The sequence below is a fragment of the Lycium ferocissimum genome, chromosome 1 (genome assembly GCF_029784015.1).
Source record: "Lycium ferocissimum isolate CSIRO_LF1 chromosome 1, AGI_CSIRO_Lferr_CH_V1, whole genome shotgun sequence".
Lineage (NCBI taxonomy): Eukaryota > Viridiplantae > Streptophyta > Magnoliopsida > Solanales > Solanaceae > Lycium > Lycium ferocissimum.
This window is the reverse complement of record NC_081342.1, coordinates 2,905,092-2,977,180: the sequence shown is the minus strand read 5'-3', so window position 1 is coordinate 2,977,180 and position 72,089 is coordinate 2,905,092. Positions and strand designations below refer to the sequence as shown.

Here is a 72,089-nt window from a genome sequence, read left to right as displayed (position 1 = left end):
GTCTAATATCCACCAAAACTTTTTAAAACACTAATCTTCCAACTAACACCGATAACTAAAAAACAAAAATTAGTTATGAAATTTATGGCTAATCTATGAGATAGTGATAGCTAATATAATTGTCTATATTAATTCATAGTTATATATGTCCTTAAATATTTTTTTACTTAACGATACAAATTATTCATCACTAATTTTTTTCTGGTGATGCTTTTGGTGAGTCGAAACACACTCCAAATAATATACATAAAAAATGGTCGAAACAATTGAAAAAACATGAGAGAGTACTACTGCTGGAAATATATTTTTTTCTCTTTTTTGGTTTCCTATTCGGTTTCCAATATCTGTATTGGAATCCGATTAAATTGGGATTGTGCACTGCATGGCCCATTTCTAGGGCGGCACTCCCGACCATTTTTTTGTGCGGATTTTCCTTCAAACGCGGGTTAATATAATGGGTAATGAACTTTGGTTTAAGGTGTTTACTGCAGTGGTAAATATTAATTGAGTATTAATTAATAGTAGCAAAGTTTTATGATTTATTTTTAAGTCATGATAGGTGCTACTTGTAATCGGTTCAAACAAATATAACAAATCGGTTCAAACAAATATAACAACAAAAATGCTTTTATAAAAAAACTAAAAAAGCAAAAAATGTTTGTGTAGGTCGCCAGCAGCGACTGCTGCATAGCTTGTTTAGTCAAATTTGAGAAAAATTGACAAATATGGTCCCTTAAGTTTGAGATTAGGTTTAAAATAATCACTTTAGTTTGTAATTAATGGATTTGATCCTTTAGATTCGCTGAAAGTTAACATTTTTAGGCTTCATAAGATATTTAGTCTCTCTATCTCAATTTATGTGATACTTTTCGCTTTTCGAAATTTAAACTGCATGGACTTTGACAAATATCATAAGATGTATTTCTTTACCAAATTGATATGAGAAAAATTGCAAGTATAGCACTTTTCATCTAGTTTTCAAATATATAAATTTTAATCTTAAAATGTTGAGTTAATCTGATCCAATTTAGCTTCAAAATTTATTCAAATTAACTCTGCAAAAGCGAAAAGTATCACATAATCTGATCCATATAACAACTATCTTCTTTTTTGGTAATATAATAATTGCCCATCTCTATAAAAATAGAATATCCATGATTACCAATAATAAGTGTAGAGATTTTGACCAAATATTTGATCCTTTAATACACCATTTATGACAAAGTATATCATGAATATATATTTTTTCATCATTAAAAGATTTCCTTCTTTATACAAAGTGTGATTAAGCTTAGAATTTGACAATTAAAAATGAAAAATAAAATTTTATGCATCTTTTTTCCTTATAACAGCGAAATATTATCTAAATGTCAATGTTGTTATATGTGTATCTATCTATCTATCTAGATGATGAAGGCCCGTGCACAAAAATAGTACCACACTTTTTTTTAGTCTGTCTAAAAAAGAATGATATATCTTTATGTTTAGAAATCATTTAACTTGAAACTTCCTTTTTTACCTTTAATGAAATGATTTAATCCACACAAATATCTATGACTTGTTTTAGACCATAAGTTTCAAAGAGCTTTTCTTTCTTTTTTAAATTTCGTGCCTAGTCAAACTATTCACATAAATTAGGACAGAAAGAGTACCTTTTAGTAATATAATTATGGAATTTGTATCATAGAAAGTATTATAATTCAATTAATTGAAAATATCAATAAATTATTTTACTTAGTCTGCTTCTCCCATATATGACTTTTCTGGTTTGGTTCTCCAATTGAAAGATTTGAAATACACCTTTTCCTACAGAGTTTCATGTCATCGTCTCTTTCTACTCAACAACACCAAAAAACGCTTTCATGTGTTAGCATCTATTATAGTCTTAAATTTTTAAATATAGACCAACTTCATCATTTTAAGAAAATATGTATATACGTTTCTTGACCGTTTATATTTCGTCTTCTTAATGTTATTCCTCATTATTTGTGTGAGATATATGTGTCTAAAATTAGTGCATTTTTATCCTTACCCAAAGGTATAAGTTTTAAATCTTTTGGTTTTACGACTTCTTTAGCGGTTTTTGTGTTCAATTTAAATCGTTATTTCTTTTTTCCTGAATTTCTCTTCTTTAAATTTTCTCTAAGCGTACCTTTACCATTTTCTGAACTTATTATCATTATTTAAATGTCCGTTTTTTTGGCAATTGTGTCCTACTTCTTCACGTGGACCCCACCTTAATTTTTTTTAATTTTTTTTCCAATTGTCTTCTAATTCTTCACGTGATCCCACCTTAATTTTAAAAAAAAAATTATTTAATTAATAATTATATTAGAAGAGTGGGTGGTTGACGACCAAACCCACTCTTCTAATTTCTTGTAGTAGAAATAATATAAGAGAAGCATCACTATAGCCAAAAAGGTCCTATACATTACTCTTATGACAAATTTACATATAAATAGGCAGCTAATAAAACTGACTTTATGAAAGTTTCTTGGATATATATTGCCTTATTGTTTTTTTGGCTATCGTGCTTTTCTACATTTTTGTGTCGATGAATAGGCTATGACGAGTTTATGTCTGGAATACATTGGGGGTTCTTTTGTTTTGTATCCTGTTTGAGCATTGCAATCTTGGGGAAAAAAAAAAGAATTGGAAAAGCCAGATGGTGTTTAATTGTTTAGAATAGCTTTTCACAAAAATATTTTTAGTTTTTGTTAATTAACAGTGGTGTTTTGATCAGTTTAATTTTTATACATGTCTCGATTATTTTTCAGGATACCCACTAACCCCATTAGGACATGCGACGGGTGTCTAAAACTCTGTCCACCAAAACTCACAAAACTTCTTTAAAACACTAATCTTCCAACTAACACCGATAACTAAAAAACAAAAATTAGTTATGAAATTTATGGCTAATCTATCGCAGATAGCTGATAGCTAATATAATTGTCTACATTAATTCATTGCTATATATGTCCTTAAATAGAATTGGTGACAAATTTTTATTACTTAACGATAAAAATTATTCATTGCTAATTTTTTTTTTGGCGATGCTTTTGGTGAGTCGAACACACTCCAAATAATATACATAAAAAATGGTCGAAACAATTGAAAAACATGAGAGAGTACTACTGCTGCAAATATATTTTTTTTACTCTTTTTTGGTTTCCTAGTTAGTGTCTGATACCTGCATTGGAGTCCGATTAAATTGGGATTGCGCACCGTATGTGTAACACCTCGTAAAACCATATTCATGATTCAGGAGGTTAGAAACCCAAGAAGGGGATTGTTGGAATCGAAAATATGTTTCTGTTAAGAAAAACCCAGTGTTACGCTACAAGGGACGGACCGTAACATGTGTCACGGACCGTCGTTCATACCGTAATGGGTGTGGCTTGAAAAATCACCGTCTCATAACTTGGACCAAATGACGGTTCATCATTACGAACCATAACAAGTGTTACGGCCCGTAACAGGTAGCCGTAACCCAACCTCAAAAATCAGACCCTCACTGGAAATTTTACACGCGTTATGGTCAAGTGTTACGGACCGTAACAAGGTCCGTAACAGTGCTGCGACTGAGATAATTAAAAGACGGGAATTCAGTTTTTATTTCATAAGTCTCATTCCTCTCAAGCCTTAACAAGAAAGTTCTCTCCTCTCAACTTCTCCAAGCATTAAGGTAAGCTCCTTAAGACCATCCTAAATGAATTCCATCAATTTCTCATGAATTCTAAGTAGGAATTTCATGTTCTTAACATAGGGTTTTCAAGAAAACTCAATTAAAGGGATTCAAGACTAGACTTTGGGATTCTTATTCAAAGTTCAGATTTTCATTACGAGTTTGGAGCGTTACTAGGTATGTAGAGTTTTATCTACGTATGGAAACATCGTTGTTCTTCCCCACACCCTTCTTCCATAAATTATGAAGTTATACGAAAACTAGGGTTTTGATCATGATCATGATCATGATAACCTTAGGCCCATGTCCCATGATCATAATATGTATGAAATTTTTAGTAATTCTTCATTGAAGTTCTTGATAATTCCTTATGGTTATTGAGAATCTGTCCTAATCTATGACAAACCCATGCTTTGCATCCTATGGGTTCTTACATGCAAGTTATGACTATTATGATATTTTCAAGAGATATACTACAAGTTTTACAAGTTTTCATGCAATTATATTATATAATTACTCTCACGCCATGATACAAAATACATATATGCTAAATACAAGTCATGCTTTTATGAAACCATGTTTACAAGTTATGTCACGAAAATCAAGGGCTTCTTAGCCAACTATATCATGTTCATATTTTTGGGAGTTGCACAAATTATCGTAGCCACCGTAGGACAAGGATCGCTCCGCCTAGTTAGGACGATTCCTTAATTTTTCACTGAATGGATCCATCAGGCACGTTACACCTTATACCCTGGCAAGGTATGGGGGGGTCGGCTCTCTTGTCCGGCCCAGGTACCGTACTCCACGTACCCACGTGGTGATATCATGTTGTCGGTTTATGAAATGCTTTCCCTACTTACCATGTTTTACTCATGTTATATATATATATATATATATATATATATATATATATATATATATATATATATATATATATATATATATATATATATATTCATGCTCATGTTCATGTTCAGGTTTTCAGTTTCACTTCTTATCATGTTATTCCATGTCCCATGTTATTTTTTTCAGTTGCTTTACATACCAGTACATTCAATGTGCTGACGCCTCCTTTTATTGCCCGGGAGCCTGCATTTCATGATGCAGGTACTGATTTACAGGATGATGCATCTGCTTAGTAGGACTTCGCACTTATCAGCTTTTGGGTGAGCCCCATCTCTTCCGGGGTTTAGACATTTATTATTTATTTATTTTCATGATAAGATGTGCATTTAAAGGTATGCTAAAGGCTTTGTCCCAGCGGGTATATTTTCATGTTCAGACTTATGTTAGAAGTTTCATAGTCAGCTAGGTTATGTCAGACTTTCAGAGTCGGTTAGCCATTTTGGCTCATTTATGATATTATCCGCATTCATGATTTAAACAAGTATTTCTATTTAATATTAGGATTTACTATGTTTTACAAAGGCTCACTATGCATCCGTGTCTTATTCGCTTATGATACGTCTCGTGATGATTCAGCAAGCCATGTGGTTCGCTCGGTCACACGCAGTATCACACCCAAAGGCCGTGTTACACCCAGGCCATGGTTCGGGGAGTGACAACATGACCCATTTCTAGGGCGGCACTCGCAACCATTTTTTTTGTGCGGATTTCCCTTCAAACGCACTGGTCTTTAAATTTTGCCCCTTAAACTGTTGGTCTTTAATTTTTTCCCTTCACTTAAAAAAGTGAGACGAAAATACCCCGAAGTTCTGAGTTCATATCCCCGCTCAGTAAAAAAAAAAAGAAAAAAAAAATCTCTAGGTAAGGCTTTCGCGAAACATCTGCCTTAAAGCCTAACACTTGCCCAAAGTTAAACCTATTTGGGCAAAAGTTAGGTTTAATTAATTTTGGGCAAAAGTTTGCCTTAAGGCCAGAAGTTTGCCCGAATAGGCCTAATTTTCTAAAATTAGGCCTAATTTTGGGTAAAAGTTTGCCTTAAGGCAAACCTCTGCCTTGCAATTTTTTTTTATTTTTACTGAGCCTGGGTTCAACCTCGGAGTATTAAGCGAATGACAAAAATTAAAGACCAAAGAATTTGAGGGGCAAAAGTTAAAGACCGCCGAATAAGGGCGATCGTGCAAATTTCCCCTCCCAACAAAAAATTTTCTATTCCCGGGTGCTTGAACTTGGACCTGTGATTGACCCCGACCATCTCACCACAGCTCATATTGATTTTAGAAATGTAAGTTAGGTAACTGTTTCAATTGCAAAACATTACAATTCAAAGAAGGAAAAACATTGGATTAGCTTTTTCTTAAATTCTATTTTGATTAACTTAGAGGACTTTTCAATATAGCTTTTCTTGTGCTTATGGTATATTGGTAGGTATATAAAGGCAACACGAGTGAATGGTGAACTACCAAATGTTGATCAAAGTTGGTTTCTCAAGATTCATGTGAGAATTTGGTACACTAATAATAGGATTTTAATTCCCACAACAGCTTATATATGGTGAAATGTGGAGAATGTTCTAAAGGAAAGGGTTGAAAATGTTTTTAATATATATTATACGGAAAAGGTTCAAATATGCCCCTAGACTATTGGAATAAATTTAAAAATATCTTTCATCTAACTATTTTGCTAAAAATATCCTTCATTCACCTATTTTAGCTCACATATGTCTTTTGACTATCGGTCAACACTAAATTAAAAAAAACGTGTTTATTACTGGTCCACATTTTCTCACTTACCGGATCAGCCCGAAACCCGCCCCAAAAACATAAAATTTCTCGGAAAAAATCATTTTTGGTCATTTTTGCTCTACTTCAAGATTTCTCAAGAACCTAATAATGGTGCTTCTAAAATTATTCACTCAAATCTAATCAGTTTGAAATAGCGACAGATATGTGTGGTTCGGTATTTTACATGCTTGCTGGATTAAGTCTAGTTTCCTTTCTTAAAAGAAAGGATAACAACTGGTCCATCTTGTATTTTCAAAATTTCTCTCTACGCAAATAATGAAATATTTACCTACTTGATAAAAAAACTAATGAAATGTTCACCTGATAGACAAATGGATCGATCTAGTTAGCGTAAGTTTTTAAATATAAGCTGCTAAGATTGTAGAAACTACAAGGCCTTAAGTAGTTGGAACATTTGCACATTTTTTAAATTTTAATTAGCTCGTGCCTATTCACTTATAGACTTGTAATCTCAAAAACACCATTTTGTTACGTTTTTGAGAAAGCTTGAAGAAGATGAGGAAGTAGAATAAAAATGGCTAAAGATGACTTTTCCGGTGAGGTTTTATATTTTTCAGGCGGATTCTGAGCGGGTCGGATAAGTGAGAAAATTGGGTGGGTACATTTATTTAATTGGGTCAAAAGTAAAATTGGACCAGTAATAAAATGTCACGTGGAATTTAAATAAATTTATATTTTAATTTAGTGTTGACCGTTGGTCAAAGGACATAAGTGAGCTAAAATACGTGGATGAAGGATATTTTTAAACCTTTTTCAATAGTCCAGGGGCATTTTTGGACCTTTTCCGTATGTTGTATTTACGAGAATAACGGTTTTTAAAAATATTTCTTTAAAATATTGTAATTTACTTTATTTTAAATTTATATACAACTTGATATGTGGTGTGTTTTTCAAATTCCAACGGAGACAAACACATCATGTGATGTTTTCCAATCCGTCTAAGCCTTGGTGGATAGAATTACCCTATACATGTGTTGGTGGGAGGTAGCACATATCTCATAGAGTTAGTCGAGATACGAGAAAGCCGACTTGGACTCTACGGATACAAAAAAAGATATTTGGATTGTGGTCAATTTCCCCCTTTTTAATTTAAGTTCAAATTCTCATCAATTGTAGCTTTATGTCTATACCATAAATGTTATTTAGAGCTGATTTTTTTCTTTTTTAATTTAGACACCTAATTCTCGTACCTTCATTTTAATCCGAAAAAATATATATTTAAAATGTCTTTCTTCTGGATATTAGTTTTTCTACTAATTTTAACCTAGAAAAAGAAAATTCCAGCTTTTAATCTCAATTCAATAACATTTTCCCTGTATTTTCCAAAGTTTTATTACATTTCTAAAAAAATATCCACATTTTTTATATATAGATTCTATAGTATTTTTCTTCCTTTATAGGATTTCGGTAGTGTCTCCTCTCTAATTTTATAGTGTTAGGTTTAATTAGCTGATTTACTGTGTTAATTTACTTTTCATATATTTTCTATAGTTTAGTCATTAAAAAAATATATCATGTTAACAGATCTTGATTTTCTTTTAAGAAAAAATAAATAATAAAACAGAAAAAGGAAAAAGAATAATAAAAAAAATGAATTTTTTTTGGCTCAGGATCAAACCCAAACAAGAAACCCGAGCAGGCCCTTTTTCCTCTAAAGGGTTTGCACGAATTTTCTTCAAACACCACGGTCTTTAATTTCGTCCCTCATATTTGTGGTCTTTAATTTTTGTCCCTCTTATTTATTTAATAAAAATATTCGGATCTACTTCACTCTGCATAAGTTCTGTAACATTTATCTTCGGAAACTAAACTTTTGCTTCCCTCGGCATTAGTTTTGTAAGAATTAAGATAGCCGGCATAAGTCCTATGATTGTGAAGTTTGAATTGTCGTATCCGGTATAACTTGTGTGATATAATCTAAACTATGCAGAGCGAAATCTAATGTTATGCGGCGCAAAAACTGCTGAAGGACAAAAATTAAAGATCACAAATTTGAGGGCCAAAATTTAAACACCATCCTGAAATAGGATTATTTGTGCAAATGATCCTTTTCCTCAGCCCAATAGCCTCTACCCATGAACCTACTTGAACCCAGCCCAAGTCCAGACCCATAACCCAATTACCCGACCCTATTCATAAATTGACGCTTGAAAAGTTTCATATTCTGTCAATTTTTATCGAATAATGATGAAAATTTTTTATCAACCAAACGCCATTATAGAAAAGTTTTACAGTTATCATAAAACTAAAAAAACTACTCCAAAAGTATTTTTCAGTTGTTCCAAATTATGGAATTTTTCTCCTAGTGGTGTTTAACTGAAAAAAAAAAAAAAACTCAAAACATTTTTTGAAAGTATAAGGAATTTTTTTTGTAATTTTGGAAAAATGGCTTCACAAGCTTCCGAAAACAAACACCTTATAATATACATAGGGTCCAATATTTTTTTCACGCGTTGTCCAATATTCATTTTGAGATTTGACTAATGCGGAGTCGTGAAATCTAATTCAAAATCTTTAAACTAGGGGTTGAATAACTTGATCCCACTAACTATATGAGCATTAAATATTTGCAGTATTTATTAATATTAAAATCATCGCATACTGGTTTGACTATTAGTGCTTGCGAATATTGTTTTATGTATTTGAATATTGGTGAAATAATTTACAAGTTATTTGAGCAGTATTTCAAGTAAAATAAATGACTTTCACTTACTGATTTTCAACTATTTTATTCAAGAGAAATTTTCGTCCAAATACTATAGTAATTTCCAAGTACTTTTTTCTTATTTAAACTTCGACTTCAATAAAATATTATCCAAATGAATACTACTATGTTAATAGAAAATCTCATCTAATTCCAAGAGACAAAAGAGTAAAAGACAGTATTATAGACACTGCACAATTAATTAGTGGTTGACCACTGTAAACGTAGATTATCATTACCTCTAAAGTTTTTATTCATCTAATGTCTCATAGTTCCATGTATGCATATAAATAAATCCAATTTTGTTAGTTCCTACGGGGTAATTTTTTTTTTTTTTCTCTCTTCTAAAAAATGAGTCATCCTTTGTTCAAAACAATCTTCATTTTCTTCCTCTTATCTTTTCATATAACAGGAGCAAGTTTTTTTCGCCCAAAGTTTTTAGTTGCGATAATTAATTATCTACCAAATAGCAATGTCCCTTTAAAACTTCATTGTCAATCGAAAGATGATGATCTTGGATATCATAATCTTACTGTTGGCCAAAGTTTCAACTTCACATTTCGTGAGAATCCTACTTGGACTACTCTTTTCTTTTGTCATTTTTGGTGGCATCCAAAAGAAATTATGTTCGATGTGTTTAATAAAGGGCAAAAATGTATTAAAAAGGGACCTGTTTATAGTCATGATTGCATATGGATTGCAAAGTCAGATGGTTTTTATTTGAATGGAGTTAAAGAACATGACTGGTAATAGTTTAATATAATGTCTTCGTGTTATGATAATATGTATTTTTGCTCTATTTCTCAGTAATAAAGTTAAATTACTTAATTTAGTATATTATCAGGTAAATGTTTATGCATCCCTCTCTCTCCTCCTCTTAATTTAATGTACTTGGCTAAACCTTAAGAAAATGAGGCAAGATGAGTGAAGAATTAAACATGGGTGTAGTTTCCTTCAAGTCAACTTAAATTAGACAGATTGGGAATTAATTGACTAGTTTAAGATCTGTGCACAAATAACGTACATTGATTTATGACAATAATTAAGTTGATCTGCAACAACATTTAATACTTAAGTTGATTTTAACAATAAATTTGGCGCATCTCAATCTTATGTTCAATGAGTTCAGCCCATTGTATTAAATCAACAAATGGATTATAATTTAACCCGTTTGAACTTGAACGAATTGGATAAATTACCAAAAAAAAAAAAAAAAAAAAAAAAGTGGTTAAATTCTCTACCTCTACATCTAACATAAAATAAAATCCGTGAAACTTACTATATTTATTCCTTAGAAGGGATCAGATCAAGGCCCTATTACTAATCTTGTTAGGCCTTTAGTTGTCAAACTTGTGCATTAGCTCTCGATCATAGATGGTTCAGCCATGCTGATACCACAAAATGATTGAGAACTACGAGCCCGTCAAATTTTTTGAAATAAGTTTGTATTAAATAAGTTGATTTAGAGGAAATCCATGAGTAATTCTTCTTTTATCTTGTCTCAATTTTGAAAGCATAGACCATCACATTAAAAAAATAGACCATCACATTAAAAAAAGGGATGAGACTGACGGAGTAGGCGGGAACACAAATCACAATGGGCTGGGTATATGCATTTTTTTCCCCATAACACAACATGGTTTTTATTCAATATTATACAATATTTTGGTTCTAAATTACAAGAAGATGTATAATATAGCTAAAATTATGACCAGTCGTGTATTTTAACTCCATTCAATTAAAATTCATCTAAATTTGCTAACCATATGCATATGTGAGTATGAACAGGTCCATGCTTGATACATCTATTTGCGTCTTTAAACACATCAAAAATTGCTTTGGATGCCACAAAAAATGACAAAAGAAAAGATTTCTATGAAATAATTGCCCTTCAAATTCAAAGTCAAAATTTTCATAATAAGAAAGGTTGTATCCAAGATCGTCAATTTTAGATTGACAATGAATTTTTATCGGGACAGAGCTATATATTTTGCAGATTATTATTAATTGAGACCAAATATGACTTGCTACGGTGTCCAGCTTCTATGAATTCAAAAAAAAAAAAAAGATAAGAGCAGCACGATGAAGATCATCATATTGATCAATAGATAGTTTATTTTTCGAGAAAACATTCTTACTATGTGTCGGAAATAGTCTCCCTACCCCACAGAGGTAAGGATAAGGTATGCGTACATTCTATCCTCCACAGACTCCACTTGTGAGAGTACAGATGTTGTTATTGTTGTAGTACATTTTTACTATGTATAGAAAATTTAGAAGTTGGATCTATATATATCCAGACATGAAATATAGGAGTAGTAAATGTCTATAACTTTAGAGATTAATAAACAAAGACACAGATTATAGTGATCTATTTGACTAATCAAATAGTTTATATAGCAATGTCTACAGGAATGTTGTTTACTCTTTTATCCTTTTGAATTTATAGAAATTGTACATAAAAAATGAACATGAGGTAAAATAGCCTATTACAGGTGTATGAGATAATACAATTACAACGAAAATAATATCCAATATTGTTTTAACTTTAATATAACTTTACACTATTGGATATTAGTTTCGCTCCAATTATATTATCTCAGACATCTGTAATAGGCTATTTTACCTCATGTTCATTTTTTATTATATACTCCTTCCAATCCTTTTTATCTCTAACTAAAAAGATGGTCGAAAATATTTGCCACTTAAGAAAATTTAAAAAATAAACATTTTTTTTAAATTTAACTTTAATACTTTCAAGAAGGCATATATTCATAAATTACTTAGTTAAGGGAAAAATAAAAGTAATCAAGTCAATAACTCCATTAACACCATTAAATGATTCTTTTTAAGGAGTGCATCAATACTTTAAATGATGGATATTAGTGAGCGGAGGAAGTTCTTAAGTACTCCTAAAAGGGAATGATGTGAGGGAATATAATTTTATTTATTTATTGAGTTCTGAATAAATTATTTATATATAATTAAATAATATTTAAAGATACGATTCGCTTTCACTATAACAATCAAGTTTTCTTTGGGACTGATTTTCCGTGTTATTTTATATTATATTATTATATATATTTTTACAACAACATTTCACTACAACAATTAAATGAAGACAACATTGTTATAAAAAAATTTAATCGTGCAAGATTCGAGCCAAAATTACCGAACTCTACCGAACCCGTAACATTCTACACACCAAATGAGTTATTTAGCAAAAGGAAAATTTGAGTCAATGCAAACATCTGATACAAACCAAGTGGGTTGCCGGAGCTTCATTTGAAGCTCAAGAAGATTCCAGTCGACACAAAAAAGTGAAAATAAAGAGATGAAGAAGCTTAGAAGCCCACTCGGTGAACAACTTAGTTATATCTGAAGTGAGCTTGTGGGTCAAAATCACATTTTGGGCTATAAGAGTTTATTAGGGCTAACAAAATTAAACAACCCTTGCTTTCTCGGTGAGGAGTTCAATTTTGTACATGTATAGGTATTTTTCTTTGTTACATTTCTTGTATAGCAAGATAGGAAGCTACTAGAAGGTAGAGTAAGATAATTTCGGTTAGATTTTGTTACATGGGTAATTTAGTATTTTACATAATTTTATATTTGTATAAATGGATGTACGGAAAATAAAAGTAACTGAAGTCAATAACTCCATATCAACACCATCTCGAAATATATACGATTCTTTATAATATGCAAACACACACGTAAGGGTAGGCACACAACCCACATGCATCAATACTTTAAATGATAGATATATACCAAGATATAGGCTCGGGACAAAGGCACTCCAACAGTCTCTTAAGTACTCCATGAAACGCGCCCCCGAAGAAAGGGGGTCGGTGATGTGCAAAGCGGAATATAATTTTGCCAAATGTTTATTTTCAAAATAGAAAACATGCAAGGGCACGGAAAATATGGTCGCCCGCACGTCGAGCCATAACACGACATAACACCGAAGGTTTCAAATCTCCGTACAACCCCGAACGCAACACATCATCACAACACATCATAAGCCATATCACAAAGATAACTGTAAACGGAACCTCAACCGAATATAACACCGGAATGTATCATAGCGCGCACGACAACATAACCGGCTCCGGATGTACCAAAAACCGCACGACGAGTTATTTATATATATATTAAATAATATTTAAACTCATCACGATACCTCCCACAACGATATCGAGGCAATCCGAGCCCTTAGTCGAAAGTTATGAAGCGTTCGTAGTTTCAACATCGTTTAAGAATAAAATTCTTATGAAAACCAGTTTTTATAACTTTGAAATCATTTTTTTCCAACAACATCAAAACCAATATTTTCCCACATCAACATATCCAAAAAGACAAGCCAATCATTTCTTGGAATTTCCGCGAGGCTAGTATCGTAGCCTATATTTCATGCCAAAAGTGTTTATTTTATATTCCATTCTCCATTACATAACATATATATATTTTTTTTCCACTAACACACAATCTGCTACGGAAAATTGGGCAATTTCACAACTCGGCCAAATTCAACAACACAACAAACCAAACAATCATTCCAACAATATCCACAATCATAGAACAACATTAAAAATCCTACACATAAAATTTTTTTTTTTACAAACCAACATGTAATCAAACTAACGCATATTCAATTATCAACCCAAAACCATTCAAACAACATTCAAGAGTCTTTAAATAATTCATACAATATTTCCAACAACCCAACAAATACTCCAATCCACCCGAAATAGTCCCAAACCCGAGAACCTTATCTAACACATTTCTCGGTTTCAAATCATGATTCGCTCCAACAATCCATACTCTAACCATGTCATTTCCATAAATATAAAAATCACACTAAACACACAAAATCTTCCCAAAACAGCCCACACTTACAATACCAATCGAATCATTAAACTCTTATTTCCAACATAGAATCCTCATAACAATAACAACCAAAATTCCAAGGAAACTTAATTCATTTCTTGCCATACACAAGAGGCCATATTCGGCCAACCTCACATACATACATATTAATGATTTTCATTTGTTTCAACACTCTACAATAACCAAACATGCTACATAAAACTCATACACCAACTTTAACACAACACACACATACACGAAACCACCATACACGAACTTCAAATACAAAACTTTCATGAATTTCATCCATAACAACCTACAACAACACACATAAACCTTTCATAACTCATAAAAACAAGATTAAACTTACCTTTCTTCACAAATCCTCAACTTGTCCAAAGTTGGCCAAGGATGAAAACGAACAATCCAACGCTTGAAACAACACCTCCACGTTATCAAGCACCTTCCAATTAGTAGATTTGCTTAGGAGAAATAATTTTGGGAAGGCTTAATCTTGGTCTTGAAAATTTGCTCCCATGGCCGAATGGTTGATGGTTGGTTTTCTCCAAGTTTCTTGATTTTTCTAAGGAATGAAAGTGAGGAGATAAGATGACCTTGTCATCTTTTATTTACACTTAATGGCCAACCATGTGGCCATGGCCCACTCCAAAGGTGGCCGGCCACATGGCCCATTTTTTTCCAATAATTTCCAACTTCCCAAAACTTCCACTTTGGTCCCGAATTTTCTTGGATGTTGCCATACCAATAACGTCATACACACTTAGGTCTTACGACAAAATCGAAGGTCACACGTCTCGACTTCGCGTCCCGGAATGGCCTTAACCCTAACTTGTCATAGTTAACCCGAATCGTCCCAACGTTCAAAATACGGGATGTAACAGAAATACACAGAAAATTTCCTATCTAGGTTGCAATTTCATCCTTACTCCAACATGGTATCAGAGCCAGACCCATTCCAACACAATTTTTATTCGATGTTAGGCTCCCATCTTATATTGTCCAAGCTCTAGATGTCCAGTTCTGGCCATGCTAGGGTGTTGACTCTCCCACATCGGTTATGGAATGAGTATTTGGACTCTTTATATGGACTTGGGCAATCTTCCCCGCAGAGCTAGCTTTCAGGGTTGAATTAGGCACAAAATTCAGTTCTTTATAATTTTTACAAAGGGAAAGATTTGGAGAGAATTTTTCTTCCATGTTTTCAAATGTTTCAAGATTTATGGTTTCATTTTCGATAGTTAACTGGTCCTCAATCTATTCATTCTCATTGATAATTATACATTCATGTTAGATCTTTCATTCCGTTGATGGATTCAATTTGACTTCATTGTTCTCCGACAAATTCAAGCGACACAAGATAACCCTGCAAGCAATTACTCCTTTCGTTACATTTGAGGATGGGTTATTTTTACAGAAAGAGCCCAAAATGGGGGTACGCTCTTTTTTTTATACCACGAATGGGTATTTCGTTGGTTATCCAACGAAATACCCAGCATTTACTGTTCATGGCAGTTTTTTTTTCAACCAAAAATATTTTTTTTTTTTTTTTTTTTTTTTTTTGCATTTCGTGATGCTATTCACGAAATAGCATTAAATTTTTTTTTTTTTTAATTTGGTTCATACAAAAAACGAAATTAAAAAAAAAAATTGTCCTATTTCGTTGGTAGTCCAACGAAATAGGACAAATTTTTTTATTTCGTTTTTTGTATAAATGAAATAAATTTTTTTTATTTCGTTTATACAAAAATGAAATAGGAAAATATAATAATTTTTTTTTTTGTATTTTTACTACTAACGAAATAGTATTTGGCTCATACAAAAAGGGAACAAAAATGACTCAATAAAAAATCAAATGAACCAAAATACCCCAACAAAAAAAAAGAGTTACAAAACTACCTTTAGCGCGAAAAAATCGCTAAAGATTTTTTTTTTTTTTTGCATCCGGATGGAAAAAAAAATTTGGTAAACTTTTTTTTTTTTGTTTGAAAAAACTTAGTGTTTTTCATACTTTGACCAACGATTAGCTGTCGAGACTCCGAAAACGTCAATATTTTATATAGGGTGTTGAATGTGGCCCAATACATCAAGGATACATAGACGTTGGATAGTCATTTTAGGTTGAAAAGGTGCCGATGGTTTGAGTATTTGAATTTTAGTCAACTTTATATGTCGAGAAAATTAGTCGGCTTTATTTTCAAAAAATTGAAACGCGAGAAGTGAAATTGACATTCACGACTACATTACCACGGGATTTTTACGTTGAAATCTATTGCGTATCATCATCTTATAAGTAAATAAAGCCGAAAATTTCACGCCAATTTGGGGAAAATTGAAATTGAATGGGATAAAAGGTGTTTAAAAAAATCGGCAAAATTTCTCGAAAAAATACGCAAGTTAAAAAAAAAAATGCTTTATAAAAGTTATGACCATCTAAAGTTTGGTAGACCACAAATTAGTTTTCACCTTATATTTTTTAGAATTAGAATTAGATTTATATTCAAAATAACGTTATGTCTTGATTAAAAAATAACACGCTTAAATCAAAACCTTAAAAAATAAAACAATTAAACTTTAAACAAAATTTACTTCGGCTACCTTTTCCAACCCTAAAACGACGATCCGAAACGTCCTTTGTATTGAGCAAATGTTATCGTGTTCTATATAAAATTATATTTTCCTATTTCGTTTTATATAAACGAAATAAAAAAAATATTTTAAAAAAATGAAATTAAAAAATTAAATATTTTTGTCCTATTTCACTATGCGAAATAGGATAAAAAATATATAAATATTTTTATCCTGTTTAGTTGTCCAAATTTTTTTTTTTTAATTTCGTTTTTGTTATCTATTTAATGCTATTTCTTATTAATAATTTAAAAAAATTATTATATTTTCCTATTTCATTTTTGTATAAGAAATAAAAAAAATTATTTCTTAAAAAAAAAAAAATTGTTTAAGTTTATACAAAAATGAATTATAATTATTTTTTTTAATTTGATGGATTCAATGAAATAGCATTAATTTTTTATTTTTTTACTCATAACAAAAGCGAAATTAAAAAAAAAAATATTTTTTTTGTCCTATTTCGTTGGACTACCGAAATAGGACAAATTTTTTTTTTTTAATTTCGTTTTTGTTATGAGCCAAATAAAAAAAAATTTAATGCTATTTCATTAAGCACAAAATGCAACCAAATTTAAAAAAATTATTATATTTCCTATTTCATTTTTGTATAAACGAAATAAAAAAAAATTATTTCGCTTACACAAAAAAAGAAATTAAAAAAAAAAAATTGTTTAGTTTATACAAAAATGAATAGGAAATATAATAATTTTTTTTTTAATTTGATTGCATTTCCAATCAAATTTTATTATATTTTCCTATTTCATTTTTGTTTCATTTTAAAAAAAAAAATTGTTTCCGTTTATACAAAAATGAAATGTCATTTCGTGAAATGCTTAATGAAAATAGCATTAAATTTTTTTTTTTTTTTTTAATTTGATAACGGCATTAACAAAAGCGAAATAGGACAAAAATATTTATTTTTTAATTTCGTTTTTTTTTGTTAATCTTTGTTATCAATTAAAAAAAAAAATTTAATGCTATTTAAATGAATAGCATCACGAAATGCAAAAAAAAAAAAAAAAAAAAAAAAAATTTTGGTTGAAAAAAAAAGCATATGAACAAATGCCGGTATTTGTTGGATAACCAACGAAATACCCATTGTCTTAAAAAAAAAAGAAGCCATTTGGGCTCTTTCTTATTTAAAAATAACCCATTTTGGCTCCGGACTCCATTTATACGTGTCTTATAAATTTGACCTAGCATAGAGTTTGAGCAAATTAAAATTTGAATCTTGTGGTCTTAAACTAAATATATGTATATTGTACCAAAGTATCTGTAAATCTTGTGATCTTAAATATGACAAGCGAAATGTTAAAGTTAAAGAGTTACTAAATATAAAATGTGACATTTATTTTCTAAACGAACTAAAAAAAGATGATACACAAATTAAACAACCAAGTGCTAATCATGTTCTCATTAAATGAAAGCAATAAGATAAAGAATTCTATTTATTTTGTCAAAATAACCAAATTACAAAGATGAGATACAAGATTACGAATATCACCAATCGTAGTATTTGGTTAAAGCCCATGCCGGTGGATTAACCATCTTGGCTAAGTAGAAACCATCTGATTTTACCGACCAATAACATGTAGAAGTCTGATCTCCCTTGCCTTGCTTAATACATCTAACTGGATCATCAAATACATTAAAAGTTTTCTTTTTTGAACCCCACCCAAAATCACAATAAAAAAGAGTAGATCTAATGAAGTTCTCATGAAATGCGAAATTCCAATTTTGCCCTGGAAGAAGTTTGTGAATTCCAAGATCATCCTCTTTAGATTTACAATGAAATTGCAATGGACTTGAGTTTGCATTAGCAATATACACATGATATGTCTTTTGTGAAAGACTGGTAACTTCAAGAAAAGTGAGTGATACTAAGATTATAAAGAAGACAATTTTCTTCATAGAGACACTCATTTTTTACACTACCTTTGGATCCTCTTTATAATTACAGAAGAAGTTGAAGGTTTGTACTTATATATAGTTGAAAGAATTGGAAACAATAGATGGTGTTTAATTATTTAGAATAGCTTTCCACAAAAATATTTCTAGTTTAGTTTTTTTGTTCAATTAACGGTGATGTTTTGATCAGTTTCATTTGTATCCATCTCAACTATTTTTATCGGATACCCACTACCCCCTCAAGACATGCGAGGGGTGCTTAAAACTCTGTCCATCAAAATTTACCAAAACTTCTTTAAAACACTAATCTTCTAGTTACTAACACCGTGCACTACCAAAAAGGAAACAAGAATTCGTTATGGAATTTGCGACTAGTATATCGCCAGATAGCTAATAGGTAATAAAAATGTCTATAATCCCTCTCTAATATGTCTTTTAATAGAATTGCTGATTTTTTTTTTTTATTGTTTAATTGAGAAGAACTAAACTAGGGATATATCAGTTATCTTCTTTTTATCTTGTCTCAATTTTGAACGTGTAGACTAACACATTAATAAAAGGATGAGATACAGAGGGAGCTTTTTTGTGTGTGGGGGTGTGTGTGTGTGAGGGTGGGGGGTTTTGGGGGTGGGGGTACAAATCACAATAACATAACATGGTTTTTATTCAATAAACATTATATTTTTGTCTAAACTACAAGAAGGTAATATAGCTAAAATTATGACCAGTCATGACGCTTTATAGTACATCTATTTGCATCATTAAGCACATAAAAAATGTTCTGCTTTGGATGCCACCAAAAATGATAAAAGAAAAGAATTCTATGAAATAGATGCTCTTCAAATTCAAAATCGAAATTTTGATCATATAAAAGATTAGATATCCAAGATCGTTATTTTTGGATTGACACTGAATTCTTAACGGGACAGAACTATTTTGCAAATTATTAATAAATGAGCCCATCTATGACTTGCTATGCAGTCCCACTTTTATGAAATGAAAAAAAGGAAAAGATACAGAAGAGTAGAATGAAGATGGGAAACTTACATAAATGACTAAATTTTGGAGGCTATTTTTTAGGTATAGTTATATTTTTAGTAATTACATTTCCAGCTTCTGACCAGGAGCCTTTGATAGATTCTGATGGAGTATTCGCGCGCTACAGTAGATTGTATTCAAAATTCGGCTGTGTCACTTTTTGGTGTATTCAAGTTACATTTCGTTGTATTCAAGTCAAATTTCGATGTATTCAAGTTAGATATATTCAACTAAGTTGTATTTAAGTCAAATGTATTCAACTCAACCGTATTCAATTGTAGCTACTTTTACACTGTATTCACTTTATTATATTTAAAATTGATTGTATACAAAAAAACATCCTTCAAAATACAAGAAACAAAAATACACCCCAAACACATTTTTGCACTAAAAATTAACGAATACACCCAAAAACTGAATACAAGAAATAAATCTCACTCTATTCATTTGTATACACTTCAAAATTCACTGTATTCATTTGTATACAAGAAATAAAATTAACGAATACACTCAAAACTGAATACAAGAAATAAAATTCCGGTCAGATCTAGTTGTTTCCATCCAGATCTAACCGCTGTCACCATCGTCGTCATCAACACCGGATTGTATTCAAAAATAGAAAGCCACTTCTCGCCGTATCTCGATGTTTCCGTCCGTACGCCATCGAATGTCTGTTGTTCGCATCAGATACAACAACTATTAACGCCGGTCAGATCTGTACAACAACTCCATGAAAGCGCCATAAAAAAAAAAAAAAAAAAACCTCCGTTAATGCTCCAATAGAGACCAGCGGAAATATAACAAAAAATCGACCGTAAAAACCATTAGAAACACCAAATAAACTGCCAGAAACAACCCCAAAACAGCCACCACATCTCCTCTCTCCAACCATCATAAAACTCATGCTACTGCTCGGTACGAGGGCTCATTATAAAGTTGTTTTGTTGTGTTTGAAACGGTTTCTTGTTTTGAAATGTTAGTAATTGAAAGGTTACTACTTTAGTTTTAGTTTTGGGTAAGCAATAGAGTTTTGAATGTTGAAAAATTGAAATGTTTTAGTGCTATGTTACTTTTGCTTAATTTATACCATTACAGTTAGAGAAAGAGAGGGAAGAGAAGATGGAGTGGCTGATGTGGCGAAGGGACGGGCAGTGGCGATGGTGTGGCTGCTCCGGTTCACCGGAGCCGGGGGAAGTGGGGGTGGGGGGGGGGGAGGGGGGGCGGGGAGGGGGATATGGAAGGGTAGTGAATAATGAGATGATGGATATTCTACTTTAAATATATATGTAGCTATTAATTGTATTTAACATATTACTTTTGGCTATAGAATGTAATTAATCTAAACTATAGCTACTAAATCTAAATATGTGCCAGAGTTAGTTATGCCATGTAGTTATCCCAATGAAGATCATAGTATTGATCAATGAATAGTTGTTTCTGAGAAAACATCTTTACTATGTGTAGGATATATATATATATACACACACTCACACACATATATACACACACATATGAAACAGTAGGAATAGTAAATGTATACTTATAACTTTGGAGATTATAAATTCGACTAATCAAATAACTAATATTGCAGTGTCTGCAAGAATGTTGTTTACCCTATTACTCTTTTGAATTTATAGAGATTGTCTATGATATACTCTTATAAACATCTTTTTTTTTTTTTTTTTTAACTAATTCATCTTTAAACTCCAAGAAGGAATTTAGTCATGTATAACTTAGTTAAGGAAAAGATAAAAGTTAATCTGTTCGATAACTCCATTAACGCAATTAAAATGATACTTTTCGCAGAATGTGTCAAGACTTTAAATGACAGATATAACAAAGCGGAGGAACTTCTTAAATACTCCTAAAAGGAAGGATATGAGGGGAGGGATCTGTACTCTGTAGATATAGAGCCAAAATTTTTAATTTATGAGTTTTAAATAATATATTTTTTTTTTTTTACTTATTGTGTTACAATAAACTATTTATACATATTAAATGAATATTTAAAACAGTTGGTTAGACACTGAGACTTCTCTATAACAATCATCTCCTACAATAATATTTTACTATAACGGTTAAATTTTCCTTGAAATCGATTTTTCATGTTATGTAACATTATATATATATATATATATATATATATATATATATATATATATATATATATATATATATATATATATATATTCTTTATAACAACCAAAAAATATCCGAAAAACAGCATCATTATAAAATATTTGTATTAGAGCCAAAATAATTGAATTCTACCGAACCAATAACATTCTACTAACTATTAAAACGCGTTTGGCAGAAGGAAAAGTTGAGACAACGTAAACATACGAACCAAGTGGCTTCCTTCTTCCTTCCCAACAATTCAAACTAAACTTTCACACGGTTTCAATGTTTGACCAAATGGTCTCTTCCATACAAGTACTTCCAATATCCCTCTACTAGTTGTCACATTTATTTTTTAATGACTTCTTCATTCTCTCCATCTCCATGAATAATATAGGGATAAAGCTTCCTTCTTTTCTTCAAAAAAAGGAAAACGAAAAAGAAGACAAAGAAAAATATCTAAATTATCTCACAAATGGAAGTTCACTACTAGAAGAACAACTTTCATTTTCAAAAAATGGCCACCAAAAAATACCCCTTAGAAGCTTCACTGCAGAAGAAATCATCAATTCAACAAATGGATTTCAAGAAAGTGTTGGCCCCTTCTTATACAAAGGTAATTTCAATGAGAAAAAAGTGCTAGTGAAAAAATACGAGAAAAAAGCTACAATGAAACGTAAGCATGACCATGTCATACGTGACATAGTAATTTCTAGTGAAATGAGTTACCACAAAAATGTTCTCAAAATTATAGGCTATTGCTTAGAGTTTGACAGGGTAGCTTTGGTTTACGAATATTCACAATTTGACTATCTCTTCAACTGTACTGAATTCTTGACATGGGAAAAAAGAGTTAAAATTGCTATAGATATTGCAAGTGTGATTCTTTATCTTCACACTGAATTTCCAAGACCAATTATTCATAGGAATTTAACCTCCAATAATGTGATTTTGGACCAAAATGGGGTTGTGAAATTGTACAATTTTGAATGTTGTATACCACTTCCAGTTGGTAAAGTACACGTACAGGATGAGTTAATAGGGACAGTTGGTTACTTAGATCCTGAATATGTGTGGTCTAGTAATGTTACACTAAAATCAGATGTTTTTAGCTTTGGTCTGTTTATGCTTATGTTGTTGAGTGGGAAAGAAATTAAGGTAAATCATGAGGGAAAATATTATAGTGACGATTATGGTTTGATTTCTTTGGAGAATTATGCATCACTATGTATTGAGAACAATAAGTTAGAGGATAATCTTATTGATTCCAAGATTTTGCAAGAGGAACAAAAGAAGTTGAAGGCATTTTTGAATTTGGCTTTGAGATGTGCTAAAAAAGTTGGAGAAAATAGGCCAAATATGATTGATGTTGCTAGAGAGCTTCAAAGAATCAAGAAGGGTGAGTTGCAAGCATTGTTGCCTACAATGGAGTGTCTTATTGTCTGGAATTGAAATATTGAAGCATAGATTGTTTTTAATTTCTATGTGAAGACTCTTAATTCATTGATATGGGATAAACATTGTGAATATTTTGTATATCTGAAATGTAAGGGCTAGCTTTAACCAGGAAAAAAAGAAGGCCTAGCTTAGCATATTGATCTATCTTGATTCTGATTAGAATGAGAAACTTCTAATCAGTACCCAGTTTAGGAGTCAAAAGTATTGCAAAGCTTATATGTCACCAACTGCTAAAAAAGGCATGTAAATTAGTTCATAGACATAGAAAGAAAAGCATGTAAATTAGTTCATAGACATAGAAAGTCTTTGCTATCCAAGCTCTGTATTTTTCTCTCATCTCAACATTCAATTTACAACGAGCATTGACGTGTTTTAATGGATATTGTAGATATAAATAGTTAAATGCAATATTCTCTAGCTAAACCAGATTTATTCCATGAATGGGCTAAACAACATTCATGATTCATCACCAATGGAGCCTCGGGAAGAAATTTAAGTAACTTGATTCTGATTAGAATGAGAAACTTAATTTCTAATTACATAATGGAGATGCTTCAGGATTTAACTGGATTATTCATTTCAAGTAATCTAAGAGAGGAAGTCATTATGTGCTTTCTTCTTCCTCTATTTAACTCACTTGCAACCTTTCACCCAGATATAAATCAGAAAATAGATATGTATTCTAATACACACATCAAGTATCTTTCCGAAAAATCCTAAGCAAAAGGGGTACAAATACTGACCTGCATGTAAGACTTCACCAAAGGAAAATTCAAGATATGAAGAAAATTAAATCAGATCGGTGAAAATGCCATCACCAAGAAATGAATGCAACAAAGAAGAAAGAAAGAGAATAAGTAAAACTCACCAGACATCACAAGTACAACAAAGATAAAAAAATTACATACTCATCAACAAAAGAATTTTCAAAGTGAAAGATTGAAGTACCTAGAAAACAAAAGAAAGTTGAGATACTCACAGACAGAGATGCGTCTTCGAGTGAATGGGAGCATTGTGTATTCAAAAGTTGAGCAGACTGAATTACAGGAGAAAGATACACGTGTTGAGTTAGGCCCAACCCTATAGTACAATTTGTACTTCTTGTTGTACAATCTTTGAGTGCTGTGTTCGTCCCACCAAACTATGGCTTATAATATATAGAAATACCAAAGGTCAAGATAACCTCAATTATTTATTAACTGACTTTATGCTTGAGCCCAATTACTCAACTAATTATAGTGAGGATGAATTTTACCAGTTGAGGCCATGAACTCTGCTAATAATCTAACACTTTAAATAAATGAATTTGGTTGAGTCTCAAAGGAAGAAAACAAGTGTCTTTATTCACAGGGTAACAAACACTTCAGAAAAATCACAAACTATGAAGATAAAGGCTTAAATTTGCATCACCAGCAACATATTAGACTTGAATCCTGCAATTTTCAAAAATGAAGAATTAAAGTTAATTAAGAGCTTTAAGGATGAAGGAGGTAGAATATATACATTGATATATATACAATAATCTTTTGAAAGATAAAGATCAAGTTGAATACCTGGAGGTTACACGCTAATATCTTTTCTTGTGTTTTTTCATTGTAGTAATAATTTTGTGTTCCAATTCCTCAATCATCCTCGAAAACCATGCTGGACTTTGAGTTGACAACATTATGTATATTAAAGATAGTCCAATAATTAGACCACAACCGTAACCCATGAGAACCACCTGCCAACTGATCATTGGTGAATCTCCTTCTTCTCCCTGATCTAGCTCAACTGGAGTCATTGCTTATGGTACCCCATCATCACCGCCACAACTTTTTGAGAGTGGAAATCCACATAACCCATCATTCCCTTTGTATGAATTATTCTCAAATGTATCAAATTGTTTTCCTTTGGGGATGCATCCAACAAGATGATTGTGAGAGAGATATAAGACTTCAAGTGATGTGAGGGATGCAAGCTGTTGCGGAATTTCTCAGCCAATTTTGTTAGATGAGAGATCCAGTGATTCAAGTACAGATAGTTGTCATAGTGATGCTGGTATATGACCTTCCAAGCCATTGTGAGATAAGTTCAACATATGAAGCCCAATGAGATCTCCAATAATACTTGGAATATAACCTCCAAATCTATTGTTAGAGAGATCTATAACTATGTTTGTTGTCAAAACACGAGGAAGTTCAAAATCCAATCCCTGTGTTGTCACTATCAAAGAACTTGTGTAGTAATAAGCAGTTACACCTGCTACATACTCTCGGATTCCACTATTCTCATCAATTTTTTTCATAGCTCGAAAATTCTCAAAAAGGCTCACCGGTAATTCTCCACTAAATCCATTGGATGAGAGATCTATTATTCGAATTTGAGCAAACAAGTTTTCAGCCCTTGAATATTTTATGGGCCATGCAACTTATTTGATCTCAAACTTAAAATCTTCAAATCGTAGTGGGTTCCCAACCATTTGGAAATGTGTCATTCAACTCATTGTTACCTAAATCAAGCAGTTCCAAACCCTTGCAATTGATCAAAGATTGTGGCACTTTCCCCTGTAGCTTATTCCCATCCAATTTAATGATCCCGAGTGTGTTTTCCAATATTAATTGTCCCACTTAGACTATTGTTGCTTAAATCCAAAAGCCAAAGCTCACTCATCTCACCCAAACATTGGCGGATTATTCCCTCCAAGTTATTACTTCCCAAATCTAGCGTTGATAGTGTTTTCAGATTGCAGATAGTTGTCAATCTGTCCACTAAGATTATTTTGAGAAAGGAGAAGATTAGACAAGCTCTGCTGGTTTAGGAGTGACTTTGGAATAGGACCTTGCAGCTGATTGTGTTTTAAAACAATTGTGCTCAATGTTTTGGACTTGAAATCCTGAATTTTAGTGAAATTGTTCTTGCTTAAGTCTAATTCACTTAGTGAAGGAAGGGAGAATATACAAGAAGGTATTAGACCAGTTAGGGAATTGGATGAAATAATTAAGGATCCAAGTTGTGTCTAGCTTTGATTACAAGATAAGCACTCAATTTGGCCATTCAAGTTGTTTCCCCTAAGTGATAAGTAGTCAATACTGGTGAGATTCCATATAGGTTTAGGAAAGGGCCCTGAGAGATTGGAAGAATGCATGTCCAATGTTTGCAGTGAAGTTAGATAGCTAAATGATTCAGGTATCCTACCGGTAAAATTCACACCTCCAAGATATAACTCCATGAGAGATGCACTGCTATTCCATTTGGTTGTGGGAAACCCAACAGTGAGCTGAGTATTGTATGATAAAACAAGAGATTCCAAGTCGGAAAGGTGGAAAACTCTTTCGGGCAATATACCAAATAACTGTGTGTCCCCAAGCCTTAGAGTTGTTAAAAAAGAAGAGAAATTTAGAGGAATGGTGGAAGAGATGTTCACAAAGCTAAGGTCAAGCTCTCTTAATTGGGTCAAGTTCTTAAGGAGCAGTTCAAAATTGTGAGGTCCTAATCTAAGCCCAGATGGATTAAAATTCCCTATACGAAGAACGTATAATTTTGAAAGATGAGAGATTTCAGAAGGGATTAGACCAGAAAAACCTGAATCCCCAAATCAAGATGTGTCAAACTAGAAAACTCACCAAATTTAGGCGAAATGAGCGACCCGGAAAAATTATTAAAAGACAAATCAAGCCTTTTGAGATTGGAGAGTTGAAAGAGGCTACTATTAGAATCAAACTTGCCTTGAAGTTGGCTGCAAGTGAGGTTAAGCTCAATCACTTGTCCAGTCGTCTCCTCACAATAAACTCCATCCCATTCGCAGCAATCTGTGCTCTTGTTCCACGTAATTATTTTTGGATGAGAAAATTCACAAAAATCAGAAGCATTGGGATTTATGGTAAACATGTGCTTGAATTGAAGAAGAGCAAGGGCTTGATCATTGGGGCATAAATGAGGTAAGGATGAAGAGGAAACAAGTTGACAAAGAAAGGCTATATATAGCAGAAACAACGCAAGTATTCCATAACCCATTTTTGTTACTAAAAAGATCAAAATTGAGTTGGTAGAGAAGAAATCAAGAAATTTTTGCTCTGTTCGTCTATTCAATAATACTGAGTTATATATAGCAGAAAGCAAAGAAAATTTACTACTGTAGCTTTGGAGTAGTCAATACGAGGAAGGTCACCTAGTCATTTTCAGTTTTAAAATTTTGACTGGTTAGGATGAGGACTTGGGGTAAAGACCTTGACTTACGAACCAACATACTTTTCCTTTACTCTGCTTTCACTATACAATCAAGAATCTCAATCAAGTTCAGAGAAGGTTCCTAATATTTTTCATCAGCACACAGTATTATTGTAAGGTTCCATTTAAATCAAAGTAGAAACCGTCTACAATTCAAATACAATCCTAAACAAAGAAAATTGTGTGGAGAATTGAAACAAACAAAAATAAATAGAGAGATAAAAGAGAAGAGAGAACTTTATCTTTTTTCATCTTGATTTTACTCTCAGATCACCTTATTACTTGTTGATTAATGGGGTTTTCAGCTTGCTGGGTTAAGCTTTTGTTTTACTGCTTATGGTTAAAGTTTCCACCTTCTTTATTTGGGTCTGTTGACTTAGTCAAATATTGTTTCTTGTCTTTTAATTGCACGGTTTGCCCTTCAAATGGGCTGGACTTTGATTTTTACCCCTCAAATGGGCAAAGATCCCTAATTGCATGGTTTGCCCTTCAAATGGGCTGGACTTTGATTTTTAAGTCTATCTACTTTTTTAGTAGGCGTTTTTTTTTAAGCCACGGCATAATTTTTTTTCTAGTAGTTGAGCCTGGTTCGTATAAAAAAATGGGTAGACTTATTTTTGTTTAAAGGCAAGCAGATATTTTTTTTAAACAAATGAGGCAACCCACTAGCAAAAAAAATTGTCTCGTGGCTTTAAAAAATAAGTCCAATATGAACCCACAAACTCAAAATCTTAACACTGACCTGAAACAAAAAGAATTGGATCAACTATAAATTTCATATGAAACAAAAACATCAAGCAAAGAACAAATACAAAAACTGTGGTGAATTTAAACAAGCAAAGGGGCACAGAAAAATAAATAAAACAAATAGAGAGAAAAAAAAGAGGAGAGAAAATGTGCTTTGTAGAAAAGTATTGATTTAGTTAAGTGGGCCCTGTGTTTCATTCATAGAATTGATAATTGATTTCAATTGAATTAAGTTGAAAAAAGATAAAAATTTATTTGATCAAATAAACACCATACTTAGACTCCTTTTTTTCGAGTATGGGTCAAAGTTAACGGGTGGGTTGCGTAGATATTGGGCAAATGTTTAAGAAATGAGAAAATGGTCCTTAATATATTGGCTTGACTTTTGGTCCTTGATATACATTTTTTTGCATGGATTTTCCTTCAAAGGCGCTGATCTTTAATTTTTGCCCCTCAAATTGCTGGTCTTTAATTTTTGTCCTTCGCTTAAAAAAGTGGCAGAAAATATCCCGAGAATCTGGGTTCGAACCCTCGCTCAGTTAGAAGAATATAATTTCACAAGGCAAGGCTTCACGAAAAGTCTGTCTTAATTCGGGGTTTGCCTTAAGGCAAAAAAAAAAAAAAAAAAACTCTACTTGAATTGCCTGAATAGGCCTAATTTTGCAACGAAACTCTGCCTTACGTTTGTTTTTTTTACTGAGCCGGAGTTCGTACCCAGAACTTCGGTGTATTTTAGGCGAAAGGCAAAAATTAAAGTTAGACCCCTTTTTTCAAGAGATTTTTTGTGGGTCCACCTAATCTCAACTAGCTTTCTTTTTTTATTCTTAAAAAAAAAAAGATCTTCATCTTAAAAAAAAAAATCTCCTTTATTCTGCTTTCTCTACACAAAAAAGAATGACAATTAAGTTCAGAAAAGGAGCCTAATTCTGCAGTTGCTCTACCACTGGGTGTAACCCATGTCTTCATTTAGTTTCCAAGAGCACACGGTATTTCAAAAAGCCCCTCTTTGATCAAGATAACTTTATCTTTTTCATCTTAATTTTACTCTCAGATCACCTTATTACTTGTTGATTAATGGGTTTTTCAGCTCTCTGGGTTAAGCTTTTGTTTTGCTGCTTATGGTTAAAGTTTCCACCTTCTTTATTTGGGTCTGTTGACTTAGAGCCCGTTTGGATGGGCTTAAAAAAAACAGCTTATAAGCTGAAAATAGCTTATAAGCTAAAAAAGAATAAGTTGGGGTAGCCCAATTGTTTTTTTTTTTTTTGGCTTATAAGCTGTTTTCAGCTTATAAACTATTTTAGATAAGCTAAGCCAAACGGGTCTAATTTTTTTTTTTTGGGCTTATTTCAAGCACAAAATGGCTTTAACCTGGCCTTAATGAACAAACACTCAAAAAACCTAAGAACAGCTTATAAGCCAATCCAAACGGGCTTTTTGTATACATTTTTAAATATACATTTATATGTACCCCATGTACTTGTTCTCATATTTTTGAGGAATGTAAAATCTTTTATGGTATCAGTCGCTCAATTAGGTCTCTCCTTATGATTCCAATGTTGTTTTTTTCCCTTCAGGTTCATCATCATGGCATCTTCTTGTTTAACAGGGGTGGATGCACCGTATGTTAGACGGATTCTGCAGAATCCATTAGTTTTAGGCCAAACTTATATGTGTATGTATATATAATGAAATGCGTGTTGAAAGAAATACAAATACAGATCCATTACAGTGAAAACATCAAATAGTTAGGAACGTACATTTAGTCATAATTGTTTAAGTGTGTGTAGAAAATTAACTTAATCGAGCACTGAATTGTAACCTTAAAACACCCTGTCAGAATAATCTAAGAGTCTTCTAGCCTTGTTTATCGTTAGATGTCGTACTAATGGAGTCACATGCGTTTATATAGATAGGTTATGGACTTTTAGACAAATACTTTCACCTTACGAACTTCTCAATAAAACGATATAACCCTGGGGAATCTAAATAATTGCTTGAAGAACAAAAGATCCTGCAGGCAATTACACTCTCTCTTTACTGCATTTATGTGTTTTCATTTGATTGAACACAGTTTAGGAAAATAAATTCTTTTAATCTTGTAGTTTTAAACTTTTACTAGATATAAAAAGTGATACTCTTTCTTCAAACAGATTAAAAGGGAGAGTGAGACACATGAGTTAAAATAGAGTACTATTTTTTTTTATCATGTAATGAAGGCAACAGTTAGATAAAGAATTCTTTTAATTTTGTTACTATAACCAAATAAAGATGATAAAAGATTACAATGTTCACCAATTATAGTATTTGGTTAAAGCCCATGCTGGTGGGTTAACCATATCGGCTAAGTAAAACCCATCTGATTTTACCAACCAATAACATGTATCAGTCTCATCACCTTTTGCTTGCTTAATACATGTAAATGCATCATCAAATACATTAAAAGTTTTCTTTTTTGAACCCCACCCAAAATCACAATAAAAAAGAGTAGATCTAACGAAGTTCTCATGAAATGTGAAATTCCAATTTTGCCCTGGAAGAAGTGTGTGATTACCAAGATCATCATCTTTAGATCTACAATGAAATTCCAATGGACTTGAGTATGGGAGAGCACTAGCAATATACACATGATATGTCTTTTGTGAAAGACTTGTAACTTCAAGAAGAGTAAGTGATGCTAAGATTATAAAGAAGACAATTTTCGTCATAGAGAAACTCATTTTTCACAATAGCTTTGGATCTTTTTTGTATAATTAGAGAAGAAGTTAAAGGTTTGTACTTATATAGACTTGAAAGTAGTAAATGCATACATCTTCATCAGATTTATTGTAATCCAAGATAAGTATATACCAAAATGCTAAGTATCTTTTAATGTTTTTACTTCTAGATGAAGAGAAAATAAAACAAAGATGGTCAACGTGAAGTTTATGGTCAATAGTTAAATTTATCAGTGGCAAGTGTGGACAACTGAGTTTTTGATTTACATAGATATTTTATTCGGAGATTATAAATTTTCTACGTGAAAGTATATTTTGTTTATTAATTATTGAGTTTTAAGTTTTGTCATCTAAAATCTACGGATCGTTTGGTTCACTAATTCATTGTGCATGTACTATAATGCGTATAATAACAAAGGGAAAGGGCCAAATATACCCATGTACTATCGCAAAAGGGTCAAACAAGTATCTGTGACTTATTTTGGACAACAAATTTCAAAAATATTTCTTTATTTCTTAAACCTCTGCACCCCCACAGAAATTGGGACGGATGGAATTCTTGTAAAAATAATTTGAATATCTCAAAAAGAAATACTTTTATTAATATCTATTTTCATTATTTTAATATTAAGCTAATGGCTCTTTAATATGCTAATAATTTGGTAATACTATAACGTTGGTTTTAAATCTTAACAAACCATTTGACTGTCATTGAATTAAAAGTCTTGCAAAATATAATAGATGATTTAAATTGTTTTGAATGGCCTTCACTGTGTCTTGAATGGTATTTACTATGCTTCTAAGAATGGGACGTTTTCAACGTTATTGAGATAGTTGTATTATACCATTGTAAAATTATCATTGTTGAGGGGTTTCTAGAAAAGAACTGCAAATTCTTGTTTCCTGTTATGGCAATTCGAAATTATCTGAGTAGCTTTACGAGGAGGGGTTTTGTAAAATTATCAATGTTGATTTCTCTAAGGTTGTTATTTTGGGCGATTACAGATCCGCAATTTTAGATTCGGATGTTTAAAAAAAAGTTAAACTAAATATAATCTATAATTTTTTACCGAGGGTGTTCAAAAATTAATATATACACATAAACACTCTCGACAACACGTACATCCGCCCTTGATTTCAGGTAGTTGATGAGAAATATTAGAGACAAACCTGTTATGAAGTGGCGCATCATGGACATGACAAATATGACGTAGATTATTATGGTACATTGAAAATGTTATAGTCTTTTAGTCTCAATAAAATAAGTTGGCTAAATAAATATATGTATATCAATTTTGAGCTCAAGGACGACTCAATAAAATAAATGGTCTAAATATATTAATCTTTTTGTGCTTAAAGGCCCTTTATTAGTTTCATAAAAGCTCATATTTCTCTTCCTTCTACTTCCCAAAAACAAGACATCAAACCTTAAACCTTTGTCAAAACCCTAAACCCTTAAAAAAATCAATCATTTCTCCAAAACCTCATGTCCAAAATGGGTAAGAAAAAACAGCAAAAGAATGTCCAAAATCAAGAAGACTTACTAAAAACCTTAACAGATTTCACAAGCAAAGAGAATTGGGACAATTTTTTCACTATCAGAGGTTCAAATAATGCATTTGAATGGTATGCAGATTGGCCTCAGCTCAAAGAACCACTTCTTTCTAACCTCACATTAAACGACGTCGTTTCTGCAAAAAAAGAATTGCAAATTCTTGTACCAGGTTGTGGGAATTCGAAGTTATCTGAGTATGTTTATGATGAGGGGTTTTGTAATATTACAAATGTTGATTTCTCTAAGGTTGTTATTTCTGATATGTTGAGGAGAAATATTAGGGACAGACCTGTTATGAAGTGGCGCGTTATGGACATGACAAATATGCAGGTAAAGATTGTTATGCTACATTTGAAATACTCCCCATTGTTTGTTACAATTTTGCATAATTTTGGCATGAGTTGAATTAAATGGAGTGATGTGCTCAAGGACGGCTCAATAAAATAGGTGACCTAAATTAAAAAAGAAGAAGTTTATTTAATACTCCCTCCGGATCAAAAAGAGTGTCCACGTAGTAATTTTCACAAGCTAACTTCTAGACAAAAATAGATAATTTGACTAAACTGCCCCTAATTAAATAAGTATTGGGATTTGATCATATAAGATTTGATCATGTAACACTTAATAGGGGCAAATTTGAAAAAATAAAGTTAATTCTTGATAAGTGGACACTTTTTTTATCCGGAGGGAATAACATTTAAAAAAGTTTATCTAATAATAAGTAGCAGGACATAATTATTTCTATTATATACATATTATGAGTAACTTTGAGGTCTTAATCTTTTTTGGGCTTAAAGCGTTGTTGGGTTTGTTTGAAGTTTTGGAATTTTTGAGTATGCAAATTTAGTTTTTGAGCTTTTGCGAGAAGGTTTATTTAAGTTAAATCTTGAAAAAGGTAACCTTTTTAAAAAGATTTCGGAACTCAGCTTTTCAGTTATAAAAAACTGAAAAAGCTTCAAAAAGTAGTTTGGAATTCACAGTTACTATAATTTTTGATACTATAGAATGTATATCATGCATTTTCAGCTTTCAAGAGGTGAAAATATGTCCCTTCTTTTTTTTTTTTTTTTTTTGATGAACTGTTAAGTGTGATGTATTATAGCACAAAATATAAATCTGTTACCAGGAGAAATTCTGTTATTTTAAAGCAGTAGATGGTAGAAAAAGGTCCCATTTGTTAACGGTTTTTAGCTAAAGCATGATTCTTTTTGAATTTGAACTGGAAGGAAATAAAAAAAACAACAACATACCCAGTATAATCCCACAGATGGGGTCTGGGGAGGGTAAGATGGCAGACCTGACCTCTACCTTTATGGGATAGAATGGTTGTTTCCGATAGAACCGGAATGAAATGTTGGAAAGAAATTGTGCAATGCTGCCTTGGTGTTCTCAGTTCTCACTTGGGGTGGGCATAAATACTGATGAACCGAAAAACCGGACCGAACCGAATTAATTCGGTTCTTCGGTTTCAAATTTTTAAAAACTTCGTTATTCAGTTTGGTTTTAGAGTCCCGGTTCTTCAGTTTAACCGAAATTTTCATGTTTGCGCTTAGCTTCAGTGTATGCTTCATTGTCGATTTGCTTTTGCAGCTAATTTGCAAGATATAAATAGCAATAAATGCATAAATTTATCAGAACACGGAGCATTAGATGCAGGGACGGCAACATTACATGTTTTCTTGGATAAAGTTGCCTTTGAATCTGGAGGAAAAATTAAAATTATCCATCTTATTTATCATTCCCAAAGAGTATATTCATGCTTAATTCTTTAGCATAACATTAATAGCTGCTATTTGCCTTAATAGCTGCTATTTGCCTTAGGGAGTTGTTGTAATGTATGACGTATGCTAATATCAAATTAAACATATTAATGTCAAGTTTCTTTTGAGTTATACAAATGGGTTAAACTTCTAACTATTTAAAATTTTATATTAGTATTTTTGTTTTAGTAATATGTGGCCATCAGTTGAGAAGTGAAGTGATTTCCACACGTGAAAATTTAGTTGCTGATTCTAATAAATGAATCTTGCGAAATGCAAGTGACAAACATTATAGAGTAGTTTGGATATTAGTATAATATAAATGGCATTATGATTTACAATGGAGAAAAATAGCTGTGTTTGTAACTTTGTAGTCCATTTTTTAAAGAAAAACACAAAATAGCCCATTAATCAGGCCCATATCAAAAAAACCGAATTAGCAAACTGAACCGAACCGAACTAATTAGGTTCGGTGTTCTGTACCCACTTTCCCAAAACCGAAAACCGAAGAACCGAACCGAAGTTTGAGAAAACCAAACCGAAGAACCGAACGCCCACCCCAAGTTCTCACTAATCTTGGTCCATTGAGGATTTGAGCAAATTATATTGTCCAAGAGTTCACTCCCCTATTATAATGACATAAATCTAAGCATTTGATGGTACTAAAACTGCAATGATATAATGGTGTAACTACCAAGTTTGGGATAAAGGTATCGTTTTTAGAGAGATTGAATGTTCTCACTTATAAAAAGAAACCAGTGAAAAAAAAAAAGGGGGAAAAATTGAATTTTTATTTTTATTTTGAGGTGAAGGTAAGTGAAAAAAATTGAATATTTTTACAGATGGTTGAGTACTTTATTTTGCTTTGCAGACATAAATATTCTGCCACATCCTATTTCTGGTGCAAATGGTGCTTGCTTATTGGCTGTTTGTCAAGGATGCTACTTAATTTGCAAGATGTTTCTCTTGTCTAATAGTTCTCTGTTTTGTACTATATTCTTCTCTAAACTATTGTTGTTATTTTTTAGTTTGCAAACGAGAGCTTTGGCGTGATTCTTGACAAGGGAGGATTGGATGCTTTAATGGAGCCTGAGCTTGGATCAAAGTTAGGAACTCAGTATTTGTCTGAGGTGTTCTAAAAATCAAACTTGATTATCATTTTTTTGTCATTACACTCATTTTATGTATGTTCTCAATATAATATCACTTTCTATTAGGCAAATGATGAAGTGTTTTATGTTCTGACTCATGCCAAAATGTCCTTAAACTGACTAGGTTAAAAGATTGCTAAAAGTTGGGGGGAGATTTATTTGCCTCACTTTGGCTGAATCTCATGTATTAGGTAATCAAAATGTCTCCTCGCATATTTATGCATTTTTGCTCTTTGTTATTCAATCTATACCATGCAGCGTTCAAGAATGATCAGTCTATTGCTTAATCCTTCTCTTGTAAGGTTTACTCTTCCCGAAGTTTCGGTATGGGTGGAAGATGGAGATTCATCCCATTGCTATGAAACCATCTGACAAGTCGAGCCTACAGACTTTTATGGTGGTAGCCGAGAAAGACAATTCTCCATCGTTGTGCCAAATATTGTCAACTGTTGATCAGTCATCCTTTGGTGGTCCAAAGAACCAGGTAAAGGCTTTCATCCCCTTCTGATAATTTTAATTGCTGGCTCACTAATAATCTCTTTGGCTAAACTTCTAAAATCTGCTTATTTTGAAAAGTGCTTTTTGAAAAAGTGCTTTTGGAGAGTAGCAGTTTGTGTTTGGCTAATTAACTTGAAAAACACTTTTGCCAATATTAGAGCAGAACTTTGTGCTTGGCCAATGTTCCAAAGTGCTTTTAGAGAAAAGCTATTTTTTTTAGCTTATGAAAAACATCTTCTGCTACTGCTCCAAAGCACTTATTTTTCTCTAAAAGCTTTGCCAAAAACCTCAACTTTATATAGTAAGCATTTTTAAAAAAAAAACACTATTGCCTTTCCAAAAGCTTAGCCAAAACAGGCTATAAGCATGCTTATATATTCACAGCATGAGATCTTGGGATGCTATCCTTTTTACTTTACAGGTTCATGGACTCTTTCAAGCACTTGAAGATGAAAATAAAATTTGTGCAGATTATTCCAGTGGTTCTGATATAACTTATGCACTAGAAGACTTGAAAATCGGAGTTGAGGGGAATCTGGCGGAGCTTCGTCCAAGTCGTAGAGTTCAGCTTAGTTTAGGTGAACTTGGGGTTTCACTATTCTGTTACAGAGCTGTGCTTCTTGATGCGCGAAAAGATTTGGAACCTTTTGCATATCGTTGTGCTGTGTTTCTCGTTCCAAAGGTTTGTTTCTTCCACTTCCATCAAACTGCTCGTTAAATCATTATATTTTTCCAGTTTTAAGCTGATCCCTCTGTTGGGGTTTCCTTTTCTCTTCTGTTAGCCGGTGTATTATCTATGAACAAAAGCTTAAGATACCCTTTAGTTTCACTTTTTAATGAGTCAGAAATTGGTACAATGAACACTGTTGGAGAAATAGATGGTGCAGATAAGTACTTTTTTTATTTTCGTCTATCTAATTTTCTGACAAGTGCAACAGTCAGAACTTCTCTGTGGACGGATGATAATATTCCTGGTTTGGGAGGCTGACATAATTTTGTATTGTGTTATAATATTCCCAGTTTGGCCTATGAATTTGTATTTCAGTAAGTAAATTGTTGTTATTTTTTTTGTCTGTTTATGAATAGTTCATTTTTGCATTGCCAGTAGACTTGCTGTTAAATGGAAATGAAAACGAAAATTTGGACCGTCGACCTAATCTTGATATTATGTTTGTATGTACTGAGTTCTTAGATCATGTTCATTAGTCTTTTTTTGAGAAGTGTAAGAATTTAACTGATGCTTAGATTTCAGACTCGAGCTCGTGAATGGCTGTTCTCTTCAGAAGAAGGACAATGGGTGGTTGTAGAAAGCTCTAAGGCTGCTCGTTTAATAATGGTACTTGTTCATTGAAATACTCTTGTTTACTATTCCTGATATCTTTGTAAAACTCTGATGGAGTGAATTCTGTTTTCTTAGATTTTTTTGGATTCTAGCCATTCCGACGCCAGTATGGATGATATCCAGGTGACTTTTGCTAGATTTTGTTAATATGTTGTTTTATCAGTTGATGAAAATAGTGATTTCCTGTCAGCTTAGCTGCGTATTTCTTTTTCTTGCTCAGAAAGATCTATCTCCTCTAGTAATGCAATTGGCACCGGGAGATTCTGATGATGAAGCTCAGATACCGTAAGTTACTTCTCATAATTTACCTTTAGTTTTAGCCATCTCCCTTTACTTGATATTGAATGGGTTTTCAATTTTAAGGGAATTTCTTGATTTTAACTTGTGAATAGCTCCTTTATTAGCCATTACCCAAAGATAGCTACCTAAATATATAGAGTAGAATGGGTAGAAAGTGGTCTAATGTCTGATCAATCAATTCAACTAGTTTTTAGTGTAGTTTGCAATCCCAAAACTCTTTATACAAATAAAGACAGTTCTTTCAAGCTATAAATGTAAGTCTTTAGTGTCTCCATTGTTATGTCCAATGCTGTTTTAGTTTCTTTTTTATTATTTTATATTTATAAATGTTGGTATACAGGCCAGCTGATGTGTGCTCTTGACTAATTCACTGAGTACATGTTACCTCCCAAAAGCGCAGATATAGTAATGTCCAACACTGTTTTAGTGCTTCACAGACTACGCGAATAATAACTTTGGCTACATAGCAATGAGATTTTAGTGTCTCTGACTCTCCGTGTAGAGCTCTATTGATGAGGAAATAACAAACTCCTAATAAGCTTGATAGCTCTCTAATAGCCATCTTTGTGGACCAAAAAATGTTTTTCTAGAAATCTTGAGCTCAACAGATTTTCTATACGAGCTAGCAAACCCTTGGTGCTTCATCAATTTCGTTGGTTAAGAAAATAATTTGGGTATTTCTTGCATAAGGTGCTCAATAAGAAATTGTTAACCTTTCGTTATACATTACTCGGAAGATGAGGGCATCTGTAGGTTGCCTCAGGGAGGTCTTCAGACCCCCTAGTGGATTGTTAATAATAAAATTTACGGTGGGAGGATACATGCTCCCAAGGTGGTTATATTCTTACTGAAATTCTTAAGATAATTTTGCCTTCATGTTGTAGTTGGGGACCAACAGTGAAAGAGCAAATAAACTTAAGCTTACCCAAGTTTTGTTCTCATATGTGTTTCTAATTTGGGAAATTTTACAGAAGTTTTTTGTACTTTTCTCAGTTTTATGGCAGCAGGTGATGGAATCAAGCAGCGGGAAATTGTTCGAGAGGTCAGTGAAAATTAAGTTGAATAACTATAAATTTGAATTTATCTTAATAGGTGCACAACATATTATATTGTTTAAACGGTTTTGCCTTTTTGAAAATCTTTTCACCTTAATATTTAACCTATTTTTCGTACTCCATTGTCTTCTGTAGATCACATCTCCCTTGACTGGTCCTATTATTGTAGATGATGTGATCTATGAGAAGGTTGATGACAATATCAGCCGTCTCTTTGACTCTACGGATGTGATATTTCGTCGACTCACTTTCCAAAGAACGGAGAGTTTAGTTCAATCTGAGGCTGTGCTATCAAGAGAAGGATCACCGAAAACTATAGCTGATATTAATCAGAAGATAGGCCAGTCATCTTCAAAATCCAAGAAGAAAGGAAATTCGAAAAGATCCAATTCTAATGTCTCGTCATCTGATGGTAGCTTTATGATCCTTCATACTTCAAAACCTCTTTGTTTACATTAAAACATTGCAGTAATGCTAATTTATGTGACATGTTCCGAATAGAACTGTGTACCGAAATTTGGTGTGTTATTTTGTTAGACGGAGTTAGAGATATGTTCCAATTAAATTGTAGAAAAATGTAAAAAATTAAAATCTGTTTGTAAGCCGTGTGATGAATACTGATATTACTGGTCTTTTATATTATTTGGAATATAACAAGGGAAAACTTTGACATTTCAAGAGAGTTAATAATTTGTGAATAATAAAACTAGTTTTGAGACAAAATCTCTCACAAAGAAACATCTTTTTACCTTTTTTTTTTCTTTTCTTTTTTTCTCGTAATGAAGTTGCAAACTACCAAAGGAAGAAAGGGAGTGAAAATAGGAGTTGGTGGGGGGAAGGAGAACTAGAGCCATTTCATTGTACTTGTGACATTTATTTGGAGGCATCAATTATAAGTTTGAGTTTCAGTATGGTGTGCAATTAAATTAACTCTTTTACAGGATTGAGCAACGATTTGAAAGTTGACCACTGTTATTTGGCTAGTTCATATCATACTGGAATTATCTCCGGTTTTACATTGATATCTTCTCATTTGGATGGTTTGGCATCTACAGGAGGCATGGTAAGAAGTCAACTTATATCTTTTTTAAAAGAGACTTGTGCATAAGATTTTTGACATTATTATATACCAACATCTCTAACACATTGTAGAGCTTGACAGAACATTAGGTTAAGCAACAGTGCAGCACTCATATCATACTAGAGTACTAATTAATTGGTTGCTGAGGAAACGTAACATAAACAAGATAAGAAATCAGAACCACGCCAACATAAATGGTACTGATCGAATTTATTGTGCTAGACTGCACATCATGCCCTTTTTCATTATTATAATTGCAAAGCAAAGTTAGGAAAAAGAACCATAAAGGTACTCTAATAGAATTTCAAAATCTGTCTTGACTGAACGAACAGAAATAAATAGTCATCCTCCCGCCCACATGTTTGTCCATATTGATAAGAACATAACATGTATGAACTAGAATATAGCTTTAGCTAAAGCTGCAATTTTCCCTCTTTCAGGTGAGATCAGTAGTAATTGGTCTTGGAGCAGGATTGCTTCCCATGTTTCTACATAAGCACCTGACTTTTGCAGAGATCACGGTAAATAGGGTCACATAAATGTGACTTTTATGTTTGCCTTTTAATTTTTTCCTGTACCGTTTGTACCTTTGACGCTCAATTTTTCATCTGTGGTCCAACTTTGAGTTGTAAAAGGATGGAAAAGAAAATGATGTGAAAGCAGAACTTATAATGGAAAAAGGAAATAAGGGTTAATATGCCAAGTAACACAATGTGGAATTACAAACACTCGTAATTGAACATGTTCGCGGCCTTCACCATACACAATGCGAATTTAGCTTTATTTCCGACATCAAGGTCCATGTTACCTGATATTTATATTTACTCACTCGTGTACTTGAGGGTAATGCACAGTAGGGGACCGAAGAATGTATATCTATTTGTAATCCATACAGTCTTATGTTAATTATACTGGTACACAGAGAATATCTTGCGTGAGGCAGGACTCATCAGGACTCATATTAAGCACCATATGAAACAACTAACTTTCAAAGGGGCCTTACTTTCCCGAATGATTTTTCATGGACCATGGCCAATTATCAGTAATGTCATCTTCTCTCACGAGAATGGAATATCAATCCTTGACAGTAAAGTCACCTCCCGTACTGTGTTTCCATCTAATTCAATCTTCCTTCAAGGGATCAATTTGCTCCTGTTCTAACCTGCTGAAGGGAAACTCTTGTTTGAGATGATTGTTTCCGGCACCAGTTATCATGCCAAAACTTAAGCCTTCTGCCATCTCCAAGCTCCGAGTTGGTATGAGTACTCAAAGTCCCAAACCTGGCTGATGTATATATATATATATATATATATATTTTTTTTTTGATGACATGGGAACCCGCAGCCGCTACCCTTTGGGTGCGCACAGGGTAAACCCAGCTCCTGTGCAATAGCTTGCAAACCACACAGGAGAGGTAACCCGCACTAGGCAAGCCCCGTGCGACGAGCTCGACCCAGAAGGCAAATCCCTGCTGATGTATATTTACAGGGGCCAATTCCATGTGGTAAAGAAGTATGAATAGTCAACTGAGTGGCAACATGACCAACGTTAAGAAATATGACTAGTCTAACTGAAGATAAACCTTTAGATTGGTTGTGGTTAATAACTTATCAACAAAAAAAAATAAAAAAAATATTGGTTGTGGTTAATCTTTATACGTTTTTATAAGTTATATTTGTTTTTCCAATTGTTAGTTATTATTATTTTTTCTTACCAAACTGGCTCATAATGACATTCACAGGTTTTGGAGTTAGATCCTGTGGTTGTAGATCTTGCTAAAGAGTATTTTGATTTTAGAGATGATGAACGTTTAAAGGTAACTAACATTCTTCACTCCATCCTTTCTTACTAATGTTATTTCTCCTCTCTCCTCTCCCCTCTCTTTTGCTTATTCTTCGGTTAATAAGTTAACAACTAAATGCAAGTGTTGAATGGGATGATGCAAGAATGCAACATTCATTCAAGATCACCGGAGAGATTTTCAATCAATGTTTGACTCTTTCTCTCTCCCTCTCCTTTTTTGTTTTGTTTTGGAGAATGGTAACAGTTAATCTATGTATCCATCTTACAGCTTGTATCTTACATGATCTTCCTTTTTACAGTAAATCCAAAACATCAAAATTATCTTCTGTTTGCACTAAAACTACTTGTTTACACCAAAAGTAATAAAGACCTAAACAATTCATCTTGAACTTCTGTAGACAACACTGTTTGCTCTCAAAGCACCTCTGCTTCTTTCTTTAATGTTTGACTCTTCTTTGTAACTACTTTTTATTAAAATTACAAGGTGAATAAAATAGCTTGATTTAGAGGTTCAATGATGAAAGTTTGATTTTAAAAATCATTATGTTACATTCGGTCACCTGTGCCATGGCATTATATCTCTGTGCTTAAGGCTAAGGGAATGTAAGCCAATCAAACCTTATAATTTTTTTAATATTATGTGAGCATTAGTGAATTACCCTGCTCCACTGTAACTTGACTAACACCTAGGGTTATGCTCCCTTTATGGGAGAACAAAATGATCTCTTATAAATAATATAAGAGACCTAACTCAGGAATCAGATACTCGTTAGAACTTATAACCGTCACCTTTCAATGTCTCTGGTGTTTCAGGTACATGTGACAGATGGTTTAAAGTATGTCAAGGATGCAGCACTTAAAAGCACTGAAGAAATTGACATGCTCATCGTTGATGTGGACTCTTCAGACTCGAGGTAAATGAGCCTATTCACCACCTATTTATCTTATATACTTCTTTCCTTTTTTCGCTATATCACCATGTCATGTAGCTAATTTTTGAACTTCTTATCTTTTTGGCAGTTCTGGTTTAAGTTGTCCTGCTGCAGACTTCGTAGAAGAGTCTTTCCTTACAGCAGCAAAAGATTCTCTTTCTGATCAAGGCCTGTTTGTCATAAACTTGGTATCGAGGTCACAAGCCATCAAGGATTCTATTTACTCCAAATTAAAATCGGTGAGAATTAAACTGTCCCTCACACGAGTTTGCGAATTACATAGTAGCTTCTGTCCTTCAACTAAAAGCTTTTTGCACAATTTTTAGTTGCCTTATCATATGACTTTGACTTCGCTTACCAGCCTGATAAATATGTTGCTTGGACTTTCCTAAAATGTTGCCGCACCCATGTCGGGTCCTCCAAAAATATAGTACTTTTGGAGGATCCGCTCGCAACATATTTAGAGTCCGAGCAACATAGCCTGATAATCTGCTGCCCAAATTTGATAAATTGGTGCTTTCGATTTGATAACAAATCATCGATAGAGCACTTTTTAACAGTCGAGTCGCGCCATTGGCCGAGAGTTTTTTTTTTTTTTTTTTTTTTTTTTTTGGATAAAATTAGCTTAAGCTCACGACATTAGATGCTTTATCCGAATCAAATTGTGTGTTATTTCTCTAGGTGTTTCCTCACCTCTTCCACCTTCAGCTGGACGAAGATGTCAACGAAGTTATTTTCGCTCTTAAGACAGAGACGTGTACCGTGGAGGATAAATTTCACGAGGCTTCTCAACAACTTGCCAGATTATTAAACCTAGAAAACTCCTCTTGGGGCCAAAATATATCGGAAGCCACTAACAAGATCAAAAGGTTGAGATGATTTACACTCTGATGAATGCTACAACATGTTGCAAGCCGTCATTGTTGCTGGTCATTAGCATGCCCAGGGGCAGAGCTAAAAGATGTACGGGTTCGGCCCGAGGTAGAACCTATAAAGTTCAAATCCTGGCTCTGCCTCTGGCCATCCCTGTTGAGGCTACCAATTGAACGACATATTTCTTCTTTTTAAGTACTTCTACCTATGCTGAAACACGGATCTAATCCGTGCGAGTTTGATATTTATATGCCTTCAGATTTAAGATTAGTGTTTACATTGATATGTACATTGGATAAAATCTGATTGCTTGTCAAAGTTCTGAAAGGTGTTCATATGTAAGTCTTTTTGTTGTACTCAAGCTTTAAAGCTTGATCAGGGCTTAGATTCTATAAAGACGAATGAGAGTGGAATGTTCTTTCTCCAATACAAGAACAAAAGTAGTTGTTTTAAATGTAACAAATCCACCTACTTTACCCAGTAAATACTTACCAGAATTCAGTGTTTACATCAATCTAAATAAGGCAATTTAACTTTAGCGGTTAAAACTTAATGTAGTGTATGTTACACTTGTCTTGCATCAATTGGTTGGTATAAACATCAGGTGCCGAGTAAATTTTTACCCTACTATACTTGCATATCGGTATCTTTGTAACATATAGTAGTTCAACACGAAAAGGTCAGGGCCCCATAGTGCCACGAAGGCCACGTCAATTAATTATACACTACAGTAGGCGTTTCTAATTTCTTGTGACATTCTCAATGCAACAAGCGTTGAAATCCGCCTAGCTACTTCCACTCTACTTATCATAAATGGTACCCAAGGACACGAGGACATCAAGTAACTCGTCGCACCTGCACGTGTGGTGGGGGTGAAAGCTCTCTTTCGAGGAAAGGCGAACACCTAACTCGAATGTCTATATATAGTATCTCCCCAAAAATTTATAGACAAAAGTCATTTTCCTTGCAACTATATTTACTTCTAGCTTCGTATTGCTTACTCCGAACCAACATTTAAACATTATTATCACATTAACGAAACTTTTAACAATTTTCTTGCAAGTAATTAAGCTTACAAACTTAATCATATTATCGATACATTAATATTTAAGAAAGGGAGGAGTGTATTTGCCTGAGGCAAAACAGTTGAGCTCAGTCGATGTTGGAAGTCCTAGACAAGGCTGATTCAAGCGTAAGACCACTAAAGTAAATGCATTAAACCTAAAGACTGCATGCCCAAAGTGGACCAAATCATTTTTTAAACTTCAACACATTTGAATTAACTGTGTGCGTAATTATTGACAATTTATTTAGTAGTGAAAATTGAGATCACTAGATGATGAGAGTTAAAAAAACATGTACGGAGCTATTTCTTTTACTTCAAAATAGAAATTACTATGAGAAAGTGACTGGTAATTTGAGACGGAGGGAGCATCATATGTGAACATTTATTTTCGCAGGCTTACATCTATATTCCTTTTGAATCAGAATTTTATCGTGTCATTATCATGTGATAATAATGGAAACAAACACTAATTAGGGTTAGGTGCTAGATATAGTAAGTTTGACTTGTGTTACTAGACATATCATTAGTTTATAAAAAAATGATATTAATTAATTATATATATAAAATGTATGGTAGTTGGGAGTTGGTAACCATAATGTATTTGCATCTTTAATTTTGTACAAAAATAAAAAATAAAAAATATACGCTTCCCAATTCACCTCCTTGATCGGGTGATTCCTCTAAAGGATTTTAACTGAAACAACGTTCTTAATTAGACCTTAGCTAGATATATGGCCACCAGGCACATTTTTTTCGAATCATGGACATATGAAATATTGGATACATAGGTGACCTCCGGTGATAACCTGAGCCCTTGTCATTACTCCAACTCTCTTGATGATTTTATAAGCTTTGATATATCTCGGACTAAAGTTGCCTCAACTCTCTTGATATAAAGAAGATTTTATAAGGGGTTTATATATACATAAAAATAATTTTCACCTTGTATATACAATGCAATTTTTCGCCGAAGGGGGTTCGGACCCCCCTGGGCTCTTACTAGGTCCGCCACTGCTTTCACTAACGATGCCTGGTTAATTCTATTAATTTGGTATGAGTTCCAAATGACGCAAATTAGGTGGCATCAAAATTTTTTGCTAGACTTTTTAATATAGAAAAGAACAATCAATACGATTACAAATGAGTTTAACTTATATATATCACTAATGTAAATAATTTTTTCATCAATTATATCACCTATTAAAGATATTGACACGTAAGTCAACTTTATAAAAAGTGAAATTCATAATTTTGAAAATAAGATAGAGTACCAACTACAACAAATAAAATTAAAATAACTTTGGTATTATAAATATTCTTCTACATTATCGACGTACTAATAAAATTAAACTAATATAGAATATATCATCACGCATGACAGATATGTGGGGATGGAAGATAAGTTAATCTATAGCCTAAGTAGGGTTGTTCTTTTTTCTTTATTGTTCGTTGCTATGCATGTAGCTCATTAGCTACGTGTTCAGTCTATTTTAATACGGAACATAAATATATATATTAAAAGATTACTAAAACTTAAATAAATATTATATTTTGAATAACCTATAATTTCAGAAATCTAATAAGATCAGTGTTAACATTTTAAAGGTTGAATCCATCATTCAGAGGTGGAGCAATAGTTCTGCTTATAGGTTCGGCAAAATCCAGTAGCCGAGACACTATATTTGTCTTTAAAGATTCACTTAATAAGTTAATATGTATAAATAATTTATTCAGTGCCGAAATAAATTGTTTTTTTTTTCTTCTAGAATTCAGATCCCATAAATTCAAAATTCTAACTCCGCTTGTGTAGTAAGAAAATGAAAAGCTCAAATGGTAGGGTTGACTCAAATTGATTTGTGATGTGGATGTGAGTGGTGTGATTCACGTTTGTAATGTACCATCTAAGTAAGCCAACTGATAATGGAAAAAAAAAGTTTCATAACTTATATTTCCTCATCACCTTGCATAGTACTTATGCTCCTTACTAGCACTATAAATATATCCTTTGATGGAGAGATGAAAACATCATTAATTAATTATTAACACTCTTAATTCTACTTTTCAAGTGCAAGCCAAGTTTATATATTTTCAGCATGGCAGAAACTGGACGTCCCCTCCTTAAGCTATCATTTTTCTTGATTGCTCTTGTTGTTATAACTACAGGTTCATAACTTTACCATCCTTAATTTATTTTTCTTTGAAGATTAATAACTTATATCAATGTTCTAAATGTATATATGCAAGGAGTGTTAAGTTCTGTGCATTAACCTCTTTGAAGATTAATAATTATAAATACTAAATGTATATATTAATAAGTCACGTATAATAATATATGTCACGTAAAATATATGGTAAGTAACATGTTATAACATGTTAAATTATATTAACGTGAACCACCAAAGGATGTGGTGCAGCGGATGGGGCTGCTTCTCCCTTAACCAGAGGTCTCGGGCTCGAGCCCTGGGTATGGAAAAATCCTTGGTAAGGAGCGGTTCCCCCCGAATGGGGCCCTACGTACGCGGCGCGAATCCAGATATCTCCAATGCGGGAACCGGTCCAATGCGGGAAAAAATTTATATTAACGTGTGTGTGTGTGTGTGTGTGTATATATATATATATATATATATATATATATATATATATATATATATGTATATTATATTCTCGGGTTCGAGCCCTAAAACTTCCCATAGTGTGGACTCTTCTGCGACCTGCATTTAGATAATTTGTCTGCTGGCTCAATATGTCCCGTTTAATGTGAGACAATTTTCTTTTTTTAGTCCCGTTTAATGTGAAACTATTTAACTTAATCCTCTCATTTTACTCTTGATGACATGATTTTATAATACCACAAAAATGTATATAGTTAGACCACAAGTTTTAAAAGTCTTTCTTTTTTGTCGTGCCTATCAAACGGAGGCCAGTAGCTATATATTAATGATTCTAATAGTTTTTATGTTTTAATTACATGCAGTTAATTTCTCATGGTCTCCGAATACGCAAGTGATGGCTACACGAGAATTACCGGTAGATATTGAAATGATGAAACAAAAATTACTTCCAGTGGGGGACATAATAACTTGTCTCAAATATTGCAATGTCGAAAGTGATTGCAGTGATGGTTGGCTCTGTTACAATTGTGTCCCTTCTGCATTTGAGGGATGGAGGTCCCAATGTGACAAATCTACTGTTACTGGTGAAGGTTATTTTGGAACTCTCCTTAAAGCTAAGCTCATGAACCAACAAAAGAATATTGCTTAATATATATGAAAAATTAAATTGTGTGTTTATGAATGTTTTATGCAAAATGTAATTTGTGTGTGTCTGTGTGTAATGCTTTGTGTAAAATATAATAAGTGATCAATATTTCCTATGAAAGACTTGGATCGTGGATTATTACAAACTATGAAAAGCTAGCAGTTCGGCTTGTGACTGCCTACCGAATTCGACGTGAAATATTATGTTTTCTGTTTATTCCTAATATTTAGAGTGATATGAAGCTATGATTTCTTTTGGGTTAGCCGATTAAAATTATAAGCTGATAAGTAGGGGTATACATGAACCGGGTTGGTTCGGATTTTTCAAATACCAAATCAAACCAATTGCGTTGGGTTTTAAATTTATAAATCAAACCAAACTAATAAAATTCGGGTTTTTCAACCTTGGGCTTTCTTGGATTTTTCGGGGTTTTTTTTTTTTTTTCCGGAAAAGTCTTCATACAAAACATATAACTTTTATTTCAAATATTTCTTTAGTCCTGTTAAGATTCAACTATATAATTAAGGTGTTTCTTATGAAAATAACACAAAATGTGAGATGAGTGATGGCATTGTATTAAAATATTCAACAAAAAAAATAATAAAATCGGTTTAAATAAATATTGCTAATTAATAAGCCATAAAAAAATGATCATAATCTAAAAATACTAAGTCATGCTAAAATAAGTACGGCTAATAAGTATTAATTACATGACAAAGAAAAAAATAAAATTAAGTTATGTATTTTCACTCTCTAAACCAATTATGTAAAACTAAAGAAAAGATATCCAACATTAGTGTCGGTCCTAGTGTTGGAATTGAATTTCGTTTGTTGGACTTTATTTGAGTTATTAACATCCATAGCCTATAAAACTTATTGACATTCAAAATTCTAAGTTCAAGCTTGAATTAATATGATAAAAGACAGAAAACTATGAAAAAATTTAAGAAATATTTATGAATTATATCTCAAATAAATATTTTTATGTATAAAATATTTATAAACTTGAATACATGTAATGTCGGGTTGGTTTGGTTCGGTTTGACTTTTTTTAGCTAAAACCAAACCAAACCAATTATGATCGGGTTTTTTTTTCCAACACCAAACCAAGTCAAACCAAATCACTAGTTGAGTTTTTTTCTCGGTTTGACTCGGTTTATCGATTTGGTGCGGTTTGTCGGTTTTCTTTGTACACCCCTACTGATAAGCATCAAATGCTAAAAAAATACTTCACTTTCAAGTTAATTCAAATAAAAAAAAAATTGAAAAAGAAAACGAGAAGAAACAGATTTCTTATCTTTAGTTTTTTTCTTCTTCTAATTTTTCTAGTATAATAGGGGAAAAAGGGAACAGTGAGAATTGACATGACATCTATTGTGTCTCACGGATACCACAAGTAGGAGTGTTCATGGGTCGATTTGGGTCGGTTTTTGGTCAAAATCAAAATCAAACCAACTTAGTCGGTTTCTTAATTATTAAAATCAAACCAAACCAAATATAATATATAACCATCGGTTTGGTTCGGTTTGATTCGGTTTTAAGAAATCTAATGTCATTTCTCTCTTTCATTTTTTTTTCTTTCTACGATAAGGAAAGACTTTTTCATCCTTTTTCAACTTATAATTCGTTATTGTCCTTTTATTGTGGGAGCTATAATTTTCTTTTATTATAATGTCTTAAGATCTATAAGCTTTAATCAAGGGAACAAAGTTTAAAAGAAATATAACTTTTTTTTAGGTTAATCTCATAGTTTTTTCTTTGATAAATTAGTGTGAATTCATGAATTATTTTTTTAAGAAATGGGCTTAAAGTGTAAAGTTCATTAGTCTAATAGAGATAAAGACAATTTTGATGAAAAAGTAAATAAAGTATTTAAAATTATTTATAAAAATTAATATAATGTTTATATAATTATAAAATTGTGTATATTATTTGGTCGGTTCGGTTCGGTTTGGTTTAATCTTTGGTTAATTTTTAATAAAACCAAACCAAGTATTATCGGTTTTGTAAAAGTTGAAACCAAACCAAACCAAACCCAAACAAATATCGATTTATTTAATCGGTTTGGTTTGGTTTGCGGTTCGGATTGGTTTTTAACCAAACCGTGAACACCCCTAAGTCCACAAGATTGCAAATCTTGGTTATTCTATTTAGGTTCATTTATTCATTTCCAAAAAAGAAAAAAGAGAGCAAACAAGAAAAAGAAAGATGAAAAATCTAAAAACATTCTTTTTCAAGCTCACCTTATCAAGAACATTCTTCATTTTGTAGAAACATTCAAAATATTTTTTATTATCAGGAATTTAGAAAAACATCTCAAAAAAATGAAAAGATAATTTTTCTCTATAAAAGCACTTCTCAAGTTCCTTTTATGTCCTACCAAACTGAGTATAAGTCATATATATATATACATTTAAGTGTTAAAATATGTAACTTATTGCTTTCCATATTATATTATTGTTTTTGTAAGTAAATCCTAATTTTATATCAATAAAAATAATGACATGATGTAAATTTGATTTTCATCAAGAATATTCCTATTATAGATTATCTATATTACTGTAATCCCTTAAATTTTAGTATAAAAAGATACGTGGACTACTTTTTATTCACTAAATTTCTGCAATGGAAAAAAATTGTTCATCTTTTCGCTGTTCCATTTTCCTCATTGCTTACATTTCTGGTATGTATGAACCTACAATTGCTATTTTCTTTTTCTAGTTGAGTGTACTTTTTTTTTTTTTTTTTTTTTTGAGTCATGCTTTTCTCTTTCATTTTCTTTTTCTTGTTGTGATTAATATGATAAACAAATTGAGCAACAGGAGGGATTTCACCTTATAATGTGTATTCCTGAAATGACTATGTATCAATTTTTTAACCAAACGCCAATAGAAAAAAAAAATATATATATATATATATATATTTTTTTTGTTTGCAAAAATTCCAACCTATGGAATAGTTTTTATTTTTGCAAAAAAAAAAAAAAAAAACTCTCGAAATTGCATTTGGTTGGAAAGAAAATCCCGAAAATTTGTTAACCCGTTTTTACAAACAAAGACGAGACAAGAAGCTCAGAAGCTGATTCAAAATTTAATTTGATGAATTCGATCTTTCGATTTTTACATTTGAACCTAGGGCTGCGCATAATGTGGGCAAAATCGAAAATCCGAATTTTTTTATAAGTACCTTATGTTTATCCCTTTCGATTAGATCAGTAAATATACCTTATTAGGCTAATGGATAATGCAAATTGAGATGTAGTCACTGTGAGTGTATTTTTCATTGTTATTTGAGGAGTTGAGGCTGTGAGTCCTTAAGGACGCATACTAATTGATGGTTAAATTGCATAGAGTTTATAAGGATTGAGCAGTGCTTGACTTAAATATGAACTATTAATAGTATGATCTATTTAGAACTGCTTGAATGAACATGTTATTTGGACAAATGTGGTGGGAAGAGAGATTACTATGGCAATTTCACATGAATATTTTATTACGATATTCATTTTTCTAAGAAGAAATCTCAGCCAATAGGCTCAAAATCGAATATCCGAAATAACAAAGTTGATTAATCTGAAATCGAAATTAAGAAAATCGATCGAATCCGAACTTATTTGAATTAGCTTGGATTTTAATTTCCTGAATCCGGAAACCAAAAATTCAATTCGCAGGAACGCCCTTATTTTGGGGTGGTCTTTAATTTTTGTCCTTCGTTAGAACCCCTTGGGGCTTGGTTTCGAGTTCGAACCCCGGCTCAGACGAAAATTTAAAAAAAATTCGCAAGGTAGAGTTTGAATTTGCAAGGCAGAGATTTGCTATCTTCAGGCAGAGTTTGAAAGGTAGAGTTTGCTTCAAAACTCTACCTTGCCTTCAGGCATGCCAAAACTCTGTCTTGCGATTTTTTTTATTTTATTTACTGAGCCGGGATTCGAACCCCAAACCTCATGGTATTAGGCGAAAGTGGCAAAAATTAAAGACCACCAATTTGAGGGGCAAAAATTAAAGACCAGTGCATTTGAAGGCACTCCGCACAAAAAAATGAATTCAAATCGAAGTTGTCATATATATCCACTTCAAACGGCTCGAACGCCCACCCCTTTGAACCCATTACACTTTTGAAATTAAGAGTTTATACTATAGTATTTGTTAAAATTTTAGTAGAATTTTACACACACACATTTTGTGTCGAAAATACTGGGTTATGAATGGTATATTAATTTTAATAACACTTTTAGTGTTTCATTTTGCAGCCATTTTCATAATGACTCAGTTTCTCTCAGCAAATGCTCAAGCAGTATGCCCATATGAAGTTTATGATTTTGCTTGTTCTGATGCAGAATTACCAAGATGCACATCACTTTGCCATATTACATTTGGAGAAAATTTTGTTACCTCACAGTGTGTGGAGAAAGAGCAAGTTATTTGTGTGTGCTTCTACAAATTTGACAAGCCTACATGTCCACCACCAAATATTTATTAGAACTTAATTACATACTTTTGCTCGAAGCTTTTTTATAGAAATTTGTTTGTTTTTTTTTTTTTGTGCTCTAATTTAAAGAGATATTTGGATCCCATTTGGGTTAGTTGATTAAAAGTGGGCGGTTCTAAAGCACATTTAATTGCTGAAATTGTTTTGTAAATAAATGATTATGTGTTTTGAATTTCTGATTCAAAAGCATTTGATAAAATGACTTACATTCCCTTAAAGCTATTTAATAATGTAGTACATGGAAAAAGACGGGGGAACTGAAAAGTGAGGGAGATAAGGAGTAATCTCATCAATTCGTACGCATTTGATTATTTTTACTATAAATTTCGGAAAAACCTTACCCGGAGGCTATGTTTATGCCAAATATATCAATTTGCAATAGTTAGGTGATGTTGTGTGTAACGATCCGTTTGGTCGCTATAGTGTTTTTGACCTTTTTTCCTCCGTTGACCCTTCCTCGAGTCTCGTTAGTATGATTTTGACCCGCGGGGATGGGCAACATGGTTCCCGAGATCAGGCGAGTTCTAGTAGGATTTGTGGAATCTAGAGTCTTAAAGTGAAAAGTCTTTGACCAATAGTTGACTTTTGGGTAAACGTGTCCGTAATCAAATTCCGACAGTTCCATTAGGTCCGGAACGTGATTTATGACTTAGTGAAGTCATAGGTTTGGTTCCCAAAAGGTTTGGGTGTGATTTGAGTCATTGATGGGGAAACTAGTTAAGTTAAAGAATTAGAGTTTACCGCGGTCAATATCGGGTCAAGATGACCCCGTATCGATGTTTTAAAAGTTCCACCAAGTTCGTATGATGATTATAGACTTGTCCGTAAGTTTTGGTGAGATTCCAAAAAGTTTCAAATGGATTTGGGTTGTGTCGCACTCGTATTCGATGTTTTCGCTGTAGCTCTTTGACCATAAAGAGTACCTTATTGATCAAACGAACTTTTGTTTTGTGTTTCAATTGAACCATTAGATCCGTATCGTAATTAAGAAGTTATAGCAAAAAGAATCGTTGCATTTCGCCTTCATATGAGGAAGTTATGGTCATTTTAGCTCGGACAACTATTGTTGTACACTGTGTGTCTTGTTGTAGCGGACTTTTGGTGTTATGTAGCGAAACTTGGACTATTTTAAGCGGACTTCGATGCTGCGTAAGGCATACAATAGGGGTGTTCATGGTTCAATTTAGGTCGGTTATTGATTAAAACCATAACCAAACCAATTTAGTCGGTTTTTGAAATTATAAATCCATAGCCAAACTAAATAAAATAATAACCACCGGTTTGGTTATTGTCGGTTTGGTTCGTTTGGTTCGATTTTCATTTTATGACTAGCCGAGAAAAGAAAGAGATGTTTTATCGGTAAAACATTAAAAAGTTGAAAAAGACATGTCTTTTTTTTTTTTTGTTCAAACGATAACTTTTATTTATAGTTTAGAGGAACATACATCATGTTTTACATTTTCACTATTAGTGATAGTAGTGACTCAAATTACCCAAAGTTGATAAATTATTACATATAGAGCTAAAAACTAACTTAGTAGTGGCCGCACCATTTTTGTCATCTTAATACACACACTATGGAAATAAAGTAGAGCATGAGAGCTTTTAGTTGTTGTTACAAACATACCTATTAATTAAATACAAAGACTATCTAAAATTAAAATGAAAATATATGAAATAAAAAAACTGTGTGTAATGATCCCAAACTTTGGGGCTGTACTTGCATTTTGCCCTCAATTCTCCCATTTTATTAAAAAAACTTTGTGTAATGACCCCAAATTTCAGATGTTTTCTTATCATTATCCCCAATAAGAGGCTTGGGTTTCGACTAAAGGAGTTGTTCTTTTTCTTGGCATGTTTTGGCTTGATTTCGGAGGATTACCCACGGAAGAAGTATTAGGGCATTACCATGTGCTTGAGTTATAGCAATTATGCTTATAAGTAACGTTGACTAATATATGAAGTATCTTTGACTATAGGAACCTCCAAATCTACAACCTCGACTCATTAATGAGAATACAAGAAAAAGAAAGGTATAAATTCGGAAAAAAAGAAGAAGAAACAACCTAAAATCAAATGATCCCAGGCTTGTTTTCTCGATAAAGAAAGGCTAAAAATTTAAGTTAAAACATTAGACTCTAACGTGAGCTTCTATTAGTAGGTTTATATTTAACACTTAAAAGAGTTAAAAGACTTAAAGACATGGGCTTGGACATATTCTTAAAAACATGGGCCTTAAACAATCATCTGAAATAAGTAGACCAAAAATCAAATTAATGATTAAAAGGTATAAAATATTTATAATTATTTATGAAAACCTAATATTATACATATAAATAATTATAAAGTTTATGTATATAATTTATCGGTTTGGTTCGGTTATTTTTTAATAGAACCATAACCAAACCAAATATTATCGGTTTTTAAAATTTAAAACCAAATCAAACCAAACCATACCAAATGTCGATTTTTTTATCGGTTTGGTTAAATTTTTGATTTGGTTTTGGTTTCAACCAAAACCATGAAAAGCCCTAGCGGACATAGCTGTGTATAAAGAAAATCAGACTGCGTTCATTTTGTATTTTGAGCATATCTTGAGTTCTAGAGCTCCGTTTGAGGTGATTTTTGCGGCATTTTTCTCGTATCAACGAGGGGGGTAAGTACCTAACCTTTATTTTGATGTTTCCTCAAGTTTATTTACATTGATTACGGATTTTATCTGAGTTTGATTAGGGAAAATTGAGGTTTTGAACCTAAAAGTTAAATAGTGGAAAATCATGGTTTTGAAGATCAAGATGATGGCTTTTTAAGTGGGTTTTTTTTGGATCTTGACTAATTAAGATATGGATATACTAATTTTGACTTAAATTTCCAGTTTTGCTCTTTCAGGCTCGAGGTTACCTTTTTCGGTTCGTTTTGGGGTTTCGAAATAAAATATAGCAATATGGGTATCGTTGGACTCGTTTAAACTCGTAGGGTACTACTTTGACTATATTGAACTCGATTTTGTAATGAAATTACAGTTTTGCCCTTGTGGCTCGGGTTTGGCTATTTTAGGTCCATTTTTGGGTTTTGGGTAAAACTATGACAATACGGGTGTCCTTAGATTCGTATTCTAACGTAGAATTCATACTTGATAGACTTTAATTGTTCTGAGGCTCTCCGAAGAGGAAAGACAAGGCTCAAGTTTGATTGTTCGTGGCTCCTGCTTGGCTACCAGGTAGGTTACGGCTTACCTTTTGGTTAGACTTCGGTTAGCGAATCATATGTAGAGTTAGTGATTGTTGGAGAAATCCTGTACGCCTTCGGGTATGAAGTTGGGATGGATTCCTAAGTTGGTACTGTTGTTTGATTTTGGTGTGTTTCCTTGTTGTGATTTATTGGCTTGTACCATGTGTGTGATATTAGAGATGCTTAGTCGTCTTATCATGATTGAGATATGGCTGTCCCTCACTTATTTATATTATCTCGGACAGAGGAAAGAACTTGACTAGCTATTGATATCGAGAGATGTGTCTATGTATGGCACGATTGATTTGATATCGAGAGTTGTGAACCCGTATCTCTCAGCTATTAGTTATTGACTTGTGAAGAGGAAGGAATTGATTTTAATCTTGATATTGGGATATGTGTCCATGTGTGGCACGGTTGTCATTGATATACTCTTGTTGGCATTGATATTATTCACACACACACACACACACACACACACACACACACACACACACACACACATATATATATATATATATATATATATATATATATTGGATCGGGTTGCGCGCACAACACCGACATTTGGAACGGGTTGCACGTACCGCAACACCGACTATATATTAGATCGAGTGTCGCAGCAGTACATGGACTTCGGGCCCCCCATGGGCCGCCGACCGTCGAGGCGTAGATATCATCCGTCCGGAGCATGTGTGTATCATTGCATTGCATTCATATTTCATTCAATCATACATTTGATTCTGGTAGTGGTCATTTATCGTATTGTACGGTGCTCGTGAACATTGACTTTCTGGTTGGTTACTGATTTGAGATTGCCATGTGCCTGATTAATATATATTTGGGAATAGATTCGAGGAGTAAAGACTTTCTCCTAGGTTAAGACTTGAGGTTACGGAGTAACATTGTTGGTTGTACTAGTGTTTATGGTTATTCTGAGGAATCGTAGAAAACTTGGCAAAGACTTGTATTTAGGTGCTTCACCATAGGCTATGATTCGATTATTGATCCTTATGTGCTTGCGTTGTTATTGTTAGACTGTGTGGTGTGTATACCTGATTGTGAGCATGTTTATTCTTCAATCTCTTTCTTTATATATGTTAACTAATTGTTGTCGGCCTATGATGCCTACTCAGTACGTGTTGTTTGTACTGATGCTACCTTGCTACACTCCTTTTCGGGGTGTAGAGTTTGAGACAGGTTCCATTTCCACTTCTTGAGACTGATTTTCGAGGCCTGGCTTGTTAGTATCTAGGGTGAGCATCTGACCGTCAATCACTTGGGAGACTCCTCTATCCCTGTCTTTATTTTCTTCCATTCAGATAGATGTGTTTAGCATTTGAGACTTGTATTTTCTAGACATTACTTAGTTGCTCTTGTACGAGTCAGACCAGTTCCTTGGGGATTGTATTTATATTCCGTACTTATGATTATTTATGATTCAGGCTTCTACTTATTCTGCTCTATTTACTTTATAGTGGTTTGAATTGATGATTTAGGAAAGAGTTCGCCTACCGATGTGGGAAATGGCAGGTGCCCGCGCGACTTAGTGAAATTGGTTCATGACATAGTGAATTTAAAATATATATTAGGTAATAATTATTAAATACAAGAAATTTATGTGTAAATATGCGTCATGCATTAATTGATTTGGTGAATACTCCAGTATGTATAAATTTTAGTGACAATATAACCAAGATAGTGCGATTCACATATAATATGTACTGATTCGTCTGGATTCAGCAAGCAACGGCATGAGAATGACACTTTCTACTTTTGGTATCTATATTTAACTCAATAAATTAATATCGTCAGTATATAAGTTAATTTTTGGTCCTACTTTCTCTTGAGCCGAGAGTCTTCCAGAAATAGCCTCTCTACCTCCCAAGGTAGGGATAAGGTCTGCGTATACTCTATCCTTCCCAGACCCCACTTGTGGGATTTCACTGGGTATGTTGTTTACTTCGGGACGATATTGACATTTCATTTTTTTTTTAAATAAAAATAAATACTTAAATCAAATACTATATCAAAAATCGAATGTTGAAAATCAAATTTTCGTCATTCGGTTATATATAAAACTACACAAACCTAACGTAATCCCTAAACTTTTTTTTCCAGAAAGAACTTGAGTTGGGTAGTGCCAATAGAGGCACAATAAAATTAGTGGCCTAAAATCAAATTTTAATAAGGTCTTAAACTGTTTTAGTAGAATATATTCAATTTAATAAAATATTTGCCATGATTTTATTCTTTAAAACTTCAGTTATTAAGATTTGGAGGCCTAAAGCTTTGTGTAGCCCTGCCCTTGAGCCACCCATGAGCAGTGCGCAATATGAATGTAAAACTTGGGGTTTTAACGGTCAAAGGAGTGGAAGATATGTTTATACCCATGTTTTTTTTATTTTCCATCCGGTATCCGGTATTCACATTGGGGACCGATTAAATCCGGATTCGTGTCGGGTAGTCTCACATTGGGGGGCAAAGCACTCCCTAACAATGGTGACTCCATACCCAAGGGAGCTCGAACTCGAGACCTCTTAATTAAGGATGGAGTAGTACCAACCACTACACCACAACCCTTGTTGGTTGTTTATACCCATGTTAAGAAACTGCAAAAGCACACATTTTTTGAGGAAAATACTCGCCCAAATTGTCAAGTTTTCTCTTTCACAGAGTAACTATTTAGTCACCAAAATGGTTGAGATTTGTGACAGAATTGGAGGAATAGACTATGCAAATTTGTTGTTCAAACAGGTTGATGATCCAAACAACTATTTGTACAACTTTATAATTAGAGCTTACACACATAAACAAAGGTATATTTCATGTATCAATGTATATAAGCAAATGATGGAAGGAACAATGTGTCCCGATGAATATACATATCCATTTGTTATTAGGTCAAATGACATGTTTATAATCTAAAATATGTGTTATATAAGTTATATAGCTGGTTTCGCCAAGCCTCTAAAATCAGCTTGTTTTAAAAAATATTTTTTCCAAAAGTACTTTTCGCGAAAAAGAAGTTTGTGTGTGGCAAATTAATTTAAAAGTACTTTTGAACAAAAGAATTAGTGTTTGACCAAGCTTTTAAAAATCTTATTGAAAAAATGTATTTTTCTCAAAAGTACTTTTAAAAAAAAAAAAAAAAAGAATTTGGGCAAAAGTTATTTTTTGTAAACTTTTCAAAACTATCCTTTTTGCTTTCCCAAAAAATCTTATTTTTATCCTAAAAACTAGCCCAATACCTCACTTTTTTTAAAATAAGCATTTATTGAAAAAATAAATACTTTTGGGAGAAAAATAAACTTGGCCAAACATGCTATTAGGACGTACTCCGGGACGTTGACATTTCAATTTTTTTTAAAAACTTAAATCAAATACCATATCAAAAATGGAATTTTGAATATCAAATTTTTTATTTCCATTTGATTATATATCAAACTACACACTCCCAACATAAAACCTAAACCTTTTTTTTTCAGAAACAACCTGAGTTGGGTAGTGTCACTAGGGGTTCAATATAATTAGTGGTCTAAAGCCAAATTTTAACAAAGTCATAAACTGTTTCAGTAGAATATAAAACTTTAGTTATTACTAAGATTTTAAAGGCTCCAAGCAAAGACATTCAGTAGCCTTGCCCTTGAGACACTCATGATCAGTGTGCACTATGGAACTAAAATTTGGGGTTTTAACTGTCACAGGACTGGAAGATATGTTTATACCCATGTTGAAAAACTGCAAGAGCACAGGTTTTTTGAAGAGAATCCATGCCCAAATTGTCAAATTCTCTCTTTCACAGAGTAGCTATTTAGTCACCAAAATGGTTGAGATTTGTGACAGAATTGGAGAAATAGACTATGCTAATTTGCTGTTCAAACAAGTTGATGATCCAAACAACTATTTGTACAACTCTATAATTAGAGCTTACACACATAAACAAAGGTATATTTCATGTATCAATGTATATAAGCAAATGATGGAAGGAACATTTTGTCCTGATGAATATACATACCCATTTATGATTAGATCATGTAGTGGTATTTTATGTGTTGATTTAGGTGAACAGTTTCATGGACATGTGTGTAAATTTGGGTTGAATTGTAGTAATGTGATAGCAAATTCTTTATTAGATATGTATGTGAAATGTGATCGAATGAGTTATGCACATAAGGTGTTCGATGAAATGTCTGAAAGAGATGTGATTTCTTGGAACAGTCTTATTTGTGGACATGTAAGGTTGCGTCAAGTAAGGAAGGCGAGAGCTTTATTTGATGATATGCCGAATAAGACTATTGTTTCTTGGACTGCTATGATTTCCGGGTACACGAAAACGGGGTGCTATGGCGATGCATTGGATGTTTTTAGGAGAATGCAAATGGTCGGGTTGAAACCCGATTGGATTAGTTTGGTATCCGTTTTGCCAGCTTGTGCGCAACTTGGAGCGCTCGAGTTAGGGAAGTGGATTCATTTTTACGCGGAAAAGTATGGGTATTTGAAGAGGACTTCTGTTTGCAATGCATTGATGGAAATGTACGCTAAATGTGGAAGCGTAAACGAGGCTTGGCAGTTGTTTAATCAGATGTCTGAAAAAGACGTGATCTCTTGGAGTACGATGATTGGAGGCTTAGCCAATCACGGTAGAGCTCATGAAGCGCTTAAGTTGTTTCACGAAATGAAGAGGTCTGATGTTGAACCGAATGAGATCACTTTTGTTGGTCTTCTATGTGCTTGCGCGCATGCTGGTCTTTGCGATGATGGTTTGAGGTACTTTGATTCCATGAAAATTGATTACAACATAGAGCCGGGGATTGAGCATTATGGTTGTCTGGTTGATCTTTTGGGGCGTACAGGACGTGTTGAACGAGCTCTTGCAATCATCAAGAGCATGCCGGTTAAGCCCGACTCTGCTATATGGGGTTCTCTGTTGAGTTCTTGCAGAACTTATCGCAATCTTGAAATTGCAGTTATTGCAATGGAACATCTGTTAGAGCTCGAACCGGAAGATACAGGGAACTATATTCTACTCGCTAATATATATGCAGATCTTGGGAAGTGGGACGGTGTATCGAGGATGAGGAAATTCATAAGGAGTAAAAGCATGAAGAAAACACCGGGCTGCAGTCTGATTGAGATAAATAGTTCGGTCCAAGAATTTCTATCTGGTGATAATTCAAAACCGTTTTCAAAAGAAATCCATGAGGTGCTAGAGCTATTGGCCTTGCATCAAAGCGAAGAAAATGATATAGTTGATCCAGCGCTCGATTACTTACGTTCGTGAATTTATACTGCAAAACACTTCAGCAAAATGTTATCTTAACATTGATAGAGGAGAAGTTGTCATTCTGATGCATGCGCTCTTCTCCGTTCAAGCTTTTAGAACAGTTTATACCACATTCTTTAACGTCTGGAAATTCCAGGAGGAGCGATTCAGATTTGTGGGATCGGTAGAGATGGGAATCACGATGAACTTGAACGAACATATGTCAGCCAGGAATTCGAGGGCAGATATGCAACAGTTCAATTATTCAGATGGTGGTGTTCCATTTACATAAGAAAAGTTGCCTGAAATGCGATGCTAAGGACCGAGATATCACTGTTTTCCCTGGCATTGGTGACAAAGAGAGGATTGAACCACTAGCAATCTGCATACAACAAGAAGTAAACAACTCAAGACGTTATTGATCATTTAGAAAAAAAGATTTGCTGGTTGCCTTCACAAGTACTCGACAATATTTCCTAAGTAATATATCTATGATATAGAAGAGCCAACAAGCAGGTCATGGTCGATATGTCTGCTTGCCCCCGTGAATGCGTCAACACTCATCTCATCCATTGACCGCCAGTGACTATGTGTTGTTCTTCTGCTGCTTACTTGTCGTTCTATTGCTGTGCATGACTTCCGAGCCTTTGATCAACGTCGTTCGTATAAGAAAAAGGCGATGAGGGGAATTCCGGGAAGTGAAATCGAAGCTCGTGCCGAAGAAAGAGAAGCTCTCTATCAGAGGTATATATTATGCTGCTGAAGCCAAAACCACAGAAGGTGACTCCTGACTGACCTGGGTGCACCCAACATAAATTTTGTTTTATTGTAAAACAAATTATTCTCTTTGTTTCAGTTTATGTTATAGTATTTTCTTTTTAGTCTGTTCAAAAAATAACAATTCTTTATATATGTAGGATGAATCTAAGCTTATACTTTTCAACTCTTAATGACATGATTTTGTAGCCACGACAATGTCATGATATATTTAAGATTATAAGTTTCAAAAGTCACTTTTACTTTCTTAAGTTACATTCCCAGTCAAACACCTTCAGTTAACATGAAGTCGATGAAATATTTTTTTAGAACTCAACTATATAGCTCGAGATTAAGATTAAAAGAACTAAATTGAAAAGCGATTTTCGGGCTGGTTGGATTATGACCAACACCTAATTAGCCTCGAGAGGGGACAGTCGAATCGAAGTCACACCTATTGCATGAAAAACCTCGTCAACAACACCGTTCAAAAATGTTAAAAGGAAAAAAGAAGAATTTTCACGTGAAAATATTGCTGCTACTACAATTAATCGGTTTCCATATTCTTCACATTGACGTAGATCCTCCTCTAGTTGTATTGGCCAAATTAATCGTAAGTCGTGACGGTGACATGAAATAATTTTTACTTCCATCAGAAATTTCCTTTATATATTCTCTATATTACTGCAATCTCCTAAATTATACTATAAAAGATAGGTGAATTGACTACTTTATTCACTAAATTCTTAATCAATGGAAAACTTTGGTTTATCTTTTCGTTGTTCCATTTTCCTCATTGCTTACATTTTTGGCACGTATGCACCTACAAATTACAATTGCCTTTTCCTTTTCAACTTGAAAAGAGTTTTTTATTTTCTTTCTTTCTGACAAGCTTCTCTTTCATTTTTTTCCCCTAGTAGTGATTAAAAAAAAAAAATACGAGGAGGCATACTCCCCTTATGCATTCCCAAAATGAATATCCATTCTTTTCGTCTTTATATTTTTGTAAAAATTTAAAAGGAGAAAAAATATGGCCTAGTGGTAGCCGGTAGGTGATGACAATCTAGAAGATGGGGGTTTCAATTCCCAGCAGAGATAAAAAGAACCATTATATGAATTATTCGAGTCTATCTAAGTTCTAACGGGGATGAGTTACCTGATATTTATGCTTGTGAGAGATATTGGAATACGCGCAAGCCCTTTAAAAAAAAAAAAAAAAAAAAAAATTAACCCGTCTATTATATGCATATGAATTATAGGACAAAACTTGATATGTCATTGAAATGAACTTTTACATTTTCTCCTTTTACATATGAATTAACAATTGAACTATTTTTATAAGACTCAGATATACTGCTTGATTTTGCAACCATGTTCGTGATGACTCGGGTTCTCTCAACAGATGCTCAGTTTGTATGTACATCACATAGTATAACCTCTCTTCCTTGTTCTGAAGAATTACCAATTTGCCAAAGCATTTGCCAGAGAGATTATGGACCTTTTTATGTTAAATCAGAGTGCAGTGTTATGCAAGATCCAGGAGAAACAGTTTGTGTGTGCTACTATAATAGTGGTGCCCCTTGTCCACAATTAAAGATTAATTAGAACTTACATAGTTTTCTTTAGTCACTTCCAAAAGAATCAAGAAAAGATTACTTTCAGATGTTATCTCCCAAGATTGAATGAGAAAGTGATCTTTTGAGCTAATTGAAACTCTTTTCCAGTATTTGTGATCACATCGAAAGTCATTTCTACTTAGTAGGCAATATGGATCCGACTCTTTTCCATTACGGTTTCTCTCTATTTCCTCAGTTTTCAATATTCAAGATGGTGTTTCATGTTTCAAAGCATAAAAAGGATATGTGTGAAGCACAAAACGACTTTTCTGTAACAAATGTTTATATTCGTGAATAGCTTATGAGTAGGTTGAATAAGGATTTGTTGTTTATGCTTTCCCACAAATATATGTGTTTTGACTATCGTTTCTAGTGGAACATCCGCAGAGATACTCGCATAGCGACTTCTGAGAGTAGAAGATAACGCGTGTATCAATTTTTAGTAGTTTACCCCGTCTTATGAATTTTTCCTTTCAAGTACTAATGAGCAGTGGCGGAACTAGAATTTGTACTAAGGGGTGTCAAAATATAAAAAAGTAAATATACGAGGAAATTAAGGGGGTTCCACTACTAAAAAAACCGGGATTTTCGACCAAAAATTTCGACCACACGAGGTCGTTTTATTTCGACCAATTTTTCGACCACACGCGGTGGTCGCTAATCGGCAGGTCGAAAAATGTGGTCGAAATTTGCGACCACACGTGGTCGCAATCACATTCTACCGATTATAAGGGAGAATTATTTTCGACCACATGTGGTCGAAAAATTATTTTTATATTAAATTATATATTCAACTTTTTCGACTACGTGTGGTCGAAAACATTATTTATATTTAAATTTAAAAAAAAATTTTGCACAATTTCGACCACTTGTGGTCGAAATTGTAAATTAAAAGTTTTCGACCACTTGGTTGAAAATCTGGAATATTTTTTGAAACATTTGCCTGTTTTTGACATCGCCAACCTTGATTTTCAAATAACCAAATTCATCAACCAAAAGAGTCATCCAATTCATCAACAATTCAACACAACAACCATAAACAATGTTCAAACACTTGAACACTTAAACATTGTCCATTCAAACACTTAAACATCATAAACTACGTTCAAACACTTAAACATCTTAAAATTAAAAGTACTTCTAGTTCAAATTAAAACCACATTCAAACCCTTAAACATAATATACATATCCGTTTAAACATAGCGAAATTAGAATCCAAAAGCACATTAATCAAAAAGGTCGATGTTCGATGTTAGAGACATGATCCGTATCCTCCCCACTAGACTCATCGACAAGAGCATGATTTATGTCGGTTGCGACCAACGTCGTCTACCTTGGGAAGGTCGGGGTTGGCTAGGGAGGAGGAGCATCCCCGGGACACGGGGGAATCGGAAACGGCCGGACCAAGTAAGCTATTAATGCTGGGCTTCCATACCCAACATCACGGCCTCCGAGGAATTAAGTGTTCTTGTTAGTGGGTCAACTTGATGCTTCATAGCTTCATACTCCTTAGGATCAACCGTCCCATCATCAGTAACACCTACGGCTTCAAGGGCCGACGGGTATCGACGAAAGGCTCGATTAGGCATCCCATAAAAGGTTGTTGGGGGAGCAACCTTCTCAATCCATTGTTGTTGTATTAACTCATCGGTCATCCGTGTGGTACTTGGTCGAGTGGCTCGAAACTCCCCAAAGTGTTGTCGAAATTCATTCTCGAAATTAAAGGATGCAATGTTAATAGTCTAATTTAGTACAAAAAATATATTATTATTGTTAACTAACGACTTACCCAAGTTCGCTCGACCCTTGGCTCAATATCCGTACCATCGGCGTTCTTCTCCTTCTCGTGTGAGTAATCTTAAAGATCTCATCTTGAGGTACCGCACCCCTCTGGAGCTCCTACAAACAAATCAAAATTAACAATTAAAAAAGTCCGCAAAAACTGTCCAAAAAACAGTCTAAAAAAAAGTCCCAACAAAAAGTCCGCAAAAAACAGTCCCAAAAAAAAAAGTCCACAAAAACAGTACAATAAAATGACCAAAAACAGTCCAAAAAAAAAAAATAGACCGCAAAAACAGTCCCCAAAAACAGTCCATAAATGACCAAAAATAGTAAAAAAAAAAAAAACAGTCTGCACAAAACAGTCTGCACAAAACAGTCCGCACAAAACAGTCCCAAAAAACTGTCCAAAAAAATAGTCCAAAAAAAAAAAAACAGTCCGTAAAACAATCCCCAAAAACAGTAAAAAAAAAAAAACAGTCTAGAAAAAACAGTCCGCACAAAACAGTCCACAAAAACAGTCCCAAAAAACTGTCCAAAAAAACAGTCCCAAAAAAAAAAAAAAACAGTCCGTAAAAACTGTCCCCAAAAACAGTCCACAAAACAGTCCCAAAAACAGTCCAAAAAAAAAAAACAGTCTATTAAAAACAGTCCGCACAAAACAGTCCACAAAAACTGTCCAAAAAACAGTCCAAAAAATGACTAAAACAGTCCGTAAAAAAGACTAAAACAGTCCGTAAAAACAGTCCCAAAAAACTGTTCGAAAAAACAGTCCCGAAAAACCAGTCCATAAAAATCAGTCCAACAAAATAACTAAAACCATTCCAAAATTGAACTAAAACAGTCCCAAATAACTGAACCAACACAATCCAACAAAATCACCAAAACAGTCCCAAAAATAAAGAACCAAAACTTTTCCATAAATTTGAACCAACAAGAATAAGAAATGTCATTTGATAAAGCTAAAGAAGAGAATACTTTGGTTTCATCAAGTCCACTTGACTCGTGGCGCCACTAGTGTGCCATCCACCTTTCACTCTAGCGGCCTTCCCATTTTCACTTCGTTTCAAAAAAGTCGGATCGGTTGCCTTTCCTTCCACCATTCATCTTGAATCCAATCGAGTTTTTTTATTACGAGCTCTTTTCCTTAAGTATTTTTGCCGCTTTTTCTCAAAGTTCTCTACTAAATCATGATGTTCCGGCTTCCCACTTTGTCCGCAAAGAAATTAATATGATTAGGGAGCATATTAAAGGAATATCCCATAAACAATCAATATATAGTATTTTACTACAAATATCAAATACCCTAAACTTTCATTTCTTGCATCAACCAAAGGTTGCAAGTACATCAATCAAGACTTTTGGATTACGCGGGCCGGGAATAATGCAATTAAGGAATATATATGAACTAGTCATACACATCTCTAGAAGATTATACGGTGTTATAAACACGGCCAACAAGAATATGGAGCAGCAGAGCCAGAATGCGGAGTGAATCCGTCAGAATATAAACCCAACCTAACGTTATGTGGTTCAGCTGCAAAGTCTGGATAGGTTCTATCAAAATGCTTCCAGGCCTCACCATCCGATGGATGACACATAACACCCGATGGCCTTCTATTTTCACCGTGCCATCTCGTATGAGGAGCGAGCTATTAGATGCATACAACCTCTTTAACCTTGGTATTAGAGGTAAATAATGCATTGCCTTAACGACCACTCTTTCCGCTTGTGTATGCCTAAACCGTTCACTACCACAAAACTTACAACATTCTAGATCGACGTCATCATTATAGTATAACATGCGGCCATTTTCAAAAATCAATTCTCACCGACGAGTCCCAACTTAGATACCAATCTCTTTGCCTTATAGTAATTATTGGGTATCTCTAAAACTTCATGCACGTCAATCAAATCCAACCCTTGGGAACATTGTTATCTGCTTTGATACTCAATAATCTAACAGTGACAGATAATTGAGAGTGGGTAGAACCATCGTATAAGAACTAGCTTTTTTTAACTTTTTATAAAAACGACTCAGGTTCTTCAACATGGCCATTGATTCAAAGCCCCAATACATGCCATAACCATCCCGAACCATGTCGTGCATTCTAGAATTCACGTGGGTTCTACCATCCTACTACTTTCACCCACACAAAGTTCTTAAATCCACCCAAATTGTTACGCGTTTCTCCATGACTAGTCCAAATTGTATAATTACTTTTAAAACCTTTTTCCATTAGATGTCGCTAACAATCTACCAATCTTGAATTTCATACATTCACATTTAGAACAAGGACACCTAACCACACCATGAATTGTAAAATCCTCAAGTGTTTTAGCATAGTCAACAAAATCATAAACGCGTACAAATTCATTCTTCAACCCAAATCCAGGATTAGTTCTATCGTACATCCAACTTGTGTTCCATCTACACAAATTGCGAGAAAGTTTGAACTTGTTAAACCGTATTTAATTTATATGATTAGTAAAAGAATTTTATTTCAAAGTATAACCTTCCTACTGTAATGCGCGATAAACTAGATAGATAAAGTACCTAAATCTTTTTAACTTTAATTAATAACTACATAATAACCACCCATGTATTAACAACTAGAAAAAACGATACAAAAAAATGACCAAAAACGAGTCCAAAAAAAAAAAAAACGAAAAAAACGAGTCAAAAAATGACCAAAAACGAGTCCCAAAAAATAACAAAAACGGTCAAAAATCTTTCCCAAAAAAAATGAACCAAAATACTCCCAAAAAATGGACCAAAACAGAAAAAAACTTTGCTAATTGACAACTTAAGCGCCCAAAAAGAATGACAACTTAAACTTTGCTTTTCTACTTCTATTTTTTTCCATTGACATACAGATGATGGAGAATACGTATAACCAACTAGGGGAAAAACAATTAGTAAAGAAGAGCTAATTAATTGTGTCTAAATCTACATAACCAAAGTAAACCAACAAAATAATGGTTGATCATGATTAGCACTATGTGGTTCATATAAGCTGTCTTGCCTTATTAAGGACTTAAACTATTGATATTATTTCAAAAAAATATAATATTGGGCCAACAAAATAAATAAAGAGCACATAAATAAAGAACCAAAATAAATAAATAGCACATAAATAAAGAATCAAAATAATCCCAAAAAAAGGACCAAAACATAAAAAATAACATTCAATTTCAACTCAAAATTCAAAAAAAAAAAAAAAACCTAAAATAAACCCTAAAACAAATATTGGACACTAAATAAACTAAATAAAGTTATCAAATCTACTAAATATAGAAGTACGTGCTAATAACATGAGATTATTATGCATTGGTAAGTGTTCATGACATTGGAAAAAAAAAAAAAATTTGTTGTTTATGCGTGGGCCCACGGTGGTCGAAAGGCGGTGGGTTGAGGGTATGGTGGGGGCGGTGGGGGTGGTGGTGTGGGTAGAGAGAGAGGGAGAGAGGTGGTGTGTGTTGGTAGAGAGAGGAGAGGGAGAGAGGAAAGAGAGAGAGAGAGAGAGAGAGAGAGAGAGAGAGAGAGAGAGAGAGAGAGAGAGAAATTAAAAGAAAGGACCAAATTAAAGTAAAGACCATCCAGTGGCAGATATTTGATGTACATGTGGTCAGATAAATGTTTTCTAATTTTCGACCACATGTGGTCGAAAATTGGTTTTTTGTTTATTTTTTTGATTTTTAATTTAAACATTTCTCATTTATTATTTATACAAAATTTAATTTCGACCACACGTGGTCGAAATTATATTTTCATTTTAAAAAATCGACCCCGTGTGGTCGAAATTCTACTGAAAATAAAATAAAAATTAAATTGTTGATTTTTCGACCGCGTGTGGTCGATTTTTTTTCGACCAAAAATGTGGTCGAAATTTTTTGGTCGAAAACGCCCTTTTTTTAGTAGTGTTCAACACATAGTATATATACATAAAAAATAATAATTACGTATTTACGCTGTAATTTTTTGGCGAAGGGGTGTCGGTTGACACCCCTTGGATTGATGTATGTGGCTCCGCCACTGCTAATGAGCAATACGTTTCTTGAGTAACTTAATAATCACTGAAAATCTCCACGGAAGGTCAGTATGACTCTTGTCTTCCTGTTATATTTGTGTGAGTTATGTATTGCTATTCTAGTCAATTCTTTGTTGATAATGCAAAGCCAAAGTTTCTTTGTGATTCTTCTTTTCCTTACTCATTTTTTCTCCTGTATAAAGTGAAAATGTCCACATAGGTGGAGGAAAGTCTTTCTTTCCTCGTTATATTGAATTGTGTGTTTTTTGGTTGGTAAATGGGCTAGAAAAAGAGATGGGCCTCGCACACATGAGAATTGGACTCAGTAGGCAAAAGTGACGAATCTGCTCCCCCCTACCCCCCGCGTGCGTGCGTGAGGTGATGAATTTGCTAACTATTATTTTTGTTAGTTTTGAGCCTATTCGTATCTCCGGAATTAGTTGCCGAATTCATATCTCCGGAATTAACAGTTAAAGGCTCATTACTTCAGCATTAATAGCGATCTTTTTGGAGACGTTACAAAATCTTATTATTAATTCCTTGAATGTTATGAGACGTTTCAGATTTAGCCGTTATCACCACCTTACATGTTACCTATATAAATAGAGGTAGTGATCTCTATTTCAACACACACTGAAACAAATCATCTTCTTCATCATAAAAGTTCTTTCACTGTTTCTCTTCCTGGGAAAAATACTTTGTGCAAGCTCTATACTTCCAACCACCAGTGTAGGTGTTCGGGAGTTGTTGTGGAACCTTGGGGAGCATCTGAGGGCTAAAAGATTTGCACCGTGGCTTGCCACGACACAATTGTGGTTTAATAATTTGTTTTCTTGTCTTCCTTGTAACTATTATGTGTTGTTCTCTAATTTTACTAACAATTTGAAAGAGATTTTAACAATATTGATCAGATGGCTATTTCTTCAAACAAAACTCTTCCAGATTTGTCAAAACTTGAACCTTTGGATGGAAACAATTTTAAACGCTGGTCTCAAAAACTTTTGAGTTTCTTTGAACAATTAGAAGTTGGCTATGTTTTGTTTGATGCACCGCCTGTTGATGTTCCAAACGTTGTTACTGATGTTTCAAATAGTTCTGCTATTGTTGTTACTCATGATGCTGCTAAGAAGAAATTTGAAAAAGATAACAAAACTGTTAGAGGACATCTACTGAACCATATGACTAACCCTCTGTTTGATTTATTTGTTACTAACAAGTCTGCTAAGGAAATATGGGACAGTTTGGAAAAGAAATATGGTGCTGATGATGCAGGGAAGAAAAAGTATGTTGTTGCCCAGTGGATTAAGTTCCAAATGATTGACAATAAGCCAATTATGGAACAGGTTCATGAATATGAGAACTTGACTGCGGCTGTTTTGTCCGAGCGCATGAAAATGTGTGAGGTTTTTTAAGCCAATGTTCTGTTTGAGAAATTGCCGCCTTCCTGGAGTGATTACATAAACCAACTGAAGGAAGGACTTGACCCTTCAGGAAATGATCAGTCACATGAGGACTGAGGAGGCTAACCGTCTCAAAGATAAGATGGAAGCTCTTTCCCTTAACTCTTCTAAAGCTAACCTTGTGGAAACTTCTGGTACGGTTGTGAAAGACAGGTCAAACGCAAACAGAAGAAAGTCCCGAAAAAAGGGAAATGGGAAGAAGAAGAATCATTTCAACAAGCCGGGGAGTCAAATCCAGAAGTTCAAGAGACCTTGTTTCGTTTGTGGGAAAGTTGATCACAGGGCTGCTCAGTGTAATCAAAGACAAGGGCAAAACTCGAAACAGGGAGGACAAGGTGTTGCCCAAGCTAATCTTGCTGAGAGGAATGAAGTTATTGCTGCTGTAGTGGTTGAGGCGAATCTGGTGGTTAACAAGACTAGTTGGGTTCTGGACACTGGTGCTTCAAGGCATCTTTGCGCTAATAAGGAGCTTTTCCATAACTTTGAGGAGTCTACTGATGGCGAGTGTGTCTACATGGGTAACTCCACTACTGCTGGAGTTATGGGTAAAGGAAAAATCCTACTTAAGTTAACTTCTGGAAAAACTTTAGCCTTGAACAATGTTCTGTATGTACCCTCCCTTCGTAGAAACTTAGTTTTACGGAGCACTTCTCAACAAAACAGGCCTCAAACTTATTTTTGAAGCTGATAAAATAATTATTTCTCGTGGAGGAGACTTTGTTGGGAAGGGGTATCTTAGTGGGGGTTTATTTGTACTGAACATTGTTCAAGAGCTTGTCAATAATGAAAATGTTTCTAGTTCTGCTTATGTTGCTGAGTCTGTTGATTTATGGTATGGTAGACTAGGTCATGTTAATATTGCTTCTACTAAAAGACTTAGAAAAATAGAATTAATCCCTGCGGTAAAAGTTGATGAATTTTCTAAGTGTCATGTGTGTGTAGAAGCAAAACATGCTAAGAAACCATTTAAATCTGTTACTAGTAGAAAGACAGAATTGCTTGAACTAGTACATTCAGACTTAGCTGATTTTAAGAACGCAGTTAGTAAAGGTGGAAAGAAGTATTACATTACTTTTGTTGATGACTTTTCTAGATACACTAAGGTATATTTTCTTAAGTCTAAAGATGAGGCAGAAAGCATGTTTTAGAAATTCAAAGCAGAAGTAGAAAACCAATTAGATAGGAAAATCAAGAGACTTAGATCTGATAGGGGCGGTGAATATAGTACCAATACTCTAGAGGCTTTTTCTGAGAAAAATGGTGTTATACATGAAGTTAGTGCTCCATATACTCCCCAACAAAATGGTGTAGCTGAATGCAAAAATTGAACCCTTAAGGAAATGATGAACTCTATGCTTTTAAGTTCGAGTCTATCTGACAACATGTGGGGGGAAGCTGTTTTGTCTGCCTGTTATATTCTTAATAGGGTCCCTCATAAGAAGTTAGACAAGACTCCATATGAGTTGTGGAAAGGGTTTTCCCTAACTTGAAATTTTTGAAAGTGTTGGGGTGTTTGGCTAAGGTTGGTCTACCAGATTTCAAACGGGTAAATGTAGGATCTAAAACTTTTGACATTGTTTTTATTGGTTATGCTCAAAATAGTGTTGCTTATAGATTTATGTCTTTAAATGATTATTCTATTTGTGAATCTAGAGATGCAGAATTTTTTTAGCATGTTTTCCCTTTGAAAAATAATGTGCCTAGTGATGTGCAAAATAATGCTTCTACATCTATATCTGTTAATTCTCGTGTTGTGCCTTCTTCTAATGTTGTTGATAATGAGCATAAAATTGAACTTAGAAGAAGTAAAAGACGTAGAATTGAGACTAGTTTTGGTCCTGATTTTATTACTGCTTTTTTGACTAAGAATTGTGATATTGATGTTTTAAATGATGAATTAGTGTCTATCTACTTAATGGAAAAAGACCCTAAGACTTATGATAAAGCAATGAGGTCAATAGATGTTATGTTTTGGAAAGAA

General features: G+C 33.4%; 4 protein-coding genes and 1 pseudogene across 5 annotated transcripts; 4 read left to right on the top strand and 1 right to left on the bottom strand.

Annotated features, from left to right (window-relative positions):
- Window positions 1–22,348: 22,348 nt before the first annotated feature.
- On the top strand, window positions 22,349–23,131 carry LOC132060932 (non-functional pseudokinase ZED1-like). Its single transcript, XM_059453824.1, has one exon. It carries the CDS (start codon window positions 22,349–22,351, stop codon window positions 23,129–23,131), a length of 783 nt encoding a protein of 260 aa, XP_059309807.1.
- A 950-nt stretch (window positions 23,132–24,081) lies between these two features.
- LOC132057668 (receptor-like protein 9DC3) lies at window positions 24,082–27,695 on the bottom strand (annotated as a pseudogene).
- Window positions 27,696–32,169: 4,474 nt separating this feature from the next.
- LOC132057556 (uncharacterized) lies at window positions 32,170–43,499 on the top strand. Of its 2 annotated transcripts, XM_059450212.1 has the most exons (16): window positions 32,170–32,692; window positions 35,151–35,252; window positions 35,398–35,464; window positions 35,576–35,757; window positions 36,193–36,453; window positions 37,024–37,107; window positions 37,189–37,236; window positions 37,334–37,398; window positions 38,407–38,455; window positions 38,604–38,880; window positions 39,410–39,531; window positions 39,990–40,070; window positions 41,291–41,365; window positions 42,166–42,266; window positions 42,373–42,523; window positions 42,966–43,499. In XM_059450212.1, exons 1-16 carry the CDS (start codon window positions 32,294–32,296, stop codon window positions 43,161–43,163), a joined length of 2,262 nt encoding a protein of 753 aa, XP_059306195.1. In that variant the 5' UTR covers window positions 32,170–32,293; the 3' UTR covers window positions 43,164–43,499. The 2 variants fall into 2 exon arrangements, with proteins under 2 accessions (XP_059306195.1, XP_059306235.1); XM_059450252.1 differs by lacking the exons at window positions 32,170–32,692; window positions 35,151–35,252 and adding an exon at window positions 35,288–35,306.
- A 2,726-nt stretch (window positions 43,500–46,225) lies between these two features.
- Window positions 46,226–47,704, top strand: LOC132057397 (uncharacterized). Its single transcript, XM_059450025.1, has 2 exons — window positions 46,226–46,386; window positions 47,198–47,704. Exons 1-2 carry the CDS (start codon window positions 46,317–46,319, stop codon window positions 47,482–47,484), a joined length of 357 nt encoding a protein of 118 aa, XP_059306008.1. The 5' UTR covers window positions 46,226–46,316; the 3' UTR covers window positions 47,485–47,704.
- A 10,989-nt stretch (window positions 47,705–58,693) lies between these two features.
- LOC132057316 (pentatricopeptide repeat-containing protein At2g20540) lies at window positions 58,694–61,469 on the top strand. The gene has a single exon (XM_059449909.1). It carries the CDS (start codon window positions 58,874–58,876, stop codon window positions 60,482–60,484), a length of 1,611 nt encoding a protein of 536 aa, XP_059305892.1. The 5' UTR covers window positions 58,694–58,873; the 3' UTR covers window positions 60,485–61,469.
- Window positions 61,470–72,089: the final 10,620 nt, after the last annotated feature.

What these genes read in the sequence shown, in the direction of transcription:
- LOC132057316 (XM_059449909.1), top strand. Translation starts at nt 58,874, where the DNA reads ATGGAACTAAAATTTGGGGTTTTAACTGTCACAGGACTGGAAGATATG.
- LOC132060932 (XM_059453824.1), top strand. Translation starts at nt 22,349, where the DNA reads ATGAAACGTAAGCATGACCATGTCATACGTGACATAGTAATTTCTAGT.
- LOC132057397 (XM_059450025.1), top strand. Translation starts at nt 46,317, where the DNA reads ATGGCAGAAACTGGACGTCCCCTCCTTAAGCTATCATTTTTCTTGATT. An exon ending in TCTTGTTGTTATAACTACAG is followed by an intron (nt 46,387 to 47,197) that starts GTTCATAACTTT and finishes AATTACATGCAG; the next exon opens with TTAATTTCTCATGGTCTCCG.
- LOC132057556 (XM_059450212.1), top strand. Translation starts at nt 32,294, where the DNA reads ATGTCCAAAATGGGTAAGAAAAAACAGCAAAAGAATGTCCAAAATCAA. An exon ending in TGGCATCTACAGGAGGCATG is followed by an intron (nt 39,532 to 39,989) that starts GTAAGAAGTCAA and finishes TCCCTCTTTCAG; the next exon opens with GTGAGATCAGTAGTAATTGG. An exon ending in TTTACTCCAAATTAAAATCG is followed by an intron (nt 42,524 to 42,965) that starts GTGAGAATTAAA and finishes TTATTTCTCTAG; the next exon opens with GTGTTTCCTCACCTCTTCCA.